The sequence below is a fragment of the Oryctolagus cuniculus genome, chromosome 2 (genome assembly GCF_051225735.1).
Source record: "Oryctolagus cuniculus isolate XC-2025 breed Fujian yellow rabbit chromosome 2, ASM5122573v1, whole genome shotgun sequence".
Taxonomy (NCBI): Eukaryota; Metazoa; Chordata; class Mammalia; order Lagomorpha; family Leporidae; genus Oryctolagus; species Oryctolagus cuniculus.
Window position 1 is genome coordinate 142,736,632 of NC_142868.1, and position 64,397 is coordinate 142,801,028.

The 64,397-nt window shown below is 44.4% G+C and overlaps 1 long non-coding RNA gene and 2 pseudogenes across 2 annotated transcripts; 2 read left to right on the top strand and 1 right to left on the bottom strand.

Moving 5' to 3' along the window:
* Nucleotides 1-3,765: 3,765 nt before the first annotated feature.
* On the top strand, nt 3,766-41,800 carry LOC149128077 (uncharacterized). Its single transcript, XR_016230316.1, has 3 exons — nt 3,766-3,935; nt 15,750-15,818; nt 41,532-41,800. It is a non-coding gene; the product is annotated as an uncharacterized LOC149128077 (long non-coding RNA).
* Nucleotides 18,934-19,516, bottom strand: LOC100339459 (peptidyl-prolyl cis-trans isomerase A pseudogene; annotated as a pseudogene). Its single transcript, XR_016230315.1, has one exon. The product of XR_016230315.1 is annotated as a peptidyl-prolyl cis-trans isomerase A pseudogene (transcript).
* A 20,113-nt stretch (nt 41,801-61,913) lies between the features above and the next one.
* On the top strand, nt 61,914-62,541 carry LOC127488474 (U2 small nuclear ribonucleoprotein B'' pseudogene; annotated as a pseudogene).
* The last annotated feature ends 1,856 nt before the right edge of the window (nt 62,542-64,397 follow it).

Genomic DNA, 64,397 nt, shown 5'->3' on the forward strand with positions numbered 1-64,397 from the left:
ATAAGTCTCCTTTTCTCAGAAAGCAACTGAAGGAGGTACTCCTGGAAATGAGGAGACATTCAAGTCACGTGAAATCATGGGAACTAGGAGACCAGCATCCCACACAAGAGAGCTTAGAGGAAGTCCAGGAACGGTAACGAGACAAAAATTCCAAGGAATTAATTGTGTTTCAGTTTAGAGTTTGATGCGGAGTTTGGTGATGAATTAGTGATAGGAAGAACATGGACAATGAAAGGAAATAGGCAATGATTAAATCCAGGAAAAATATTTAAATTGTGATACAAGGGAAATGCCATCCATTACATGACTCACTGTGAGTGTAAATACTGAATCATGATTCAATCAAATGTGATAGGTTGGTGTCAGGAGGATAAGGGGAAGAGAAATATGTGTGTTCTGGAGAGGAGCTGTAAGAGTTGGATGATCTTTCAAGTAGGTGATGCATACATACAATATCTGAACTGGAAAAAATCAAGAAATAGCTGAATACGCATGTTTAGAAATACAGCTCTAAATACCAGAAGAAACAACTTCAAGAGTTGGAAGTAACTGCCTTGAGGAAGCAGAAATTGGGAACAGGCCGGGGAGGGAGGAATCTGATGTTTTCATCACAAGCTTTGTTAAACCATTCGATTTTTAACATATGTGTGCCTGTAGCTATATATTGTAGATGGATTACTCAATGCTAAATAAACAGTGTCAGATGCTTTGCTGCATGGCTTTCCTTTTATCAAGGCTCCATTACCTTACATAATATAAATTGCAAGGTGATAGTATGTTCTGTTTAATTGAATTTTAAAGACTAAAGCTCTTAGGCTTTTAGATGAAATACAGAAGACACCCTAGGAGCCAGTGCTGTGACATAATAGATTAAGCATCTCCCTGGGGTACTGCCAGCATCCCAGATGGCTCTACTTCCAATTCAGCTCTCTGCTGATGGCCTGGGAAAGCCATAGAAGATGGCCCAAGTGCTTGGGCCCCTGCACCCACGTGGGAGACCCAGAGGAAGCTCCTGGCTCCTGGCTTTGGATCAGCCCAGCTCTGGCCCTTGCAGCCATTTGGGGAGTGAACCAGCAGATGGAAGACCTCTCTCCCTATCTCTCTCTCTCTTTATCTGTAACTCTGCCTCTCACATAAATGAATAAAACTAAAAGACACCCTGCCATAATTTATTAGCAACACTTTTACAAACTATCGCAACTGTGTTATGTATCTTGCTACTGTATAAACTCACTTACTGTTGATTCAAATAGGCTGCTTCTATTTCCAAGTTTAATTTTTTGTTCTTGAAACTTTACTGACTCAATATGCTGACAGCTGCACAATGACTCTCCTGTTGTGTGTTATTGTAAGTGGTATAATAGATTTTTTTAAAACAGAAACTTTATTTCTTTTTCTTAGTTTTTAAAATTTTATTTATTTTTACAGATAGAGTTAGACAGTGAGAGAGACAGAGAGAAAAGTCTTTCTTTTCCATTGGTTCACCCCCAAAATGGCCACCACGGCTGGAACTATGCCAATCCGAAGCCAGGAGCCAGGTGCTTCCTCCTGGTCTACCATGTGGGTGCAGGGGCCCAAGCACCTGGTCCATCCTCCACTGCCTTCCCAGGCCACAGCAGAGAGCTGGACTGGAAGAGGAGCAACCGGGACTAGAACCCGGAGCCCACATGGGATGCTGGTGCCGCAGGCAGAGGATTAACCAAGTGAGCCATGGCGTCAGCCCCAATAGATTTATACTATAATAAAATGTGTATCACTCATATAACATGTAAAAGTAAACATATATTCAATATAACATGTATGATAGAACTTTTGCCTATAGGATCTATTAGGCAACGATATTTCATTTTTATTGCTCTCCGAAATAGTTTGCTCTCAATAGTTTTTTTTTTTTTTTTTTTTTGACAGGCAGAATTAGACAGTGAGAGAGAGAGAGACAGAGAGAAAGGTCTTCCTTCCGTTGGTTCACCCCCCACACGGCCGTTACGGCCCGCGTTGCGCCGATCTGAAGCCAGGAGCCAGGTGCTTCCTTCTGGTCTCCCATGCGGGTGCAGGGCCCAAGCACTTGGGCCATCCTCCACTGCCTTCCTGGGCCACAGCAGAGAGCTGGACTGGAAGAGGAGCAGCCACGCCGGGACTAGAACCCGGTGCCCATATGGGATGTCGGTGCTGCAGGCGGAGGATTAACCAAGTGAACCATGGCGCCGGCCCCACTCTCAATAGTTTAAAAAATGACTAAATTTGAGTTTCTGTCTTTGTGTGGAGTAGGGGGGAAGTGGTGCCTGACAACAGTATCCAACATCAAAATGTAAGCTTCTGACCTCCAAGTAATCTGTCATTGCCAAAGGAAAATAATCAGAGCAAGAGCAAATGTTAAAATGTAAGAATCATTCAGGTTGTCTAGATAAAATACCTAAAATGTGATTAAATTAATAATTTATATATCTATAATCTCAATAAAATACTCCTAAATCTCAAGTTGGTAATTAAAATTTGATGTTAATAATTTGCTTTTGGGGGGCCAGTGTTGTGGCACAGTGGGTTAAGCCAATACCTGTGATAACCGCATCCCTTATTGGAATGCAGTTGGAGACATGGCTGCTCTGCTTCCTATCCAGCTTCCTGCTAATGAGCTTGGGAAAGTAGTTGATGATGGCCCAAGCACTTGGGCCTCTGTCACCTGTGTGGGAGACTCAGATGGAATTCCAGGCTCCTGCTTCATAGTGGTCTAACCCCAGCTATGGTGGTCATTTGGGTAGTGAACCAGTGGATGAAAGATTGATCTCTCACCCTCTCTCTCTCTCTCTCTCTCTCTCTCTCTGTCACTCTGCCTTTCAAATAAATAAAATAAATCTTTCAAAAAAAAAATCCTGTTGGGGCCAGCATTGTGGCACATTGGGTAATGCTGCAGCCTGCAGCACCAGCATCCTATATTGGTGCCAGTTTGAGTCCTGGCTGGTCCATTCCAATCTCACTCCCTGATAATAGCCTGGGAAAAGCAGTGGAGAATGGCCTGGGTTTCTGGGCCCCTGCACCCAGTTGGGGGATCCAGTCCTGGATTCAGCCTGGTCCGGCACTGGCTGTTGCGGCCATTGGGGGAGCGAAACCAGTAGATGGAAGATCTCCCTCTCTCTCTCTGTCTCTTCTCTCTGTAACTCTGACTTTCAAAATAACAAATAAATCTTTTTTTAAAAAGCCCAATTGGCTTCTTTGTAGAAATTACGGTGCTGTGGCATAGTGAGTGAAGCTGCTGCCTGCAGTGCCGGCATCCCATATGGACGTTGGTTCGAGTTCTGGCTGTTCCACTTCTGATCCAACTCTCTGCTATGGCCTGGGAAGGCAGCAGAGGATGGCCCTTGGCAGCTGCATGGGAGACCTGGAGGAGCGTCCTGGCTGCTGGCTTCGGATCAGCCTAGCTCCAGCCATTGAGACCATTTGGGGAGATCTCCCTCTCTCTCTCTGTCTCTTCTTCTCTCTGTAACTCTGCCTTTCAAACAAATAAATAAATCTTAAAAAAAAATAAAAGAAAAAAGAAATTAGCAAACCAATGGTAAAATTCAAACAGAAACTTATAAGACCCCCCGAATAACCAAAACAATTTTGAAAAAGAACAAAGAAGGGTCTGGCATTGTGAAACAGTGGGTTAATGCCAGCATCCCATATCAGAGGTGGTTTTCATATGGTGTAACTAGTTAATTGAAATGTAGGTGAACTGGAAGTCCTTGTATCCTGTAAAATAATGCTATCTCTTTAAGTGTTGGTTAGATCCCAGTATGCACCTTTCCCATCCAAGACCAGGGCGCATGCTCAGACCCCACCCTTGTAGAAGATCTGCTTGGTGGTACCACTGCTTCCTTATAAGAAGGAAGATAGGAGAGCGTGCTTTTCCCACCAAGGACCTGTTTCAGATGGACCTCGCCCGTACTCGTGTAGAGGTACTGTTCTCGGTTTTTCTCCCTCTCATTTACAGGCAATTTTTGTCCAATTTCATGCTGAGTATTTTTCTGTGTGGAGTGACCCATGCTGGTACATGAATGTGTGTTTATTCCCTCACTGTTAAATAAATTTTTTTCTCTCTCATTCTAACTCTGTTTTCAAATAAATTAAATAAATCTTTAAAAAAAAAAATGGGGCTGGTACTGTGGCACAGCAGGTTAAAGTCCTGGCTTGCAGCACCATCATCCAATATGGCCACTGGTTCAAGTCCTGGCTGCTCCACTTCCAACCCAGCTCCCTGCTTATGTGCCTGGGAAAGCAGCAGAGGATGGCCCCAGTCCTTGGGCTCCTGCACCCACATGGGAGACCCGCAAGAAGCTCCTGGCTCATGGTTTTGGATCAGCTCAGCTCCAGCCATTGAAGCCATCTGGGGAGTAAACCAGTAGATGGAAGACCTCTCTCTACCTCTCTCTGTAACTCTGTCTTTCAAATAAATAAAACAAATCTTAAGTAAGTAAATTATTTTCCTATTTGCACGCAATACTAGTTTCACTTTTTTTTTTTTAAAGATTTAATTATTTGAAAATAAAAAGAAAGAGAAAGCTTCCACCCACTGGTTCATTCCCCAGATGGCTGAAACCACCAGGGCTGGGTCAGGCCAAAGCCAGGAGTTTCATCCGGATCTCCCACGTAGGTGGCAGGGTCTCAAGTACTTGGGCTATCCTCCATTGATTTCCCAGGCACATTGACAGGGAGCTGGATTGGAAGTGGAGCAGCTGGGACTCAAACTGGCGACCATATGAGATATCCGCATTGCAGGCAACAGCTTTACCTGCTATGCCACAACACAGGGCCCTCCACTTAGTGTTTTTACCTCTGTGGGAAACAAGAACCTGGATTGGAAATTAATATATCCCTTGCCCACATCAGTTTGAGTTCCAGGTGCTCTCTGTCCAGCTCTCGTTTAATACTCTTGGGAGGGCAGCAGAAGATGGCCCAAGTGGTTGGGTCCATGCCACCCATGTGAGAAACCTGGATGAAACTCCTGGCTTTGGCCTGGCACGGCCCTGGATGTTGTGGCCATTTGGGGAGTGAACCCGTGGATGGAAGATTTCTGTCTGCCTCTCTCTTTCCGGTGCTCTGCCTTTCTAATAAATAAACAAATCTTACAAAAAATGATTTGCTTCTGGGGAGAGAACAAACAAAAGGCTTGTGGGGTAGTGACAAATTTAAACCTCTAATGCAAGATTGAAAAAGGGTATGTTCCATGGCCAAGTCCCCCAAACAGCAGCATCTGGAACAGCTTGAGCTTTTTTCATAAGCTGTTTCAGGCCTTAACACACATGTCAAAAGTAAAAATACATGAGTTTATGGGAATGAAAACAGAACCTAGCAAGACAGAGCTCAGGCCCTGCTTCCTGTTGGCCGAGGTCTGTCTTTTCTACCTTCACCAGGGTTACTTCTTATCTGAAGTCTGCCGCAACTCCCAGATGAAGCCCTGAGCCTTTTTCAGATTCTGACTCACCTCCCAGTCCTGACTCCCATGTGAGATGTAAATACCAAGAGGAGTGGCCTGGGAGTTAACTCCCTTTCTGCCACAGCTGCAGCACCTTAGCAACCAAGTCCCATGGTTTCCAGTCTTTTCACCACAAAGGTCCCCCCCTCCATTGAGTACAGTTTGGTGCTTCCTTCTGGCTGTGGCTGTGAACCCTTGCCAGGCAGAGCATGCACTCTGTGTTCAGCTTGTGTAGATGACTGACATGTGCCTCCGGTAACCATGACAGCACACCCTGAAATAATCAGTATGACTCTTCCTTTGTGGAATATTGAAACCCTTGTGGCTCATGTTCCTGTGGTTCCCTCAAATTTCTTCCAATCCCCTTATTTTCAAGAGTAAAAAGTTTAAAAGGCGAAATAATGAATATAGTTAAGTGATGGGATGATGGTTCTCGTGGAGAGAATATTGAGTCATGGATTGGAAAACCTGGGTTCTGGTCCTTGATTTGTCAATGCTGCACATGGTTTTGTGATCATGGCCAGTCTTTTTAAACATTTCTCACTTTAGACAGTACCTTTTGAATTTTTGCCCCCAGTAAATGCATTCTTTTAATTTGAAAAGGCATTTTCATCATTTTATGCAGCACGGTTATAATGTGGGAAGTCACGTTCGCCTGTTTTTCATTGAGGCAATACTAAGTGGGCTGATCAGATCCTCTCACCTCATGTACTTCTCCTTCCTTTTCCTCACCCCTCCTTTCCATTGTCTCTCCCCTTTTTCCTTAAGATTCCCCATGTTTACTCCCGCGGATGTGGGTCTAAGTATCTTGGTAGCTATTCCAGGTCCTTGCCCCCACAGAGATAAAAGCTCGAAGTGGAGACCTGTATATCGCAGGTGAGAATGGGATTTATTTAGCAGGGAGGGAGTAAACACACAGTCACATGAGTGTGGGCCACCACACAAATACCCATCATATGCTCTCACTGGGGGAACACAAAAGAGGGGTACAGGGGACCTTGCTGTACCCTTTTTTGCAACTTCCTGTTACTGTACATTTAAAAATTTGTAAGTTAAATATTTGCTCCTCCTTAAAATTTATAGTGTTAATTGTTTGCATATATTTTCCATAAATAGCATCATCCTGAAGATGTCTTCCTACAAACTTGCTCATTCAGCATTCTGTTTTTGAGTCCATATAAAGTAATGCACAGAGAACTAACTCTTGTAAGTACTGCATAAGATTCAGTTACATGAATATATAACATTTTATTTAGCTCTTCCTCAACTTCTGAGCATTTGGATTTTTTTCCATTACAAAGGTTGCTGCAATGAATATCTTTATCTGTGGCTCATCATCCACATGTGCAAGAGTACATAGTACATAGTTCGTAGTATAATACAATGGTATTTCCCATACCTAAACGTAATAAAAATAGTCAAGATCAGTATTTTTTGAGCGCTATAATGTTCTTAGGCCTAGTAAAGAAGCTGAAAAGTTAGCCAACTTGCCCAAAGTTGCACAGCTGGGGAAACCTGTCCTGCCCCACCCACATTCTTCAGCTCTGCAGTGTGTGGCTGCCTCCAGCAGAGGTGTCTGAAGCCTTCTCACCATCCATTGGCCATTATTACAAGGGAGGGCAAACTAGAATAGTCAATGGCATATTGCCTTTTACCAACCATATCTTCACTTTTTTTTTTTTTTAAAGATTTATTTGTTTGAAAGGCAGTGACAGGAAAAAGCAGAGAGAGAGAAAGAGATCTTCCTTCTGCTGGTTCATTCCCCAAATGGCTGCAATGGCCCAGCTGGAACTCCATCTGAGTCTCCTGCAAGAGTGGTGGAGGCCCAAGAACTTGAGCTATCACCTTCTGTATTAGCACCTGTTGCATTAGCAGGCCGTTGGATCAAAAGTGGAGCAGCCAAGATTGCAATCTGCACTCCCATATGCCATGCCAGCATTGCAAGTGGCAGCTTAATCAGCTGCACCACAACATAGGTTCTAATTCTTCTCTTATTTTGAGCTTGAGTTCAATTAAAATCTTCTGATTTTCCCAGAATGTTTATCCAGGTATCCTCAATATATACTTTGCAATTTAACCTTTAAACCTAAAATGGGGTCTATTATATTTATTCTAGTTAATCTACTTGATTTGAGATTTTAATGCCAGTATATTGAAATATTTATTTATTTATTTGAAACCCAGAGTTACAGAGAGAAGGAGACACACACACACACACACACACACACACACACACACAGGGAGGCAGAGATCTTTCATCTGTTGGTTCATTCCCCAGATGGCTGCAATGACTAGAATGAGCCAGGCCGAAGCCAGGAGCTTCTTCTGGATCTCCCATGTGGGTATAGGGGACCAAAGACTTGGGCCATCTTCCCCTGCTTTCCCAGGCCATCAGCGGAGAGCCGGATCAGAAGTGAAGCAGTGGACTCAAACGGACGCCCATATGGGATGACAGCTGTGCAGCTTATGGCTTTAACCTGCTGTGCCACAGCACTGGCTCCTAAATATTTATTTTAAAGCTGAGGGATTTCAGAATGTTAGCTATACAGGATTCCTGCCAAAACTGTTGAACTTGGTCAAATTGAGGTTCTAGAGTTAAATTCCAGTTAGAGGAAATAAAACAGGTAGAGAAATAAGTTAAATGACACTAGAGGGAAAAAAGTGACACAGGCATAATGTAGAATATTCTATAGGACAAATAACAAAGTTTTTCTAACTAAACAATTTCATGAAAAAAAAAGTTTGTGTATCAGTGGGGGGGTCATCTCTAAATTAAAACAAACTTAAGAAATAAATCAACCAGTTGTAATGTATAGACCTTATTTGTACCTGCACTTGAATAAACCAACACTAAAAAGACATTTTCTGGGCAGGTGTTGTGGCACAGTGGGCTAAACACCCTGCCATGGGACACCCACATGCTGTATCAGAGTACTGTCCGAGTCTCAGCTACTCTACTTCTGAATCAGCTCCCTGCTAATGTGCCTGGGAAGCAGCGAATGATGGCTCAGGTACTTGGGTTCCTGCCACCACGTGGGAACCTGGTTGGAGCTTCTGGCTCCTAGATTCAGCCTGGCCCAACTTTGTTGTGATCATTTGAGGAGTAAGCAACTTAAGGAAGAGTTCTCTCTGTCTCTCTCTCATTCTGTCACTCTGCTTTTCAAATAAAAAAATAAATCTTAATAAAAGATTTTTGAGACAATTGTGGAAACACGATTTTAGAGACCAGATGGTATGGGGATCCCAAAGTGTTATTTTTATCCACTGATTCATTCCCCAAATGCCTACAACAGCCAGGGTTGGGCCATGCCAAAGCCAGGAGCCCAGAACTCTATCCAAGTCTCCTGTGTGGGCAGTACGGACCCAAATACTTAAGCCATCAGCTACTGCCTCACAGGGTGTGCATTAGCAGGACACATGTTGTACAATGAGATTTCTTGAGCTAACTCCTCCTGTCTAACTGAAATATTACACCCTTTGAACATGACATCTCAATTAGGCAACTACCTCTCCCCAACACCGCCTGCCCCATAACTACTGTCCTACCCTCTGTTTCTATATGTTCCACTTTTTCAGCTTGCACATAAAGGTGAGATCACAAGTATTTCTTTTTTTTTTTTTTTACATTTATTTTGTTCATTTGAAAGACAGAGTTACAGAGAGAGGAAGAGACAGAGAGAGGTCTTCCATCCGCAAGTTCACTCCCCAAATGATTGCAATGGCCGGAGCTGAGCCGATATAAAGCCATGAGCGAGGAGCTTCTTCCAGATCTCCCATGCAGGTGCAGGGGCCCAAGGGCTTGGGACATCCTTCACTGCTTTCCCAGGTGCATTACCAGGGAGCTGGATTGGAAGTGGAGCAACCAACACTCGAACCAGTGCCCATACTTGATGCTGGCACTGCAGGCCAGAGCTTTAATCTCCTGCACCACAGCACCGGCCCCCATATATTTCTTTATAAGAGTATTTTTTCTAACAAGTAATTGGCCTAATTAAATTAAACTTGCTTAATATAAATATGGAATTTGTCAATCCATGTATCTGAGGAGTGTAGGAATAGACTTCAAGCAGTGTAATCAAGAATCTAAATCATGGCACTAGGACCAGTTTCTCTTTCTCCATCTCTTCATTATGCTCCCATTGTCCTGCTTTTTATCTCAAGTAGGCTTTTACCTTGAGGTGGTAAAATCTTGTCATTTGCAATCCGATATTATTCTAGGAGTTGAAAAGAATTTTCGTTTTTCCAATACTCATTTTGATTAGGCAAATTTGGTTATAGGACTTCCCCTGAACCAATCAGTGTGACTGGAGCAGTAAAAATCCAATGCTTGCCTGTTCACATGTCCAACTCGTAAGGGACAGAAAGTACACAGTTTTCTTTGAATGGGCAAGAGCAGGAAGACTCTCTAACAGGACATCAGAGTGCTAGCATCCAAAGAAGGGAAAATGGTTGGATACTGGACAGCCAAAACACCACAGCCAGCCACCGTAATGCAGTAGTTGCACGTATTATCTAGTACTCCTTCTGGCACAAGTAACAAACAAAAATCTAACTCAATTTTTAAGTAATGAAGAAAGGAATTGACTGGCTCCCATGCATGCAAGGCCCAGACATAGTTGAATATGGAGTCTATGAAATGCCATCTCTGCCTCCTGCTCCCACTCCTCCGGTTACTCCTTGCCCTCCTCCCACCCTGCGATGGCTAAAGGCATAGAGCTGCTCTTCTCCGTGTCCTTTATGCATCAAGCCCAGAGAGAAATGAGTGTGTTTCCTCCTGATCTTCACTCTTTTGGCCAGATTTGAACTGCATACAAATCAATGGGCCCACTGTGACCAGGAGGGACAGGAATTGCTTGTTGATTTAGAGAGCACCTCCAGCACTCCAACCACAAGGAATGAGAGCAGAGGAAGAGTGGGTGGCTCTTTGGAGGCTTCTGACAGCCATCTCCCCAGTAGAATGGTAAATGGATGCTGGTAAACAAAAGCAACAGCTGTCCACTGCACATGAACACTTCATAGGCACTGTCACATGTGTTTGTCCAGGGGTATTGTCGACCTGTATAGTGTTACCTTGAGTCTTCTAATCCAGTCATAGGGGCTATGAAAAATTGTAGTATTTTAAAAAGTCCCATTAATGCATACTCAAAACTTAAGAACTCCTGTCCTAGGGGCCAGCACTGCGGTGCAGTAGGTTAATCCTCTGCCTGTGGCGCTGGCATCCCATATGGACGCCAGTTTGTGTCCCCACTACTCCACTTCTGAACCAGCTCTCTGCAATGGCCTTGGAAGGCAGCGGAAGATGGCCCCCCCCGCACCCGTGTGGGAGACCTGGAAGAAGATCCTGGCTCCTGGTTTTGGATTGGTTTAGCTCTGGCCATTGCAGCCATTTGGGGAGTGAACCACCAGATGGAAGACCTTTCTTTCTCTCTCCCTCTCTCACTGTCTGTAACTCTATCTCTCTGTCTCTCCCTTTCACTGTCTGTAACTCTACCTCTCAAATAAAGAAATAAAATCCTAAAAAAAAAAGAAAGAAAAGAAAAGAAAAAAGAGCTCCTGTCCTGAGGTTGATTTAGTTGATGTATTCATTGATGTGCTGCCCCAAAATGCACCTTTCAGTACTGCCTATGTGCATTTAGACTGAGTATTTCACCTTTTTTTAAAAGATTTTTCATATTAATGCCAGCAGGTCCATGTTCATGTTTGTAAAAAAAATTTTATTACAATAAAATGTGGTTTATCTTGACATTCAAATTCTGCTATCATAGTCTTCAGATTCATCTTTTTTTTTTTTTTTTTGACAGGCAGAGTTAGACAGTGAGAGAGAGAGAGAAAGAGAGACAGAGAGACAGAGAGAAAGGTCTTCCTTTTCTGTTGGTTCATCCCCCAAATGGCCGCTATGGCAAGCGCACTGTGCCAATCCGAAGCCAGGAGTCAGGTGCTTCCTCCCAGTCTCCCATGCGGGTGCAGGCCCAAGCACTTGGGCCATCCTCCACTGCCTTCCCGGGCCACCGCAGAGAGCTGGACTGGAAGAGGAGCAACCTGGACAGAATCCGGCGCCCCAACTGAGACTGGAACCTGAGATGCCGGCGCTGCAGGTGGAGGATTAGCCTAGTGAGCCACGGTGCCGGCCCAGATTCATTTTTGAAATATATATTTCAGCACCATCCATCTACTCCCTCCCCATAATGTTGCAAGCCCAAGGCTCGAGGGATATATGTATGGATTTGTCAATTGTTTAATTCAATTAGGTCAATTCCATCTCCTCCGCAATAGTTGTTTGTTTGGGTGACAACTATAAGCCAATTTAGGGGTTGACTGATTACTGGAGTTAAGTCAGGATTGGCCTAATGAGAGAATAATATTTTTTTTTTATGACTAAAGAAATCCTGGAGGTTTTCAGGAAGCATGGAAGCCACAGCAGTAGATAGAGTCTAAGAACACTTGAGATGACCTCCAGGTACCATCTGTGAGGAAAGGGGCAGATGCCACTGGCATCATCTTTCTCTTCTCTTGCCCTGAGTACCGAACAATATGACTAACTCTCCCCTTCCCCAGTGTTGTACCTCGCTTCCCAGAAGAAGCATGTTCGCTATGGTATACCAGTTGGTCAGGTCCCCAGCATGAACATATCCTCTAACACCTGCTGCCTGAACAGCCATTGTTGTACGGTCTGGAGCAGTTTAGTGTGTGTCTGTGGCAAACGGCCTGCCTGGTATCTGTTAGTGCCATCTACATCTTTGGAATCAAAGAGGTTGGGCTGAGCAGGAATGCAGTGAATTTGTTGGAAGCTGGAGGTCCGTGAGCAAGACTTTGTGGCAAAGCTTTACTGAGCAGTGGCTGCTACAGCTGATAAAGAACAATAGGCATTTGGAATGGACCAATGGACTTCTTCTTTGAAGAAGATGACCACAACTGATGGTGCTGAGATGACTGTATCATGAGAATTCCAGTATGTCACCGAAATGTTGGGGAACAACCTTCTGATCTGTAGGCTGAACTTTGCTGACCAGCACAGGCCTGGTTATTTCAAGATGAACAGCATGTCCCCTGGACTCCAGGTGTAAATGTGTCCACTTAAGCAAATCCAGATCATGTCTGTCTCCTGGTTTGCTTCTTTCTAAGAGATGTCAAATCCTCAAGAATTTGATGGATTTTGCAACTATAATCAAGAGAAACTTATAAGTTGTTTTTAAAAAAACATTTGTTTATTTAAAAGGCAGAGTGCAGAGAGTGAGAGAGAGAGACAGATCTTCCATCCACTGGTTCACTTCCCAAATGGTCAACAGCCATGGCTGTACCAGACCAAAGCCAGGAGCCAGGAACTCCATCCAGGTCTCCCATGTGGGTGGCAGGGGCCCAAGCACTTGGGATAATCTTTCACTGCTTTCCCAGGTGCATTGTCAGGGAGCAGGATCAGAAGTGGAGCAGGCAGGACTTGAACTGGTGCTCCAACAGGGGATGCTGGTACTGCGAGCAGCCCCTTAGCCCCCTGTGCCACAATGCTGGCCCTGGAAACCACATGTTGTCACTCAATGCCTACTGCTGGCCCAGGTGGTCTTAAAGGAAATCCATTCTTCCAGAGAAATAGCAGAGGATAACAAAGGGTCATACAGGTGTCTTCCTATCTTATCTGTGTTCAGATGGCTGGCTTTATCACCCTTACCAGATTCTAGCATAATTATGGGCCATCCTAAACATTAACTTTCTTAGTGATGATTTAATAAAATTATGGAAAAGCAAGAGAGGGAGACAGTTTCTCCCTCCCCTGCACTGTGTGTGTTTGAATCCAAATAGTAATGACCTTTTTCTAAAGCATCTCTGATATCCCTGGAGCTGGTAGTAGGTATTCCTATTCTGTCAATTTGCTTCACGACAATATGAACATAAGTGATACTCTTTTTTTAAAAGACATTTTATTTATTTGCAAGGCAGAATTACAGAGAGAGGTTGAGACAGAGAGAAATATCCTCCATCTCTCCACTCTTCATCTCCATCTCCATCTATCACTCTCCAAATGGCTGCAACGGCTGGAGCTGGATCAATCCAAAGCCAGGAGCCAGGAGCTTCTTCCACGTCTCCCACATGGGTGTAGGAACCCAAGCTCTTGGGCAAGTCTTTGCTGCTTTCCCAGGTGCCTTAGCAGGGAGCTGAGATAGAAGTGGAGCAGCCAGGACTAGAATCAGTGCCCACATGGGATGCTGGTGCTACAGGCCATGGCTTTAACCTGCTGCACCACAGTGCTGGCCCCAGATGACACTCTTTACAGACTAAACTGTTTAGTTTGTGTATCAGAATAAAGAATGGATCTTCACTAAAGAAAAGAAGAAATCTTATTTTCTTTCCTCACATTGTAAAGGATGTTAGGCTCTTACCTTCATTACATGTACAGTGTAGTTTAGAAACAAGATAAGGATATGAAAAATCCAGTAATTGCCCCAGAGCGTATTCTCTGGAGAATTCTCACTTTTCTTTGAGCTAACTGCCCTCCTCTCATGCCAGGGTAGATGGTGTTCATGGAGGAAGCCTGCATTTTCTGCAGGGGATGGTAGTTTTGTCTCAGTTCCAACACCAAAACATTGAGCAATGCATTGGTAGTTCTGTCTTCAGCTGTGTGTGTGTGTGTGTTTGTGTGCATCAATATAACACACATTTATTAGTCATTCTAGATCTATGAAAGATCATATGATTCATATGGGTGATTCATAAGGGTGAGAGAACCTTAGGAAATAATGAAAAGTGTATGAAAAGATTTATCTGCTAAAGATTATTCCTGCAAGTTGTTTTAAGAGCATTTTATAGGCCGGCGCCGCGGCTCACTAGGCTAATCCTCCACCTTGCGGCGCCGGCACACCGGGTTCTAGTCCCGGTCGGGGCGCCGGATTCTGTCCTGGTTGCCCCTCTTCCAGGCCAGCTCTCTGCTGTGGCCCGGGAGTACAGTGGAGGATGGCCCAAGTACTTGGGCCCTGCACCCCATGGGAGACCAGGAGAAGCACTTGGCTCCTGCCATCGGATCAGCGCGGTGCGCCGGCCGCAGCACGCCGGCCGTGGCGGCCATTGGAGGGTGAACCAACGGCAAAGGAAGACCTTTCTCTCTGTCTCTCTCTCGCTCACTGTAAAAAAAAAAGAGAGCATTTTATAAATGTTTATAACAATATTGCAATAAGCTCTTTGGTAGTAAAATCTTTGCATTCATAATTATCTTCTTAGGCTATAAATTCCTAGAGGTAGACTTGCTTTATATTCAAATATTTTTTAAAAGGATTCATTTATTTATTTGAAAGGTAGAGTTAAGAGTTACAGAGACAGAGAGATACCCCATGTGCTGGTTCAATCCCCAAATGACTGGAGCTGTGTCAGGCTGAAGCTGGGACACAGGAATTCCATCTACGTCTCCCACATGGGTGGCAGGGGTCCACGCATTTGGGGCATCTTCTGCTGCTTTCTCAGGAGCATTAGCAGGGAACTGGATCAGAACTGGAGCAGCCAGGACTGGAACAGGTACCCATATGGGACTCTGACCTTGCAGGCGAGGGTTAACCAACAGCACCAGTCCCTGTATGCACACCTTGCAGGGCTTTGCTCCTCTGTAAGCACCTTCGCTTTCTACCTAAACCGCTTGCCTCTGGTTCCCCTCCCTCTCGGCTCTGTCTCAGCCTGGCAAATGTGGCTTCCTGAAAGACTGCGATCATCATTTTGCTTCCTCGCTGAAACTGCTTCATTTTTGCTCACTGGAGCCCAGTCCCTTCCACTCAGCTCTCAGCACTGCCACAATCCGGCTCTGCCCTGGGCTTCTAGCCTGTGAGCACTACTGCCCTAGGGGAGCTTCCATTCTAACTGAATTCATCTACTCCATAGCATCGTCCATGTCTTGCCATTTCCCGTCTTTGCATTTTTGTTAATACTACTGCCACCTCCTTTTTTATACACAGTAAAGGAAATGCTAGAATGAGAAATGAGAACCTCAGTGGTCACAACCCTCTATGAGACTTCCCCTACCTGCTGCTCTTCACCCACCCGAACCACTGAGCAGCCCCACCTGTGTCTAAACTTCAGCTGAAGTTCTTCTTGGTCTCTGTGCACTTTCTCTGTCTCTCCCCGCCCCCATGCCTTCCTCCTTCGTTATGTTTCCTATCTCTGGGGTTGATGCCTCTTAGTTCCTGTGTGAAAGACAAGGCTTCCCTGCGTCGAGGGCGTGCCTTTTTGTCGTTTTGAGTAATTACGTCCGTAGGGTCCATTAATGAGAGCATGCTTCCCCATCCTTGTGGGCTCATTTTGTCCTTGCTTTCCCACCTCCTAGGTCTAATGTGTGAATCGCCAACCGCAAAGCCACGACTGACCCTCCGTGAGAGCTTTCTCTTCCATGGAGGTGAGTTGAGCACGTGAAGTAGAATTACCACGGAAGGCTTAAAAAGAAAACAAGAACGTATTCACTTCATAAGGTTTTTCCATCATCAGTTTTGGTTTTTAGAGCATGTATTTAAAGGAAGCATACAGAAATTCTCCTGTGTATCAGACCCTGGGGAACTGATACAAATAAGCTTAAAATAAACAGGTTTATATAAAATGTAGCCAAATTGCTAACAACCCTGAAATTAAGAGAATCATTAATGATAAAGGAAGAGTTTAGAAATAAAAACCCATAATTTGGTTAGACAATTTAGTTCTAATCAACAGAGACAAATATGTGATTATCAGTCAACACTAACACACTTTTTTTTGACAGGCAGAGTTAGACAGTGAGAGAGAGAGAGAGAGAGAGAGAGAGACAGAGAAAGGTCTTCCTTCCTTTGGTTCACCTCCCAGATGGCCGCCATGGCCAGCGCGTTGCAGCAGGCACGATGCGATGATCCAAAGCCAGGAGCCAGGTGTTTCCTCCTGGTCTCCCATGTGGGTGCAGGGCCCAAGCACCTGGGCCATCCTCCACTGCACTCCCGGGCCACAGCAGAGAGCTGGACTGGAAGAGGAGCAACCAGGATGGAATCCGGCGCCCCGACTAGGACTAGAACCCGGGGCGCCGGCGCCGCAGGCGGAGGATTAGTCAAGTGAGCTGCAGTGCTGGCCAACACTAACAGATTTTTAAAAGTGATTTCCTTAACTTCACTGAGCTAGTTGGGGTTCATATGCCATTTAAGAAACCGATTCAAAGATAAAACAAATGAGAAAAATTAGACTTTTTTTTGTACATGACAGTTTTTTTTTTCTGAGCGTAGCTTCCAAATAACGGAGACCTATTATGTTCTTTTTAGCAACTAGAAATATTTTTTAAAGATTTATTTGAAAGGTAGAGTTACAGAAAGAAAGACAGTGAGATCTTCTATCCAATGGTTCACTCCCCAGACTGTAACAGCTAGAGCTGGGCCAAGAGGAAGCCAGGAACTTGTAACTCTGAATCTCACATGTGGGTGCAGGAACCCAAGCACTTGGGCCATCTTCCACTGTTTTCCCAGGTGCTTTAGCAGGGAGCTGGATCAGAGGTGGAGCAGCTGGGACTTGAACCTGTCCTCATATGGGATGCCAGCATTGCAGGTTAAGCATTGTGGCTTAATCCCCTGTGCCACAATGCTGGCCCCTAAAATAGTTTTTATATCATATCAATTTGTAATAACTTAAATTTATGTAAGACATGCTAAAATACTTTCCTTTCCATTTGTTCCTTTATTCATGGAGTTTTATTTAAAGTGAAAGGGTCTTTGAAATCAATTTAGTGTAAGACAGACACATAAAAATGTTACCTTGTAAGAGAAAAAGGAAGGCAGGAAAATGATCAAATGGGAAAATACTAGTATCAATATTTTAATAATCTCACTGTTAAAACATCCTACAGGATTATAATAAATTTTCAAAGGCTCTCATAATCTTTTAGGCAAAGTTACCTGCAAGTACTGTTTTCAATTATTATTTTCATCAAATTTCTTTTGGGAATGTGGAAATCATTTTCTCTTTTAAAAAACAGCTTTATTGAGATACAATTTATATACCATACAGTTGCCTTATTTAAAGTGTATGGTCCAGGCCTAGTGTTGTGGTACAGCTGGCATCCCATATGGGCATTGGCTCAAGTCCTGGCTGCTCTAATTCCAATCCAGCTCCCTGTTAATATACCTGGGAAAGCAGCAAAAGATGGCCCAGGTCTTAGGGCCCACTCTCCCACATGGGAGACCTGGGTGAAGCTCCTGGTTCCTGGCTTCAGCTTGGCCCAGCCATAGACATTGCAGCCAATTGGGGAGTGAACCAGCAGACAGATTTCTCTCTGTGTCTCCCTCCTCTCTGTAATTCTGCCTTTCAAATAAGTCAATAAATCTTTTTAAAAATATGTTTTCTTTTTTCAACTTAAAGTGAGACTCATTTGACTCTTCCTTTCACTTGACCATTTAGAGGCCTTTGTAGGGCTATGAACTGCCCTCAGTGTAATATATTGTGTCTCAGAGAATAAGGGGGCCAGAAAAGAGGCAGAGAAGGGCACAGCTAGTCTGTGAGGCAGTCAGGATACCCACTACATTTATTAAATTCACCATCTTATATGGGAATGGTTCATGGTGCCTCCAAATAATTATAACAGTAACATCAAAGATCTCTGATCATGGATCACCATTACAGATAGAATAATAATGGAAAAGGTCAAAGCATCATAAGAATGACCAAAATGTGATGGAAACAACATGAGCATGTGCTGTTGGAAAAATGGTGCTGATAGAATTGCTTGTAGGCCGGCGCCGCGGCTCACTAGGCTAATCCTCCGCCTTGCGGCACCGGCACACCAGGTTCTAGTCCCGGTTGGGGGCCGGTTCTGTCCCGGTGCCCCTCTTCCAGGCCAGCTCTCTGCTGTGGCCAGGGAGTGCAGTGGAGGATGGCCCAAGTGCTTGGGCCCTGCACCCCATGGGAGACCAGGAGAAACACCTGGCTCCTGCCATCGGATCAGCGCGGTGCGGCGGCCATTGGCGGGTGAACCAACAGCAAAGGAAGACCTTTCTCTCTGTCTCTCTCTCTCACTGTCCACTCTGCCTGTCAAAAAAAAAAAAAAAAAAAAAAAAAAAAGAATTGCTTGTTGCAGGCATACCACAAACCACAATGTGTAAAAAGTGCAATGACTTATGAAATGCAATAAAATGAGATATACCTTTTATTTCGCTGAATCTCAGAAGTGATGGCATGTTGTAGTCTCATTATTATTCATCCCAAGGTATTCAATAATCCTCTGTGATTTCTTCTTTGATCCATTGGTTATTTAGGATTGTGGTGTTTGATTTTCACAGATTTGGGGGTTTCCCAAATTCCTTTTTGTTGTTGTTGTTGCTTATGTTTTTATTTCATAATCATAACTTTTAATTCTGTAATTCCGCTAGACTTGGAGGGGAAGTAAGGAAAACACGGAACCAAAGACCTGCAGGGAGAGCACAATTAAGGGCATCACGAGCAGATGGGGCGGGGGGCGCTCTCCTGAGCTAGAGGAATGGTCAGGTGTGTGAGATAAAACTTGTCAGACGCATTAGAGTTGTCCACAGTTGGCAATGGTGATCTTCTTGCTGGTCTTGCCGTTCTCGGATCCAAAGTGCTCCATGGCTTCCACAATGCTCATGCCCTCTTTCACTCTGCCAAAGACCACATGCTTGCCATCCAACCATTCAGTCTTGGCAGTGCAGATAAAGAACTGGGAGCCATTTGTGTTGGGCCCAGCGTTTGCCATGGACAAGATGCCAGGACCTGTGTGCTTCAGCAGGAAGTTTTCATCCTCGAACTTCTCTCCATAGATGGACTTGCCGCCAGTGCCATTGTGGCGTGTGAAGTCACCACCCTGGCACATAAACCCTGGAATAATCCTGTGAAAGCAGGAACCCTTATAACCGAATCCTTTCTCTCCGTTGCTCAGAGCACGGAAGTTTTCTGCTGTCTTTGGAACTTTGTCTGCAAATAGCTCGAAGGAGACGCGGCCCAAAGGCTCACCGTCGGCGGCGATGTCGGAGAACACGGTGGGGTTGACCATGGCTGACGGAGAGCAGCTGCGGGCGACAACGGTGTCTGCGAAGCCCTAAATTTCTTTCTCCCAAATTTCTTTCACTTGGTCTTAGCCAAAAGGCTGGACCCAAATTTCTTTCTACTTTGATTTGTAATTTTATTTCATTGAGACCAGAAAACATAATTTTGTATTTCTTGTATCGTTTTAAAGTTTTAAGGCTCATTTTATGGACTACCATATAGTCTTGTCCTAAAGAATTTTCCATGTACCCTAGAGAAGAATTCCATAGAGGTCTATTACATCTAGTTGGTTTGTAGTGTTCGCAAGTCTTCTCTGGTATTCTACTTTGTTGTTCTTCCCATTATTGAAAGTAGGATATTGAAGTCTCCGATGATTGTTGAATTGACTGTTTCTCCTTTCGTTTTTGTCAGTTTTTGCAACATTTCTTTTCTGGTTCTGTTAAGTAGATGTATGAATATAGTTGCTATAGTTTCCTAATTGATTGAACCTTTCAGTCATTAGAAAACACTCCTATTTATCTCTAGTAACATTGTTTCTATTTTGTCTGATACTAGCATAGCCGTTCTAGTTTCTTAACTTTATTTTTAGAATTAAAATTGGGTAACATATCATTAGATCTTTTTTTTTTTTAAAACCAGCCTGACAACAACATCTGCCTTTTTATTAGATTGCTTACTCCGTCCACTTCTAATGTTACTGCTGGGGCATGAACATCTGCCATTTTACTCTTGGCAGCATGTACTTACAGTGACCTGGTAATTCCATATCTAGTTATATGCTTCCCATATACTAGTGCGCGCACACACACACACACACACAGTCAATACAAGGCACATAGAAGGATAGCTGTAGCAGCTCAAGTCATGAACTAGAAACAACCCAAATTCCTATCAACACCAGAATAGATAAATAAGGGTGGTATATTTTCTTAAGGATTATTTAAAAATGAACTGCTACTCTATGTGATATGGGTATCTCACAGGTATACATTAGGCAAAAAAAGCAAAATACAAGAATACATGTAGGTTGATTCCATTTATATGCAGTTCAAGAACAGGCAAAGCTAATCTGTGCTGTTAGAAGTTCAGATAGTGGAGTAGGTTGTAACAGGGCAAGAAGTGGTTTTTGGGCTACTGGAATATTCTTTATTTTAATCTGGGTGGTGTTTCTATTTGTAATACAATGGGTTTATATTTTTGTAAAATTTCTTCTGGCTGTATGGTTAAGACTTGTGCATTTATTACAGTGTGTTATACAATACTTGCTAAGAAAGTAAAGACAAAATTCATGGAGAAGTTTGTATTCTTCCAATCTTCATGCAACCTCTTTTCATTATGTGACAATGTGAGTCAGAGATTATTTACCACGGGGGCTTTAGTTATGGGGAAATTCGGAGCCAATAGCTGGGGAGACATTTCAGCAAGAGAAAGCGCTAGGTAAGTAGAAATAGCCACCTGTCTGTGCTGCCTGTGACTGCAGTTTTGGTTGTGCTTCTTAGGGTTCCTCTTCAGCCAGTAGGCAGTTTGTCCTCTTCTTGGGCTTCTACCAGGACTTACCAGCAGGGGTCAGCACTATACAAAACCCACCAGCTTGAGCCTTTGGTGCGTCGGAACTTTCTTCACGGTTTTGTCAAGCTGTCCTGGCCTGTTCTCATTCCCTGCCTGCACCCCCACTTTCCTCTGCTCTGCCACCACCACACTTTCAGGACCACAACTTCATCCCTTCCTCAGTCATTCAAACACCCTCCCCCTCCTCCCCTGTTGTCAAGGAACCTTCTAGCAACACTCCTTTCAGCTGTCCCATGGCCTGCTGCCCTCTCCGTCCTGCAGCCCCTACCCAGTCCAGATACTGGGAGTTGCCAGTAGAATCATTTTTTTTTTTTTTTTGACAGGCAGAGTGGACAGTGAGAAAGAGAGAGACAGAGAGAAAGGTCTTCCTTTTGCCATTGGTTCACCCTCCAATGGCCGCCATGGCCGGCACACCAGGCTGATCCGATGGCAGGAGCCAAGTACTTCTCCTGGTCTCCCATGGGGTGCAGGGCCCAAGCACTTGGGCCATCCTCCACTGCACTCCCTGGCCACAGCAGAGAGCTGGCCTGGAAGAGGGGCAACCGGGACAGAATCCGGCGCCCCAACCGGGACTAGAACCCAGTGTGCCGGCGCCGCAAGGCGGAGGATTAGCCTACTGAGCCTCAGCGCCCGCCATTAGTAGAATCACTTTTGCAAACATCTCAACTCTGACCACTCCCGGCCTTAGCTTTTTTTTTTTTTTTTTTTTTTTTTTTTTTTTTTTTCTTTCAAAGAGGGTAAGACTTTATTTTAGGGAGGACAGAATAGGGGGATAAAGAGCCTGGGGGTTGAGCCTGCCCAGACAGATAGCAGGGATTTGAAGCCAGGTTTCATTCCAGGCCTTACCTTTTAACCATTAATGATTTCCCATTGCTCTTGGGATCAAGTATAAAACCCATTATGTTATGGAACACCTCCAAGACTGGTTGGAGGAATTGGTATAAAACTTCCCAAACTGTGCCTGACACACAGCGAGATAATTACTGACACTGGGATGAAGGGAGAAAGGAGATGTTTATTGTATAGCTCAGAGCAAGAGGCCAGGCAGCTGTTGCTTATCTCTTGGCTTCTCTGAGGGGTTAGTGATAAAGATTCTTCTAGATTAGAGGTGGTGCTAAGAGGTGTGTGTTTAGCTCGTGTCCAGGTCCCTGGTTGGTGTGTGGTGCCTGTGGCCCTCTTGCCGTTGGTCAGTGATACCATGTTCTTTAGGGAATTTTGGTGAAGCTGAAGTGGACTCCAGTCCATCTGGGGGCTATGTGCAGGTGGAAGTTACTTTTTGCTTGGGACCTAGGGTTCCTGGAAAAGAAAACCCCTCAAGATAAGACCAAACATCAAGATGTTATCTCCAAGGGAGATAAATGACTACATAAGTCTTGTGTTCAGGGACCTATAGGGCCGGCTATATCACTGCCTCAATTCAGTGAGCTGCTTTTAGTAACAGGTTGATTTGCACTCATAAAAGCAGGGCAAGGAAATGTTAAGCTAAGGCTGGGAAGCGATATGGGGGAGATGGGGGAGAGACTAGCCCCTCAAGGTTTCTAGCTTCTGCATAGAAGACATTGCATAGGGGCTGGGTTTCAGTTACAGGGCTGATACAACAACTGGTACCTGGAGTCCCACAAAACTTCTATCCTATGCTTGCTTTCTTTTTCTTTTTTAAAAAAATATTTACTTAGGTTGAAAGGCAAAGAGAAAGAAATGGGGAAAGGGATTTTTCCATCTACTGTTTTACCTCCAAATGGCCACAACAGCCAGGTCTGAGCCAGGCTGAAGCCAGTAGCCTGGAACTCCATTCAGGACTCCCACATGAGTGCCAGGTGCCCGAGCACTTGGGCTGTTTTCTGCTGCTTTCCCAGGCACATTAGCAGGGAGCTGGGTCAGAAGCAGTGCAGCTGGGACTGGAATCAGTGCTTGGGTATGGGATGCTGGTGTCGCAAACAGTGGCCCAGTTCATTGCACCACAACACTGGCTCCATACCCTATGCTTTCAGTTCTTCCTTCTACCATATGAAAGTGATTTCCTCCAAGTCTACCCTTTTTATTCTCTGTCCTAACATGGTATTTATTTCCTTCAAGATGCAGTTTTAACTTTTACCCATAGTTGTATAGGTGCTCCTTTAATATTTGTCTTCTAGTTGAAACTATGCACTCAACAAAGGCAAGGACCGTATCTGGTTTGCTCTTTTTTTTTTTTTTAAGATTTATTTGTTTATTTGAAAGAGAGAGAGAGAGAGAGAGTGATTTTATTTATTTATTTGAGAGAGTTACAGACAGAGAGAAGAAGAGACAGAGAGAAAGGTCTTCCGTCTGCTGGTTCACTCCCCAAATGGCCTCAACGGCCGGAGCTGCGCCAAAGCTAGGAGCCAGGAGCAAGGAGCTTCTTCTGGGTCTCTAACACGGGTGCAGGGGCCCAAGGACTTGGGCCATTCTCCACTGCCATCCCAGGCCGCAGCAGAGAGCTGGGTCGGAAGAGGAGCAGCTGGGCTAGAACTGGTGCCCATATGGGGTGCCAGCACTGCAGGCAGAGGATTAACCTACTGTGCCACAGTGCTGGCCTCGAGAAAGATCTTCTACCTGTTGGTTCATTCCCCAAATGGCCTCAATGGTTGGGGCTGGGCCAGGCCAAAGCCAGGAATCTGGAATTCCATTTGGGTTTCCCACATAGGCAGCAGGGATCGAAGCACTTGGGCCATCTTCAGATGTTTTCCAGGCACATTAATAGGAAGCTGGATGGAGAAGCTAGGATTTGAACTGGCGGTCATATGGAATGCCAGTTTTGCAGGTGGCAGCTTAAACCACAGTGCCACATGCTGGCTCTTTTGTAAAAACTCATTTTCTGTATTTGAAGGGCAGAGTGACAGAGACAGGGAGAGACAGAGAGAAAAAGATCTTTCATTAGCTGTTTAGCTCACCAAATGTCCACTCCAGGGCTGGATCAAGAAAAAGTCAGGATCCCAGAATTCAATCTGGATGTCCCATGCAGGTGGCAGGGACCCAGGTACTTTGGCTATTACCTTCTGCTTCTCAGGGTGTGCGTCAGCAGGATGCTGGGATTGGAGAAGCTGCATGTATGCCTGCATCCCATATTGGAGGGCCTGGGTTCAAATCCCAGTTCCACTCCTGTTTCTAGCTTCCTGCAGATGCACATCCTGGGAAGCAGTGGGTGAAGGCTCAAGTCCCTGGGTCCATGCCACCCACATGGGAGACCCAGACTGAGTTCCCAGTTCCTGGCTTCAGCCTGGGTGGTCCTGGCTGTTGTGACAGAGTAAACTAGAGGGTGGAAGACCTGTCTCCCTGTCTTTCTGTCTCTTTCTCTCTGACACTCTGCTTTAAAAATAGAAATAAATTAAATGAAAAAAAAAGTAAGGCTCATCTCTTGTTTTTAAAAAAGTTAAAAAGAAACAATTGCATAAGTCAGATTATATGAGATGAATGCTATTATCCTCATTTCATAGATGAAAAAAATGAGGGACAAAAGAGAGTTGACTAAAATGTCAGAGTACAGATGAAAACAAAATTTTTTAACATACCCATTTATATATCTAATTAGTTTATGTAAATGTTCTGTCTCTTGATCAAACTTGCAGTGGAGAGGATAGTTGAATAGTTAAATGTTCAGGCCATGGAGACAGACTGTTAAAGTTCCAAACCTAGCTTCACTACTTAACTCACTGTGTGACCTGTATGACTTCCTTTATATATGAATATATAAAATTAGACCTCTATATAATTCAATCTATAATGTACATAATTAAGTCTCAAATATATTAAAAACATAAACAGGGGCAGGCATTGTGGTGCAACAGGTTAAGCTCCCCTTGGGTCAGCTGCGTCTAATATCACAGTGTCTGTTAAGTCCTGGCTACTCGACTTCCAAGCCAGCTCCCTGCCAATGTGCCTGGGAAGGTAGCACATCATGGCCCAAGTACTTAGGTCCCTGACACCCACGTGGGAAACAACACAGGTGGAAGTCCTCGCCCCTGGCTTCAACCTGCTCAGCCCCAGTTGTAAACCCAACACAGTGCTGAGTGTGGTACCCAGGGAGTCCTCAGTCGAGGTGAGTTGCTATTTGCGGGAGTCTTCTGAGGATAGCATTAGGTCTCACACTGCTCTGTCACTGTCCATTAGCACAGCACCTTTACAGTGAGGTTTGATGTCACTGACACAGACTTCTGACAACATTGAAATTTCTGTTTTCTTGAATTCATCCTTACAAGTGAATCCTCTTGGCTTTTGACGAATGGGGGGAAAAAGTATAATATGTACTCTTGATATGTGCATTCCCATGTGTACACCTTTTAAAACCTGATAATTTGGAGGCAGACTTCTCGACGCCTGTTCTCTGTTAGTCCTCTCCGTCTGAGTCCATTTCCCACCCTCCCTTCCTAGAAGAGTGTAATTGATATAACCCATGTCCTCAAGTCCCCTTCATTCTGCAATGTGTTATACACCATAGCCATGACAGTTACTGTGAACTGCCCCAATAAGGCATTGGGCTAATGGGGTAATCTCCACAGGAGAGGACTGAAAATTATAGACTAGGGTGCACAGTAGGCAGATCTTTTTTCTTTATGATGACACTATTTTGCATCTTTATTTATTTGAGAGGCAGTGAGATAGGAGGAGATAGAGCTAAGAGAGGGAGGGGGAGAGTGTGAGCAGCATGGAACGCTCTCCTATCTACTGGTTCACTTCCCAAATGTCCATGATGACCATGGCTGGGCTCGGAGCTGGAAATGCAATCCAGACTCCCAAGTGGGTGGCAGAAACTCCATTACTTGAGCTGTGGTCGCTAAGTCCCAGGGTCTGCAGTAGCAGGAAGCCATAGTCAAGAGCCAGAACCAAGAATCAACCTAGGGACTCTAACGTGGAATTCAGAGCCTTGACTAGAATCTTAACTGTGTGGCTAAGTGCGTGCCACAGTGGTGACATTCTAAAGAAGTTTATTAGGATGGAGAAAATCACATGCTACTTAAAAATTTATTTTTGCAGATTTAAGTGATGATTTAAAATAAATCTACAGAGAGAAGTAAAGGTCATGGCATCTTCCTTAATTTGCATAATCCTTTAAAAATCTTATGCCATAATGACTTTCTTTCCTGTAATTATTAATATAAAAATACAGAAATAATGGCCCATCATGGAGCTTGTGAAACATAAGAGTGAAATTTAAATGGTGATTCCCCTGGAAAACTAAAGCAAACGCTTAGTAGGTTGTAATCTGCTAGAAAAGACTAAATCCTTTGTGTATTTGGATGCCTTTTCCTGTACCTTGCCAGCAACTGGTAACAATTATTGCATGGCCACCTGAGGTCATGAAACTGCAGAAAAAAAAATTGTTAAAAGTAAAAAAAAAAGTGTTAAGAGCAAAACTTCATTAAAAGCTTCTTTCCTGTGCATTGGTTTTGTGAAGAGTTAAGGGGAATCTGTGGTAACATCCTTACTTTCGATAGGTGAGATGGTCCGGAGTTCATTTTGAGTATTTTCTGCTTCAGACATGGAATTGCCTATGTCTCCTACTAACCTGGAACATTGTAGTAGGAAGACTGTATTTAGGAACTACGGTGTGGGGTAGGAATTTGGTGCAGCAGTTAAGCTGCTCCCTGGGAAGCCTGTATCTCATATCAGGGTGCCTGGGTTCAAGTTATAGCTGTGCTCTTGACTCCAGCCCCCTGCTGCTGTGCACCCTGAGGCTGTGGTGACGGCACAAGTACTTGGGTTGCCTGCCACCATGTAGGAGATCTGGATGGGGTTCCAGTCTCCTGGCTTTAGCCTGGCTCAGCCTTGCCTGTTGCAGGCATTTGTGGAATGGACCAGTGGATACGAGATCTCTCTCTGTCTACCTTTCAAAGAGAAGAAAAGAAAAAAAAAAAAAAAGACAGTGGCTGGGAATACAGGACTAATGTCCTTAAAAAAAGAAAATACAATCTGATTGCTAAGGTGTTCATTGTTCACTGAGTTAGTAATTAATCATAGGCTTTTTCTGAAAATTACTTTTTTATAGTTTAATGTATTTTAATAGCAAACTGCCAAGAACAACAGAGAAGACAGACTTCAAAACACGTGCTTGCATGTGGGACAACCCAGAAAAGTACAGTGCATGAAAGGGCTCTACTATTGATAAAAATGCCATGTAGTTGCTGTCAATAAGAAATTTAATTGTTTTTTTCAAATCCAAGTGCTGACATTGTCCAGAAAAGTTTAACCAGTTTATTTATCATTGTTATAAAGTTGAACTGCTGAAACTTGCTCACTATTTATCTTGCACTAAATTTTTATATCCCTGATTTTATATTAAAAATGTACACACATATGAAAATAGAAAAACTGCCAATACTTGATTTCTGTCCCTATTTTTTCATTTGTAATCATATACTTATATACCTTTTGACTCTATGGAGAAAATATCTGATGTTCAGAACTACCAATAACAGGAATAAGAGAAAAATTCCTTTTGAGAGTGAAATGTTTCCCATCATAGTAGATTTTTTTTTTTATTTTTTTTATTTTTTATTTTTTTGACAGGCAGAGTGGACAGTGAGAGAGAGAGACAGAGAGAAAGGTCTTCCTTTGCCGTTGGTTCACCCTCCAATGGCCGCCGCGGCCGGCGCGCTGCGGCCGGCGCACCGCGCTGATCCGATGGCAGGAGCCAGGAGCCAGGTGCTTTTCCTGGTCTCCCATGGGGTGCAGGGCCCAAGCACCTGGGCCATCCTCCACTGCACTCCCTGGCCACAGCAGAGGGCTGGCCTGGAAGAGGGGCAACCGGGACAGAATCCGGCGCCCCGACCGGGACTAGAACCCGGTGTGCCGGCGCCGCTAGGCGGAGGATTAGCCTAGTGAGCCGCGGCGCCGGCCCATAGTAGATTTTTTAAAAGATTTTATTAATTTATTTGAAAGAGTTACAGAGAGAGAAAGACACACACACACACACACACACACACAGAGACACAGAGAGAGACAGAGAAGGAGAGGAAGGGAGGAAGGGAGAGAGAGAGAATATTCCAACCACCGATTTACACCCCAGATGGCCACATCAGCCAGGGCTGAGCCAGGCCAAAGCCAGTATCCAGGAGCTTCTTCCAGTTCTCCCACATGGGTGGCAGAGGCTTGAACACTTGGGCCATCTTCTATTGCCTTCCCAGAAAATTAGCAGAGAGCTGGATGGGAAGTAGAGCAGCCAGCACATGAACTAGTGCCCATATAGGATGCTGGCTTCGCAGGTAGTGGCTTTCCCCACTATGCCACAACACGGATCCTCATAGTGGATTCTTTATATATAAATATATATTTTAAATATTTTTTAAGATTTATTTTATTTATTTGAAAGACAGAGTTACAGAGAGAGGTAGAGACAGAGAGAGAGGTCTTCCATCCGCTGGTTCACTCCCCAGATGGCCGCAATGGCCGGGGCTGCACCCATCTGAAGCCAGGAGCCAGGAGCTTCTTCCAGGTCTCCCACGTGGGTGCAGGGGCCCAAGGACCTGGGCCATCTTCTACTGCTTTCCCAGGCCATAGCAGAGAGTTGGATCGGAAGAGGAGCATCTGGGACTTGAACCTGCGCTCATATGGGATGCTGGCGCTTCAGGCCAGGGTTTTAACCTGCTGCAACACAGCGCTAGCCTCCACATAGTGGATTCTTAAACACATTCTCCATGTATGCTATATAGCTGTATGTATTTTGGCGTAATTGTTACATGTTTGGCATAGATAGCACACAGGCTGGTATCTTCAAAAAGGCCAACAAGACGGACCTCATTTGTCTCCTGCAGAGAAGCAGTAGGCATACTCTGGAAGCATGGATTTGTTTTGAAGTCATAAGCAATTTATGGTGCCAGACTATGGAAGGGGAGTAAGTGAATTAGAAGCTCAGTGGACTTTGGATAATGTCTAATTTCACAGAATGCCGTACTACCAGGGCTGGTAATGCTGAGGTTCCTTCACCTTCCAGTAGAGGGCGCACTCTTACAAGTGGCTTTTGCAGCCTGTTGCTTCCTGGGTGCTTTACCTCCAGTGGATCTGTGGGCAGCCTGCTTTGCACAAAGCATGGTATAGAGACCTCCTTACTTACCCCCTTCGCCTCTGGGTGGAGCTTGGGGAGCTATAGGTGGCACTGGTGTTACACAGCGACAGGTAGCTGTGAACACAATTCATTTTTCACAAATTACTTTTAGCAAAACTAACTGAAAGAAGAATTTCTAATTGATTCTTTTGATGTGGGTTGTGTCTCGTTCTATCACTGTTTTTTGGAATGTCGTTTTCCCCAAGTTCCTTTAATGGTCTTGAACCTTCATCTTCCTAATTGGCTTTATAGCAGATACCCTTCCCTCCTCTGAATAAAATGTTTTAATTTTTGGAGAGCTATAGATGTTTTAGCATATATGATTTCTTCAGAAAGCCTATGTGGCATAGTTCTTAAAAAGGCAAGTTTTAGAATCAGATTGCCTGCATTTTAAAAATGTGTTTATGTATTTTCATCCATTTGAAAGGCAGAAGAGAGGGGCTGGCATTGTGGTGTAAAGGGTTAAGCCTCCACCTATGATGCCAGCATCCCATATGGGTGTCAGTTCAAGTCCTAGCTGCTCCACTTCCAATCCAGCTCTCTGCTAATGGCCTGGGAAAGCCGTGGAAAATGGCCCAAGTACATGGGCCCCTGCACCCATGTGAGAGACCTGGAAGAATTTCCTGGCTCCTGATTTCAGCCTGGCCCAGCTATGGCCATTGTAGCCATTTGGGGAAAGAACCAGTGGATGGAAGATCTCTCTCTCTATTTCGCTTCCCCCTCTCTGTGACTCTGCCTTTCAAATAAATAAAATAGAATTTTTTAAAAAAAGACACAGGTATACAAAACACAGATTCATAGCTCACAAATATTCATATCTGCCAACAGAAGATAAGCAAAGCAGCATGTTCAGAACATTTTTTTTAAAAAGTGGCAAAGAGAAGAGAGAGAAGAAGGAGGAGGAGGAGGAAAGGAAGAAGAAGAAGAGGAATAAGGAGAAGGAGGAAGAGATAGTCTAATTCACCCCCAAAATGCATCAGGGCTGAGCCAGGCTGAAGCCAAGAGCCTGGAGCTCTGTCCACGTCCTCCATGTAGGTGGCATAAACTCAGGCACTTTAGCCATCATCCATTGCCTTTCAGGTACATTAACAGGGAGCTGGATCAGTAGTATAGAGTAACTGGAATTTGAACCAGGAACTCTGACAGGGGATTCAGGCATCTCAAATGTCAACATAACCCACTGTGCACAACATTCACCCATTTTTAAAGTTTTATTTATTTTCATTTATTTGAAAGTCAGAATATAGACACAGAGGCAGAGAGATCTCCCATTTACTATTACATTCCCCAAATGCCCAGAATGACCAGGGCTGTGCCAAGGTGAAGCCTGGAGCCAGGAACTCCATCCAGGTCTTCTATATGGGTATCAGGAAGCCAAGTACTTGGACCATTAAATGCTGTTTCCCAGGCACATTAGAAGGAAGCTGAATTGGAAGCAGAGGCAGAACTTGAGCCTAGGCATTCTGAGAATAACAATTCCATACTAACGGAAATTATTCTCATTTACCTAAAAATTTCGAAAAAATAACTTTGAGATGGGCATTTTTTTATAGTGGTTAACATGCACATCCCATATCAAAATGCAAGGATTTGAGTCCCAGTTCCACTTCGAATTCTACTTTCCTACTAATGAACAACCTGGGAGGCAGCTAGTGATGGCTATAGTAGTTGGGTTCCTGGTACCCACATGAAGGACTTGGTCTGAGTGATATGCAAAATGATAGTGTAATACATTACTTGTCCACCAGAGTAAGTTAAAAGATAGAAAATATCAAGTACTGGTGAAAAGATATACAAGCAGAACTCTGATATACTACTGGTGTTGAGCATATAAATCAGTCGTACAAAGGTGCCTTCTTTATAATTTTATTCACACAAAGTACAAACCCCAGTCAAAACTAATCTATGAGTTTGAAGACTGTAGGAGGCAGGGTAGTGATTAAAAGGGAACATGTGGAAGTGTTTGGAATAGTGGTTATGCACTGTTTCTGGATTTGGTTGCCAAATCACAATGTGTTCAGTTCATGAAAGTTTATTAAACTCTGCATTTATGATACGTGTACCTTTATCTATAGACATTTGAGTAAAGTAAGTTTTTTTTAAGATTTATTTATTTGATTGAGAGGTATAGTCACAGACAGAGAGAGGGAGAGACAGAGAGAGAGATCTTCCATTCGATGGTTCACTCCCCAAGTGGCCTCAACGGCTGGCACTGAGCTGATCTGAAGCTGGGAGCCAAGAGCCTCCTCCAGATCTTCCATGTGCACGCAGGGACTCAAGCACTTGGGCCATCTTCCACTGCTTTCCCAGGCCATCATCAGGGAGCTGGATTGGAAGTGGGAGCAGCCAAGACTCGAACCTGTGCCCATGTGGGATGCCAGCATTGCAGGCGGATGTTTAGCTCACTATGCCACAGAGCCGCCCCTATGAAGTAAGTTTTTAGAAAACTACATTGTAGGGGCCGGCACTGTGGCACAGCAGGTTAATGTTCTGACATTAACCTGGCATCCTATATGGGCACTCGTTCGAGTCCCAGCTGCTCCACTTCCGATCCAGCTCTCTGCTATGGCCTGGGAAAGCAGTGGAAGATGGCCCAGGTCCTTGGGCCCCTGCACCCACATGGGAGACCTGGAAGAAGCTCCTGGCTCCTGGCTTCAGATTGGTGCAGTTCCAGCCATTGTGGCCAATTGGGGAGTGAACCAGTGGAATGAAGACCTCTCTCTCTCTCTCTCTCTCTCTCTCTCTCTCTGCCTCTCCTCTCTCTGTGTAACTCTGACTTTCAAATAAATAAATAAATAAATCTATTTAAAAACAAAAACTACATTGTAGGGCCAGTATAGTGGTGCAGCAGGTTAAACTATTCCTTGTGATGCCAGCATCCCATATCAGCACTGGTTAAAATCTTAGATGCTCCACTTCCAATCCAGCTCCCTGCTAATGCACCAGGGAAGGCAGCAGAAGATGGTCCAAGTGCCTGGGCCCCTGCCGTTCATGTGGGAGACCCAGATGGAGTTCCTGGCTCCTGGCTTCTGCCAAGCCCTGGCTTTTGTGGCTAGTTGGGGAGTGAACCAGTAGGTAGAAAATCTCGTTATGTTTCCCTTTCACTCTGTCTCTCCGTCATTCTTCCTTTCAAATAAAAAATAAATCTAAAAAAAAAAAAAAACCAGCTACAATGCAGGGCAGGTGTTTAGTGCAGCAGTTTACACACTGCCTGCAACACCCACATCCACCGCCCAGTGCCTGACCCAAGTCCAGCTCTGCTTCTGATTCCAGCTTCTAGCTACTGCACATCCTTGGAAGGGGCCGCTGGTGTGGCTCAGGTAGTTGGGTCCCTGCCACCAATGTGAAACTGACCTGGAGTGAGTTCCTAGCTCGTGGGTTCAGCCTGACCAGCCCCAAATGTTGCAGGCATTTGAGGGGTGAACCAGCAGATGGAAGATTTCTCTTCTCTCTAAACAAAACAAACAAAAAACAATGCAACACCACTGCATACCTACCAGAATGATTAAAATAAAAAAGACAAAAATGGTAAGTGGGTAAGTGTTTCTGACAATATACAGCAGCGAGAATGCTCATGTGTACAATTCCATTGGAAAACTGGCTGTGTCTATGTGTACATTAAGGTGGACATTGTGGCGCAAGGGGTTAAGCTGCTGCTTGGGACCCTGAATCTTGTACAAGAGTGCCTTGATTCAAGTCCCAGTTGCTCTTCTGATGCAGCTTCTGCTGTTGCACCTGGAAGGCGGTATATGGTGGCCCAGTACTTGGGTTCCTGTCACCCATGTGAGAAACCAGGATGGAGCTCCTGGTTCCTGGCTTCAGCCTGGCCTACCCTGGGCTTGTGTGGGCATTTGAGGAGTGAACCAGAGGATGGACAATCTCTCTCTCTCTCTCTCTCTCTCTCTCACTCACCCACCCACTCACTTACTCACTCTGCCTCTCTTTCTTTCTCTCTGTCACTTTGCCTTTCAAATAAATAAAATATTTGGGGGGGCCAGTGCTCTGACACAATGAGTTAAGCTGCCGTTTGTGGTGCCTGCATCCCATATGGGAGCTGGTTTGAGTCCTGGCTGCTCCACTTTTGATCCAGCTCCCTGCTAATGTGCCTGGGAAAGCAGCGGAGAATGGCCCAGCACCCACATAGGAGGCCCCTGAACCCACATAGGAGACCTGGAAGAAACTCCTGGCTTTTGGTTTTGGTCTGGCCCAGCTCCAGCCATTGTGGCCATTTGGGGAGTGAACCAGCAGATGGAAGATGTCTCTCTCTCTCCCTCCATCTCTGTAACTCAGCCTTTACAAATGAAAAATAAACAAGCCTTTAAAAATTAAAAAAAAAGACTTCTTTAAAAGACATTATTTTGTCTGCCTACTCAATTCTGCTGTTAGATCTCAACTTTATTTTTAATTTAATTTATTGGATTCTTAGCTCCTAGATTTTTTTATTTCAAGATCTTTGTCACTCTGCCTTTCAAATAAATAAATAAAACTTCTTAAAAAGGCATACATATGTGCATGTTTATATATTGTTTTGTGTATACTACCCAACAGTTCCTTTCCTAGGTGTCCTTATTCAATAGAAATGAGTGTACATGGTGCTATGTTTTAGTGTGTCCCCCCAAAAGTTAATGTGTTGGAACCTTAATTCTCAGTGCTTCAGCATGGAGAGGTGGGTGGTGGTCTTTAAGAAGTGATTAGGTAAGTAAGAGGGATTAATGCCATTATTGACAGACTGGGTTAATTCTCAAGGTGAGTTCTCATCCCACTGGACTGGATTAGTTACTGTGAGAGCAGAATGGTAGAAAGTGAGGCTGCCCCTTGTGTTTTGTGTCTTCCACACACCTGTCAGTGGTAGAATGGATAAGTTGTGGTACGAACATATGATGGATTCTTATGTATTGATAAAAATGAACAAAACACAGCTGTGTGCAACAATACAGATGAACTTCAGAAACCTAAAATTGAGAACCCAGGGTGGGCTTTAGGCACAATGGTTAGGATGCCAGTTAGGATGCTTGTGTCCTACGTTGGAGTATCTGGATTGAAGTCCTAACTCTGCTCCTGATTCCAGCTTCCTGCTAATGCAGACTCTGAGAGGCGACAGTGATGGCTTAACCGCCTTTAACTGGCTGACAGAGGCCCGGTGTTTTTAACTGAGAAACGGCTGTAGTGGAGAGCAACCCCCACTCCAGCCCGAAAACAGAGAAGTAGAAGCAGTCCTTCTTTACTGAACTTTCTGACGGTCCTGGGTGAGCCCCAAGAAGTGTTTCAGGAGACTGTAGTTCTGGCTCTTGGGGTTCGTGTCCTGTGATGACGAACGGTGAGGACATGGACGAAGAAGTCGAGTAGAGGAGCAAAGTTTTATTGAAGCCAAGGAAAGCTCCCACGGTGGGAGAGGTTCCTGAGCGGGGATACTGTTCAGGGAAAGTTGTCCAGGGGCTCACGTCCTCTGGGCTGTGAGCTTGCAAACATGTCAGTCAGTCAATGATGACCTCATTGCTGCAGAGCCGGAGCTGGGTGGGTCCCTCTAAGGCTGCATCCTGTTTTGTTCTCAGTTTCTCTTGTTGAGTAGTGCAGTGTTTTGTTTCTTGGGCCCTCTATGTCCCTGACTATCAGCTCAGGCCTCAGCAGTCCCCTGTTTCTGTCAATTTGGCTCAGTAGTTAAGACACCACTTGGGGCTCCTGCTGCCCATATCAGAGTCCCAGGGTTTGAGCCCCTCTCCATTTCTGATTCCAGCTTCCTGCTAATGCATGTCCTGGGAGGCAGTGCATGATGATTTAAGTACTTGGGTCTCTACCACTTATATGGGAGATCTGGATTGAATTCCAGGCTTCTAGCTTCAACTTGGCCCCACAGTGGTTTTTTTTCAGGCATTTAGGGAGTGAACCAGCAGAAGGAAGATCCAAGTTTCTCTCTCATTCCCTCTCTTTCTCACTTTGCTTTTCAAATCGATGAAAAATAAATATAAACAAAAAATTACTTTACTTAGAACCCAGAGATCAAAACATATGATTCCATCTATATGAAGTTCAATACTAGGTAAGACTGGTCATGTCAGAAGAGAGGGTATGATTAAGCTTAGGGGATTTTTTGGTTGGTGTAGGGCTCTTGGGAGTGTGATAATGTTCTGTTTTATGAACTATGGACATTACACAAGAGTGTGGGCTTTGTAGAAATTCATCAGAGTGAATGCTGATGATCTGTACTCTGTACTTTTCTGTTTGCAAGGTATACTTCAATAAAAATTTACTTTAAAATGTTATGGAGCAGGCCTTTACTATAGCAGTTAGGATACTGGAATTGATTGATGCCAGCTTCCTGCCAGTGCAGATCCCTGGGAGGCAGCAGTGATGGTTTGAGTGGTTGTGTTCCTGCCACCCTGTGGGAGACCTGGATTCAGTTTCTCGTCCCTGGTCCAGCTCTTGTGGGCCCTTGTGGGCATTTGGGGAGTGAAGGAGTGAGACAGCAATGGGAACTCTCTCTCTCTCTCTCTCTCTCTCTCTCTCTCTCTCTCTCTCTTTCTCTCTCTCTCTTTCTCTCTCTCTTCCTTCCTCCCTCCCTCCCTCCCTCCTCTCTCTCTCTCTCTCTCCCTCTCTTTCTGCCTATCAAATGCATTTTAAAAATCCTCAGCTCTTAGATCTGATCCAATTTAAGTATTACCTGATTTTGTTTCCTTGGGTCACTTTTTCCTTTTTTCCTTCCAGGGTTATCAGAAACACCACAGTGCTATCCAAAGGGGAAGTGCTTAGCTGCTGCTCCTAACAGCACTGTGAACAGAACACACACAGTCTAGTGACACAGCATTGATCTACCTCCTCGGTATGCAATAGCTAACTAGTTTGGAAAAACAGAACAAAATGCAGCCTTGCAGTAGCATATGGCTTTTACCCCAGTTAGATAAATCATTAACCCAGGTGCTCTGTGGCACAGGGTGTTTGACTAACCTTATAAACCAAGCCGGGGAGCCAAAGTAAAGAGGCTGTGGCTGCTTCCTCCTTAAAGGGGAAGGGAGAGAAATAATCTGGTGAGGAGTTCTGAGCACCACCTGTCCTCAGTCCGGCTTTGGTTCTTTTCACTTAAACATGTTTTCTCAGATCTCTATGGGAGATCAAGAAAGGATTCAAGAAAGGATTTTATATAGCTATAATGAAAAGTCCACCCAAAACGTCACTGGAGTGGGCATTAGGTGTGGTGGTTAAGACTCTACTTGGGATCCTGCATTCCATATTGCAGGGCCTAGATTCAAGTCCTAGCTCCACTTCTGATTCAACTTCCTTCAAATGTGCACTCTGGGAGGTGGTAGGTGATGATTCAAATTACTTGAGTCGGAGACCTGGACTGATTCTCTGGCTCCTGGTTTTGGCCTGATGTAGCCCTAACTGTTGCAGGCACACAGGGCGTGGGGGGTTGGTGTTGTGGCACAGCAGATTAAGTCGTTGCCTGTGATGCCTGCATTCCATACATACAAGCACCGGTTTGAGTCCTGGCTGCTCCACTTCTGATCCAGTTCCCTCCTCATGTGCCTGGGAAAGCAGTGAAAGATGATCAAGTACTTGGGCTCCTGTCACCCATGCAGTAGATCCAGATGGAGCAGTGGGCTCCTGGTTTTGGCCTGGTCCAGCCCCAGCCATTGTGGCCATTTGGGGAACCAGAGGGTAAAAGATCTCTGTCTCTCACTTTCTCTTTGAACCTTTGCCTTTCAAATAAATAAATGAATACATTTTATAAAGAAATCAAGAGTGAGCCAATGGATAGAATATCTACCTTTCTCTTTCAAATAAATAAATGCATATATAAAATAAGGAAATTTTTAAAATTTTAAGTGGTTTATTAGTTTTATTTATTCTTTTTAAAATTTTTAAATATTTTATTTATTTATTTGAGAGGTAGAGTTACAGTGAGAGGGAGAGACAGAGAGAAAGGTCTTCCTTCCATTGGTTCACTCCCTAAATGGCTGCAAAGGCCAGAGCTGCGCTGATCCAAAGCCAGGAGCCAGGCACTTATTCCAGGTCTCCCATGTGGGTGCAGGGGCCCAAGGACTTGGGCCATCTTCTACTGCTTTCCCAGGCCATAGAAGAGAGCTGGATTGGAAGAGGAGCAGCCGGGACTAGAACCAGCACCCATATGGGATGCTGGTGCTGCAGGGGGAGAATTAACCTACTGTGCCACAGCACTGGCCCCATTTATTCTTTTTTAATTTTTTTTTTAAATTTTAAGGTGAACATATGCCATGTACTTCATATATACAGATTTAGGAACACATTGTTACTTCCCTCCCTCCCTCCTGCCCATACTCCCACTCTTCCTCCTCCTTCCTCTCTTATTCCTTCTCTTAATTTTTACAGTGATCTACTTTCAGTTTACTTTATACTCATAGGATTAACCCTACACTAAGTAAAGAGTTCAACAAATAGTAAGAAAAAAAACACTGTACCTCAACAGTAGGGACAATGGCTATAAACAATAATTGAATCTCAAAATGTCAATTTCACTCCTATACATCACATTTTTTGGTACTCTGTTACTACAGATCAGGGAAAGCAAATGATATTTGTCTTTTTGGGACTGGCTTATTTCGCTAAGTATAATGGTTACTAGTTGCATCTGCTTTGTTGCAGAAGACAGGATTTCTTTCTTTTTTATGGCTGAGTAGTATTCTATACTATATATATACCTCAGTTTATTTATCCAGTCATCAGTTGATGGACATATGGGTTGATTCCATATCTTAGGTATTGTGAACCAAGCTGCAATAAATACAGGGGTACAGATAACTCTTTCATACGCTGATTTCATTTCATTTGGGTAAATTCCCAGGAGTGGGATTGCTGGCTCACATGGTATATCTATTTTTAGCTTCTGCGGTATCTCCATACTGTATTCCACAATGGTTGTACTAGGTTATATTACCACCAATAGTAGATTATGATACTTTTTTTCCCACATCCTTACCAGTATTTATTGATTGTTGATTTCTGTATGAGAGCTATTCTAACTGTGATTAGGTGAAACTTCATTGTGGTTTTCATTTGCATTTCCATGAGGGCTAGTGATCCTGAGCATTTTTTAATGTTATTGGCCATTTGAATTTTCTCTTTTGAAAAATGCCTGTTCAAGTCCTGATGGAATAAGGACATAAACCTCAGCCATTCTCCCTCATTGCCTAAAAGAGATAAACATTGGAATGTATCCCTTGCCCTTGAATCTCAATTGGATCTCACACCCTGTTGCCTTCATACTCCACCCCCCACAGCCAGTTGCTCAGAACACTTGAAAGACCAGTTCCAGAAATTCCCCTCTGCCTGCTGCCCGCTACCTCACCCCTATCCCCAGCCCTCCTAAAATATATAAAGGCCTGGCCCCTGGGTGTGGGGGCCTTCTGCATGTGTTCCATCAATGTGCATGGGACAGTTGATCACCCACCTCTGTGGATTTATTTTCTCTGAACAAATTTGGTTTGGCTGTACATTCATACACTGCCTCCTCTCTATTCTGTGCCTCTTTTCCTAACAAGTCCTTTGCCCATTTCTTAGCTGAATTGTTTGTTTTGTTGTTGTTGAGTTTCTTGGGCTCTTTATAGATCCTGGATATTAATCAGTTTCATAGTTTGCAAAATTTTTTTTCCCATTCTGTCACTTGCCTCTTCACTTTGCTGAGTGTTTCTTTAGCAGTGCAGAAGCTTCTCAGTTTGATGCAATCCCATTTGTCAGTTTTAGTGGAGATCCAATTTTCCCAGCACCATTTGTTGAAGAGACTGTCCTTTCTCCAGGGACTGATTTAACTCCTTTGTCAAAGTCTGGTTTGTTGTAGATGTATGGATTGATTTCTGGAGTTTTTATTCTTTTCCAGTTGCTCTACATGCTTATTTTTGTGCCAGTATCAGGCTGTTTTGATTATAACAGCCCTATAATTTGTCTTGAAATCTGGTATTGTGATGCTTCCAGCTTTGTTTTTGTTGTTTAAGATTGCTTTAGCTATTCAGGATATCTTGTGTTTCCATACGAATTTTAGCATCATTTTTTTTAGATCTGAGAAGAATGTTATTGGTATTTTGATTGGAATCACATTGACTCTGTAAATTGCTTTCAGTAGTATGGACATTTTGATGATATTCTTCCAATGCATGAACATGGCAGATTTTTCCTTCTTTGTGTCTTATTCTATTTCCTTTTTTTGTTTTAAAAAATATTTACTTATTTATTTGAGAAGCAGAGTTACAGACAGAAATAGGGAGAGACAGAGAGAGGTCTTCCATCCACTTGTCCACTCCCTAAATGGCTGCAAGGGCTGAAACTGGGCCAATTTGAAACTAGGAGCCAGGACAGGAGTTTATTCTGGATCTCCTACACAGGAGCAGGGGACCAAGCACTTGGGCCATCTTCCACTGCTTTCCTAGGCCATTATCAGGGAGCTTTATCAGAAGTCGAGCAGCTGGAACTTGAACTGATGCTTATACGGGATGCTGCACTGTGGGCAGAGGCTTAACCTATCAGGACACAGCGCTGGTTCCTTATATTTCCTTCTTTAATGTTTTGTAATTTTCATCATAGAAATCTTTAACCTCCTTGATTAAATTTATTCCAAGGTGTTTAAATTCCTTGTAGCTATTGTGAATGGGACTGATGTTAGAAGTTCTTTCTTAGCCCTGGCATTGTCTGTGTATACAAAGACTATTGATTTTTTGTGTGTGTGAATTTTATATCCTGCAACTTTACCAAATTATTTTTTGAATTCCAATAGTCTGTTAGTGGAATCTTTGGTTCCTCTATATATAAAATCATGTCATCTGCAAACAGGGATAGTTTGACTTCCTCCTTTCCAATTTGTATCCCATTAATTTCTTTTTCTTACCTAATTGTTCTGGCTAAAACTTCCAGGAATATATTGAATGGCAATGGTGAAAGTGGGCATTCTTGTCTGGTTCAGGATCTTAGTGGAAATGCTTCCAACTTTTCTCCATTCAATCCTATGCTGGCTATGGGTTTGTCACAAATTGTCTTGATTGTGTTGAGGAATGTTCCTTCTATGCACAATTTGCTAAAGTTTTCATCATGAAAGGGTATTCTATTTCATCAAATGCTTTGTCTGCATCTATTAAGATAACCATATGGATTTTGTTCTTCAGTTTGTTAATGTGATGTATCGCAGTTATTGATTTGTGTATATTGAGCCATCCCTGCAAAAAATCACTGTTTTCTAAACCCCAGTCAATCCATGAGAAAACATCAGGAGAGGTGGAATGGGTTGTTGATTTTTCTACTACCAAATGTTGAAACATGACCTAACGATAGTTAACATTTTATTTTTTCAAAATGTGCTTTTTCTTCCCATGGCTGACAGCCAGTGTCTGCATTTGTCCTCAGCTGCAGTTAGTAAAATCTATAATTGAGTGACGAGAGCTTACTCAGCCAGAAGGGGGCGAGCAGAAACAGCAACCGGAGATTGTGATTAAGCCTGGCCTCTCCTGAGCATGTTCCATTTATGGCTGGCTGATGAAACCACCTGCAGTGAGGGTGAGACTTCCTCAAAGACTGAGTAGCTTCATAGGTTAAGTGTGAACTCCGCACTCAGAAATGCAAGCTGGGCTCAAGATGACTTTCAGTTAAGGGTGATGGTGCATTTTAGCCCTTGTTGGAAGAGTCTGAAATCATATCCTGTGTATTACAGGAGAGTTGGTAGTGGGAGTGAAGATAATTTTTGTTTAGTGACCTCATTTCCTCCATTTCCTGTCCTTTATTAAGAAGCACGTTACTTTTTTTTTCCTTTAAGATTTATTTATTTGAAAGAAACAGTTACAGACTGAGGAAGAGGCCTTATTTTTGCTGGTTTACTTCCCAAAGGGGCTGGGGCTCAACCAGGCCAAAACAAGGAGCCAGGAGCTTCTTTTGGGTCTCCTGCATGGGCGCAGGAGCCCAGGCATTTGAGCCGTGTCCACTGCTTTCCCGGGCCATTATCATGACTCAAATGGCTGTTTGAGTCATATGACTTAACCCACTACACCACAATTCTGGCCACAGTACTTTGCTTTTTTCTTTTTTAAGATTTATTTTATTTATTTGAAAGTTAGAGTTATAGAGATAGAGGTCTTTCATCCACTGGTTCACTCCCCAAATGACCACAATGGCCAGGGCTGGGCAAGGCCTAAGCCAGAAACCAGAAGCCAGAAGCCAGGAGTCAGGAGCCAGGAGCTTCCTCCAGGTCTCCCATGCAGGTGCAGGGGCCCAAGCATTCTGGCCATCCTCTGCAGCTTTCCCAGGTGCATTAGCAAAGAGCTGGATCAGCTGTGGACCAGCAGGGACTCAAACTAGTGCCCATATGGCTTAACCCGCTACATCACAACACTGGCCCCAGTACTTTGCCTTTGAGGGAAGGTTTGATGAGAATGAAACAGGGAGAGCTTAGCATTGGTAAATACTGAGTGACAAAAAAAGGCTTTCTCTAGTACTTACATTTCAGCTATTATCAATACTCATCCTTAGGTTTTATCATTACCTGGAAAGAAATGAGAATATTGCCAAGGATTACCATCTTTTCCAAGTAACAGTGGCGGAAGAATCATGGATTAAGCATACTCTTCTGGTACCTGAGTGAAGTTCTGGCTCCACTCCACATTCCAGCTTCCTGCTAATGCAGACCCTGGGAGATACAGGTAATGGCTCCAGTAATTGGGTTCCTGCCACGCACATGGGAGACCCCATGGAGTTCCAGGCTCCTGGCTCTGGCCTGGCCAAGCCGCAACTATTGCAGTATGTGGAGACTCTCCCTCTCAAATAAATAAATAAATGAATAAATGAAAGTTTTAGAGTCCTCCTCTGATTTCATTTTATAAAATAGTCAAGATTTTTCTGCTTCCTGCTAACATATAAAGTAGTAGGGGCAGGCTTTGTAATGCAGGGTGTTAAGCTGCTGTTTGGGGTTCCCACATCCACATCCCATACCGGAGTGCTTGGATTTGTGTCTCAGATACTCCACACTTCTGGTCCAGCTTCCTGCTAATGCACCTGGGAGGCATCAGATGATGGACCAAGTACTTGCGCTTCTGCCACCCATATGGGAGACCTGAATGGAGTTCCTGGCTCTTGACTGACCTGGTCCAGTCAAGAGGAGTTATTGTGGGCATTTGGGAAGTAAATCAGCAAATGGAACATTTCTCTCTCTTTCTCTCTGTCATTTCGCCTTTCAAGTAAATAAATAAATAAATAAATCTTTTGAAATACAGAAAATAGTAATCTAGCTGCTGGACTAATTATTTTTTTTAAAAGTTTTATTTATTTGAAAGGCAGAGTGACAGAGAAAGGAAGAGACAGAGAGAGGAAGATATCCTCCATCTGCTGGTCCACTCCCCAAATGGCAACAATGGCTGGGGCTGGGCAGAACCAGGTGAAATCCAGGAGCCTAGAACTCCACCTGGGTCTCACATGTGGTGGTAAGGGCCCAAGCACTTGTGGCATCTTTGGCTGCTTTGCCAGGGCCATTAGCAGGGTGCTGGATTGGAATTGGAGCAGCCAGGAATCAAACCAGTACTCTGATATGAGATACCAGCATCATGGGTGATGGCTTAACCCACTGCATCACAATGCCAGCTCCTAGATTATTTTCAGTGCTATATACCTTTCTTTTTCATTAACTGTATGTGAAAAGTTTGATGACAAATTGACTCCAACATCTTTTCCAATCTCCTTTCTCCTACAGAGAAAACATCCTGTCTACTCCAGGGTATTCATATGTGTCCTATGTAGTATCTGACATGAGCCTTTGCAAATGAGTCTAAATACACAAAGGAAAACATTAGAAGGAAATATGAGAATATTTGTGTGACCTTGGGGTGGAGAGATCCCTCTGAGCCAGACAGAAACCCAGATCAATGAAAGAAAAAGCAGATATGTTTGATGACATAAAAATTACTATTTTCAATGAGACAAAAGGCACCATAAAGTAGGTGAAGAAAAAATGTGAGGGAAAAGGGGCCAGTGTTGTGCCACCTGTGATGCCAGCATCCACTATGAGTGCCAGTTTGTGTTCTGGCTGTTCCACTCTGATCCTGCTCCCTGACTGGGACACCCAGGGAAGATGGCCCAGGTATCTGGGCCCGTTGCACCCACGTGGCAGAGCCTGATGGAGTTCCAGGCTCCTGGCTTTGGCCTGGCCCAGCCCCGACCACTGTGGTTATTTGGGTAGTGAACCAGTGGAGGGAAGATGGATCTCTGTCTCTTTCTCTCTTACTCTCTCACTATTTCTCTTTATCTCTGCCTTTCAAATAAATAAAATAAATCTATATGAAAAAATGAGGAAAACAGTTTTAATAAATATGACAAAAGTGGTAAATATCCTAGTACATAGTATTCTAAAGTTAGTAAAGGACATCAGAATAGAAAAGTGGGCTGGTAACACAGAAGAGGAACCAGAAGAAGGAACTCAATCTTGTTGGGACTCAGAATTCACGGAAAGAGTTAAAAGTACACAGTGCCTGATCATCTGAGGGATGAGGGGAGGGCAACACCTCTGAGACTGCAAGTCGAAGAGACTTCAGCTTTAACTGCAATGGTGCATTTCTTTTATTCAAACATATTAAGATTTAAAGTGGGGTCGGCACAGTGGCATAGCTGGTAAAGCCACCAGCTGCAGTGCCAGCATCCCATACGGGCGCCAGTTCGAGTCCCAGCTGCTCTGTTTCTGATCCAGCTCTCTGCTATGGCCTGGGAAAGCAGTAGAAGATGGCCCAAGTTCCTTGGGCCCCTGCACCGACATGGGAGACCCAGAGGAAGCTCCTGGCTTCAGATCAGCACAGCGCCAGCCATTGTGGCCATCTGGGGAGTGAACCCCAGAGAGAGGAAGACCTCTCTCTCTCTCTCTCTCTCCCTACCTCTCTTTCTCTCTCTCTCTCTGTGTAACTCTGACTTTCAAATAAATAAATAAATCTTTTAAAAAAAGATTTAAAGTGAACATGACAAATGGGAGTTTTCCAGCCCAAGTTGTAATTTTGGTGACCAAAGTCTCACATTTTCTACTCTTATAAACTTAGAAGTAGAATTGTTTGATCAAATTCTAATACTGTTCTCTTTTCTTTTCTTTGAAAAGCAGAGAGAGAGAGAAAGACAGAAAGAGAGAGATCGTCGATCTGCTGATTCATTCCCCAAATGACTGCAATAGCTGGGGCTGGGCCAGGCCCCAGCTGAAGCCAGGAACCTGGAACCCCATCTGGGTAGCAGGGTCCCAAATACTTGAGCCATCATATGCTGACTCCCATATTACTGTGCATTAACAGGAAGCTGGATTGGTAGTGAGGAGGAGCAATGGCTTGAACCAGGTACCCTAATGTGGGATGCGAGTGTCTCAAGTGCTGTGCCAAATGCTTGCCCTCTTTCTTATTCTTAAGTTTACTGATCAAGTGAAACCAGAAGTTATTCCATGACAAGGATTGTGATGGCAAGGCAAGAGGTGCGACTGGTGGAGTTGGCAGGAAAGAAGTAGGACAGGTGGAATACGATTCATGCTAGATCTTCTGTTTCTGCAGAGATGTTCACAGAACAGACACGTGGTCTTTTACTAGAGACAGATGTTTTCATGTCTACTCCAGATGCTTTGTTACTGGGGAAAAGCTTGAACAAAAGGCTGGAATCTGCATGTCACAGCAGCAAGAAAACTCAATATGTGACCAAAACAAGGAAAACGAGATGTAAAGCATAGTTACAAAGTTGGTGCATTCGTGTATTCAACCATCACAAACTCTAGGCATTGTGCTGAGGGTCCGGCATGGGGCCCTGCCACACGCAGACTGCCTCCAGGCCCACTTGCGCCCTGGTTGGACACTGCCGCTTCAGAGGAAGGGGTGGTGGGAGAAGGATGCACCCCCCAAACCTGCTCCCCACTCTTCCTCAGCCCCACTAACAGTGACGCCCCTTCTCCCTGTGCTCTTCAGTTCTGTCTCTCCCCTCTACCTTCTGCCTGCAAAGCTTGCTTTCTCTCATCTCCCCATCTCTAGTGCCTTTCCCCAGCTACCAGGATAACCCTCCCAGCCATTATAATCCCAAGGCCCGGCTGAGTGTTTCAAGCAGGTGTAGGTGAGACAGGAGATGCTTTGCAGGACTGGCGGGAGCAAGGAGAGGGGCATACAAGGCAGGGCAGCAGGAGGAGCAGCCTCCAGTTCCTTTCCTCTTAAGAGTGCGGGACAGTGAAGTGATTAAAATGCCTTTGTAGTCTTTGTTGGGACACCTACATCCCACATCCAAGTGCCTGGATTCGAGTCCTGGCTCCGCTTCCAGTCTAACTTCCTGCTAATGCACACCTTGGAAGGCAGCAGGTGATGGCTTGGATCCCTGCCACCCACGTGGGGGACCCAGATTGAGGTTCAGACCCCTGACTTCAGCCTGGCCCAATCTGGCTGTTGCGAGTTTTTGGGGAGTGAAACAGCAGGTGGGATCTGTCTCTGTCTCTCTTTAAGTTAGATAAAAATAAAGAAGAATTTTTAAAAGTTAAAATAAAAAGCCAAAATCCTGGTATCTGAGGTTGATTGCCTGGGTTCAACCCAGCTTTTCTACTTGGCCCTGAGTGATCTCATGCAGGTTCTTTAGCCTCTCCTTCCCTGTAAGTTTGGAGGAATAGTTATCTAAGATTTTATTGTGAGAAACAAAGTAGTGAATGCAGATACAGCCCTCAGAGGAGCAGCCCGCACGTAATAAGGACTCCGTAGCTAAACATGTTATTTGGGGAGCCCCTTGCCATAGTGACAGTCAAGATTGGCCCGCTCCATTTCTCAGTTTGCTTCTGCAGCTCTATTCCTGGGAGCAGTGGGTAGCTCCTGGACAAAACTCAACACACTCACTCTCTTGAGACGAAGAGCAGTTCCTCGTGACAGCAATCTAAATCGGTGTCAAGCACAGAAAAGGAAGCTTGCCTCAAGAAAACAAAGCTGCACGTTTCCCTGGCCCTGTTGGGGATGGCCTCTGAGGGCTTCGTGTGGAGTGATTTCATTCCTCTTTTCCAAGCTTCCTGCTTCTCCCCACAGCAGCACGGCAGAGCCCATTGCAGTGGCTTTCTTTCCAACAAGATGCATCCCTTGGCAGTCTTCCTAGAGTGGGGAAGCAGCTCATTTTAGAACCAAAACTTGGGTTTTTTTGGTCCTTCTACACTTAATATGCAGTGTGCTAAGTGGAAAATACCCACCGCAATCCTCTGGTTTTCTTCACTTCTTTCTGCTTCTCCTCTTTTCCTCTGAATGTCTTTGCTTCCCATTTTCTTTTCTGTTTCCTGTGGCCCAGAATGGAGCTGATGCTGTCCTGCATGTGGTATTGTTCTGAACCAGATAGATGCAAGTCTCTGAAAGAGCAGCTGCGTTTCTGAATTTGATGCTTGGCTGAAAAGCAAGACGGCAGGTGAAGAGACACAACCAGCTCTGGGCAGGGGTTTAGTGACACTCCCTGAGCTGATCAGTTCTTTGCTGGAAGCAATCACTCCCCAGTCTCCTAGGAGTGGCCAGATTCAGTTTCTCTTAGACTCAGAATAGAATGCATAATGCTGGGCCCAAGCATTCCCCTGGTCTTCAATCCTGTGTCTTTTATCTCTGGGTTTCTAGCTGTGGCCAACATCAGCAATGTTTATTTTGTGTGCTGAAGTGCCAGCTGATCTTGGTTCCACGTATGATTTATTCTGTTGGCTGTTATTTTCTGAGTCATGAAGGGAGGAGTTTCAGTGTTCAAGGAAGCCGGAGAATGAAATAGATTTGCTTGACTGCTTGGCTGCCTCCTTTCCTGAAACTAATCTGTTCTGAGTTATGCTCGAGGACTAGGCACAGGTTAGGAGTTTGTTATGAAGCTACAGTTATCCTATTTATCTTAGTTGAGTTAGACTATGAATAATATTTCAGGGAAAATTTTTCTTTTTTTAAAATTTCTATTTGAAAGAGAGAGAGAGGTCTTTCACTTGCTGGTTCACTCCCCACATGACTACAATAGTCAAAGCTGGACCAAGCCTAAGCCAGGAGCCCAGAAGTCCTTCTGGGTCTCTCACATGGGTGGCAGATACCCAGATATTTGAGCCATCATCTGCTGCCTCCAAGGGTGCACATTAGCAGGAAGCTGGAATCAGAACAGGAGCTGAGACTCAAACCCAGGCACTCTGATATGAAATGCAGGTGTCTCATTGTGCCAAATGCCCATTCTATCACATTTTTCTTTGCTTTTAAAAAAAATTAGTTAATTAATTTGAAAGACAGATTGATAGCAAAAGAGAGAGAGAGACAGAGACAGACAGAGAGATCTTATATCTTATAACAGCCAGGGCTGGACTAAGCCTAAACCAGGAGGGTGAAACTCCATGTACGTGTCCCATGTAGGTGGCAGGGACCCAAGTGCTTGAGCTATGATATGTTGCCTCCTGCAGTATGCGTTAACAGGAAGCTGGAACTTGGACCTCACACTCTAATATAGGATGCTGGCATCCCAAGGAGTATCTAAACCACTGTGCCAAACACCCACCCCAGCATTTTTAGTTTTTAACCACAGTTTGTGTAGGTGGATGTGAGTTGTACCGTAAAAAGTGAGTTAGCTCTGTGATTTTTAAAAAATATATGTATATATATAAATTATCATTCAACTTCTTTTAAAAAATAAAGGCCAAAAGATAGATTTATTTGAAAGGCAGAGTTACAGAAAGAGGAAGAGACAGAGAGACATCTTTCATCACTGGTTCACTTCCCAAATAGTCACAATGTCCAGGGGTGGGCCAGGCTGAAGCCAGGAGCCTAGAGCTCCATCCTGGTCTCCCACGTGGGTGCCGAGGCCCAAATATTTGGGCCATCTTCTACTGCTTTCCCAGGTGCAATAACAGGGAGCTGGATAAGAAGTGGAACAGTCGGGACTGGAACTAGCACCCATATGGAATGCTAGCATTGCAGGTGGCAGCTTAACTTGCTATACCACAACACTGGCTCAATCAATTTCTTAATTTCCTAAATTAGCCTCTCACTTCGATTGGTTTGTTTTGAGTTAGTTTTGAAATATAAACTGGTTCTGTACCAATTCAGACAGCAATATCAGCACTTGGCCTCTTCACCCTTTATGGAGTCTATACCTCTGTGTTTATTAGATTGCTCATTGAAAAAAAGCTAGGCTGGCACAGTGGCTCACTTGGTTAATCCTTTGCGGGCGGCGCCGGCATCCCATATGGGTGCTGGGTTCTAGTCTTGGTTGCCCCTCTTCCAGTCCAGCTCTCTGCTGTGGCCCGGGAAGGCAGTGGAGGATGGCCCACGTGCTTGGGCCCTGGCACCCACATGGGAGACCAGGAGAAAGCACCTGGCTCCTGGCTTCGGATCGGTGCAGCGCCAGCCGTAGCAGCCACTTGGGGAGTGAACCAACGGAGGGAAGACCTTTCTCTCTGTCTCTCTGTCTCTCTCTCACTTTCTATAACTCTACCTCTCAAATAAATAAAATTAGAAAAAAGCTAAAGGGATTCATCTTATTTCCTTTCATAACCATCCCACTCTTAAGAAGACCAAGAAAGGAGCTGGCACTGTGGCTTAGTGGGTTAAGCTGTTGCTTGCAGGGTAGGCATCTCATATGGGTGCCAGTTCAAGGCCCATCTTCTCGCCTTCCAATCCAGCTCCCTGCTAATGCACCTGAGAAAGCAGCAGAAAATGGCCCAGGTACTTGTGCCTCTGCACCCATGTGGGAGATATTTGGAGAGTGAATCAGCAAATGGAAGATTCTCTCCCTCTCCTTCTCCCTCTCCCCCTCCCCCCTTCCCCTCTCCCTCTCCCCCTCTCCCTCTCCCCCCTTTCTCTGTAACTCTGACTTTCAAATAAAATAAATAAATCATTTTTCAAAAAAAAAAAAAAAAGACGACGACAAAGAGAAAAGTTGTTTGTTCTACAAGTGTGAAGAAGAAAACTCTAGTGAGAGGAACAATTTGTTTGCGTGTCTTTTATATCTGCCTCTACATTTTGGTTAAGCAGCCAGAAGAGAATGTCCACCCCTGGAATTGCACCTGCTCTCTCTCATCTCCTGCTTTGTGATTGCTCCTTCTAGGCTCTTCCTCTGCCCCCAGACCTCTGACCCTTGGGGTGCCCCAGGGCTTCTTCATGGCCCTGCTCACTCTCTGCCTTCATTCCCTCTGTTATCTCATTCAATCCTGTGACCTTACATTCCACTCAGGAATGCAGGAGTGTTTAGGAATGAAGCAACAAGACGACTCCAACTCTGAAATAGTTCTCTTATACTAACAAATAAGCAAAATAAAAGCATGTATAAGTAGAAAAATAGCAAGTCCATCAAAATGTTAACAATTGAAGAATGAAGCTAGAAGGTATATGTATTAAATATGTATACATTTCTATGTGTTTGAAAATGTTCTTTTAAAAGAATGAAAATAAGTAAATAAATATCATATGTATATTTATAACTCCAAAGTCATGTCTCCTGCCCAGACCTCTCTTCTGAATTCCAGACACACATATCCAATTGTCCACTGGCCTCCCCATTCGAATGTCAAAGTAACGTATCTAAACTGAGCTCCTGATCTGTCCCCTTGCAAGCCTGCTCTATGAGAAACTTCCTCACCTCAGCGAATGACAATTCCAGTTTTTGTAGCTGTGCAAACCAAAACTGGAGTCCTTGGACTCTGCTTCCTCATCTCATCCCCCTGGAAATCCTGGAGGCTCTGTCTGCAAAACACATCCAGAATGTGATTACCAGGATGTGATTCACCACCGCCACTCTGCATGTGGATCTGATCCCCTCCAGCCCCTGCTTGGCTCACCGCGGTAGTCTCCCTGTTTCTGCCCTGTCCCCTTCTGTTACACTCAACAGAGAAGCCAGGGAGATCTTTCTGAAAATGAAAGTCAAACTGAGTTCTCTGCTCAAAAGAAGCGTTTCACCCAGAGTAAACAAGGGAAGCATGGAAAGCTAAATCCTTCAACAGCCCCAGGGCTCCTGGAGATGTCCTTCTAGGTCCCTCCTGGCCACTCTGCTCTGTCATAAATGCAGCTTTCCACCTGTTATCTCTTCTTGGAATGCTCTTCCGCCAAACATTTGCAACTTCTTCAAGTCTTTGCTTAAAGGTTACTTCTCAAAGCCTGTACTTAAGATTGTAACCTGCTCTCCTACGCATGCGGGATCCATCTAATGCTGCCCTTGGGAGATGGGTAACGGGAATACTGGTTAAGTCGTTGCTTGGGATGCTTGAGTTTGAGTGCCTGAGTTTGAGTCCCAGCTCCTCTCCCAATTATAGCTTCCTGCCAATGTGCACCTTGGGAGGCAGCAAATGATGGCTCAAGTAGTTGGGTCCCTACCACCAACGTGGGAGACCAGGGTTGAGTTCCTGGCTCCACGATATACCCGTTAAGGGCTTGGTAGGTGAACCATTCTTTGAGAGGTCTCCCTGTGTGTATTGGTCTCTCTCTGCCTTTCAAATAAATAAATAAATAACCTTATTCTTATTTTCCTATAGACTCACCACCTTATAACACACGACCTAACTTTCTGACACATAATGTCACATGTTGTCTCTCTCCTCCACATGAAGGTCAGCTCAGTGAGGATAGGGATGTTTTGCTTGCTGTTTGATGCCATGCACCTACAATCGTGACTGCCTCAAGGTAGGCCCTGGCTTGCAATAAATGTCTGTGGAATGTATGAATCAGATGAATAGTCACACTTTGGTTGTATTTCTTAAGCAAAAGAAAGCGTCATGTGAATTTCAACAGATGATAAATTAGACTTCATTTAAAACTGTAAAGTACGGAATCCTGAGCTGTGCTTTCCTTTTGCTCCAGCTTGCTCCATATTCTGTTGCTGCAGTGGTACTAACTGTCTGCTTGTGAATGGCCTCTTCTCTGAATGACTTCATTGTTCTTTTTATTCTCTGTGTTGCAATTCTTGGAACTCATGTCAACTCAGCTGTTTCATTGATTTCTCTTAGCACCTCCTTAAAGTGAAATGACACAATTTGAGAGAGAGAACCAATTTCAGTTAAAGTCAAAGTAAGAATAATCTCCATTTGGATAGGCCAGCTTTGAATCAGCGTCCTGTGGGGTGTGCAGGTGCACATTTGATGACATCCTCCATGCTCACTGGCAAGCCAGGCTCTTCCTACATGTTTTTAGTCCTTGGGACCAGTGTGAAAAATCTCTTTGTGATAACATAATAGATTTCTCCTACTCTCTTGGATGATTCCTTAAATAGCAGAAGCAGCTTATGATTATGCTCCCAGAAAGAGTTATTCATGTGATGCCAACACCGTCCCTTTCTATAGTAATTCTGCCACTAAAAATAGTCTATTTGAAAAAGTGGCTCCCTTTTTTTCTAGCTTTATCATAGTCATAGACAAGTTAAATGCCTATCCTTACCCCAAATAAATATCAGAATTTTAAAGGAATGAAAACCTAATGGCTAATAACTAGAATAAATTCATCTTCTCCTTTCCACTCTCTTTCCTCCCTTTCGGTTAGGGCATGACAATTGGTGAATTCAGAGAGCAAAAGCAGTTAGATACTACATAAAAATTAACTGTACAGAATCAAGCCAAAGAGAGGATTAATAAAACAGCTGAGGGCAAATATTTGCCCTAGAAGTTAAGGTGCAGGTTAGGATACCCATCACCCATATTAGAGTGCCTGGGTTCAAGTCCTGGCTCCCAATCCTGGCTTCCTGCTAATGGAGACCCTGGGAGGTAGCAGGTGGCGGCTCAAGTATTTGAATACTCACCTGTATAGGAGACCTGGATTGACTTCCTAGCTTCCAGTTGCTGGCTTTGACACAAACCAGCCCTGGCTGTTGTGGACATTTGAAAAGTGAACCAATGGATAGAAGCTCTGTATGTCTTCCTTTCCTTCTCAAATAATTTTTTAAAAAGACTTATTTATTTATTTGAAAGTCAGAGTTACAAAGAGATAAGGAGAGAGAGAGAGAGAGAGAGAGTCTTTCATTGCTAGTTCACTCCCCAAATGGCCATAATGGCCAGGGCTGGGCCAGGCCAAAGCCTTCACATAAGTGAAGGAGCCCAAGCACTTGGGTACTTGTCTGCTTCTTTCCCAGGCCACAGGCAGAGAGCTGGATTGGAAGAGGAGCTGTCGGGACACAAACCTATGTGTATATGGGATGCTGGCAAGGCAGGCGGAGGCTTAGCCCACCACGCCACAGTGCTGGCCACAAATGCTACTTTCTTAATCTGCAGCTTGAAGGACACTCCAAGGGGTTGCCTTGGACAGCTTTAAAATCTCTTTATGGGGCTGGTATTGTTGCATTAGCAAGTTAAGTCATGACCTGCAGTGCCAGCAGTCTACATGGCCTAAAGAAAATGACTGAACAGAGCGTTAGGTGGAGAGGACAAAATGTAAAATGCACGATCCAACTCTCTCCTGTTCACAAGGAATGCGTTTCACATGTAACTGTTGTCAAAGAATGAAATGACCGCAATTTAGTTTACAGTGTTGTGGCGTAGCTGGTAAGGCTGCCTGTGACACCAGCACCCAATATGGGTGCCGGTTCGAGTCCCGGCTGCTCCGCTTCTGATTCAACTCCCTGCTAAGAGCTGAGAAAGCAGTGCAAGATGGCCCAAGTACTTGGGCCCCTGCACCCATGTGGGAGACCTGGAAGAAACTCCTGGCTCCTGGCTTTGGATCAGCACAGCTCCGGCCATTGTGGCCAACTGGGGAGTGAACCAACAGATGGAAGTTTTCTCTCTTTCACTCTGTCTCTCCTCTCTCTGTAACTCTGACTTTCAAATAAATAAATAAATCTTTTAAAAAATCTTAATTGGCTTTATTTTTTATTTATTTGGAAAGCAGTTACAGAGGCAAGGACAGAGAGAGGTCTTCCATCTGTTGGTTCACTCCCAAAATGGCTGCAATAGCAGGAGCTGATGTGATCCAAAGCCAGGAGCTTCTTCTGGGTCTCCCACATGGGTTCAGGGGCCCAAGGACTTGGACCATCGTCTATTGCTTTCCTAGGCCATAGCAGAGAGCTGGATTGGAAGTGGAGCAGCTGGTTCTTGAACTGGCACCCATATGGGATGCCGGCACTGCCAGTGGCATCTTTACCTGCTACTTCCCAGTGCCAGTCCCTTGGTTTTATTTTGGATTCTAGAATTGAGCAACACTTCATCTTATAAAACAGATGAAGTGTTCCCTTGAGCCCAGCAGAAGAGTCTTGTTTCCTAGACAGAAAAGGACAAAACCAAATAAACAAAATTTCCACAAAGCACATTGTTCATTTCCAAGTTACCGTCTCTGTTAGGTAGACAGGGAAACAAAACAGTAGAAAAATGACTGGCTAATACAGGCTGTATCAGGTTACCTTTTCTGTGTAAGGGTTAAGACAAGGGAACATCATTACCGTGAAGTAGCCTATCTGGGAAGCTGGGCAGTTGTCTTGCTTATGCTTACTTCTTGGAAGGTCGTATAACAGTTTGGTGACTTGGATGGGTATCACTTTGATTTTCAGCCTGGTCTGGTAGGGCAGAGTGAAATGGCCTCCTGTGATTTTTTTGTTGAACAACACTTTGTTTGGTTAAAGCGTATTTCTTCCACTTGTGAGGCGCTGAGCCCAGGCCTGAGAAACGTCAAGCATACTGAGGAGCAGGGTTTGGTGCTGTTCTGGAGATTCCAGAGAGGCAAGGGGAGTGCAGCTTTGGTGGTAGTGTCAGATTCCAGGGCCCTGTGTGCTGTCCAGCAGGACAGGCTACCTGCGCAGGGGCTGAGGGCAGGAGGAAGGGCTCTGCGGGAGGCGAATGCATCCTCCTAGAAATGGCACCTCTCCCCGGCCTCCATCCTGGCAGCAGGGGACAAGAGCAGGATGGAGCGGATGAGCCTCCTGCCTACTACAGGCAGGTAGACACACCCAGGTCAGCTTCTGAGTTTTGCTTATTCCAGGAAGTTGGATGTTTTGATTTCTGAACTGAGATTGTACTCGTATCTGCTGCTTGTGTTGATTGTGACCAAAGTGAGTGTAAGTCTATTTTGTAAGGGTGAAGGAAGCATGGTGGGCCGGCTGGAATTTTCACCTGGCGCCAGGAAAAGAGGAACCTCCTGCAACACAAATCATGATATTGTAATGGATATTGATAATATTGAGGAATTATGGTTAATTTTTTTAAAAGTGATGACAGTAGTATGGCTTTTTTTTTAAATTTTTATTTGTTTAATTATTTGTTTGAGAGGCAGAAAGATAGACACCAGAAAGCTCTTGCCTGCTGTTTCACTCCCCAGCTGCCTGCAACAACCAGAGCCAGGCCAAGCCAAATCCAGGAACCAGGAAGTCATGCAGGTCTCCCACATGGGTGACAGGAGCCTGGCTACTTGAGCCATCACTCGCTGCCTCCCAGGGTGAGAGTCAGCAGGAAGCTGGAAGAGTCGGAACTGGTATGAAACCCAGGTACTTGGATACGGAATGTTAGTGCCTTAGCCACTAGTCTAGACATCCACCCCTGTGGTGGTTTCTATAAAGGATTCTTGAAAGATAGATCCTGAAATATTTATAGATGACATGATATGATGTCTGCTATGATATTTTCTGATAGATTGCAAGGAGATGTCAGTATCACCTGTGAGATATCCTAGCCAAAAATGTTAAGTGAATCATATTAGGTATTTGGATCCAGTTTATAGTTTATAGGAAAAACAGGTTATAGAGGATCAAGCTAATGTGAAAAGGAAAAGGCCACTAGACAACAGCAGCAGAAGGGGTGACTGTCCTAGTATGTTCAGTGAGTCAGTGTCGTACAGCAGAGGACTGGGCTCCAAGAGTGGATAGCTGGGGACAGAATTACCAGACAGAGTGGAAGGCATGGACCAGATTGTCCTGGACAGACCAAAGGGCAGTTTTGAATCGGGTGTTAATTGAAATAAAATTTACTAAAAGGGAAAGGTGGAGTGAGGAAAAAACAGACCGCGAAACAGTATGTATAATACCCAATTTGGTTTAAAATGACAAGATAAAGATCTAGAAGGATAAGTACTAAGGTGATAATATCTAGGTTTTTCCCTTGTTTATCTGAATTTTGAAGTATTTTGCTCATTTTTTCTCATTTTTATCTGTATTTCAGGGTTTTTTTTCACTGCATATACTGTGTCCAATAAGAGGTTGTTTTAAAAATGTCAAAAAGTGAGGCAGATGTTGTGGCACAGCCAGTGAAGCCACCACCTGCAGTGCTGGCATCCCCTACTGGATGCGAGTTCCGGTCGCAGCTGCTCTGCTTCTGATCCAGCTCCTGGCTAATGCACCTGGGAAAGCAGCAAATTATGGCTTGGGCCCCTGCCACCCTTACGGGTGTCTTTCAAATAAATAATCTTTAAAAAACGAAAAAGAAATGAAAGATACTTTTGACTTGTTTCTTTTTTTCTTTTTAAAGATTTATCTATTTATTTGAGAAGCAGAGTTAGAGAGAGAGAGAGAGAGAGAGAGAGAGATCTTCCATTAGCTGATTCACTCCCTACATGACTGCAACAACCGGAGCTGGGCCAATCCAAAACTAGGAGCCAGGAGCTTCTTCAAAGTCTCCCATGTGAGTGAAGGGGTCCAAGTACTTGGATCACCTTCTGCTGCTTTCCCAGGCCATCAGCAGGGAGCTGGATCAGAAGTGGAGCAGCTGGGACTTGAACCAGCACCCATATGGGATGCTGGCACCACAGGTGGAGGCTTAACCTACTATACCACAGCGCCAGCCCCTTGACTTTTTTCTTAAAAATGATTTATTTTATTTATTTGAAAGACAGAGAGAGAGAGACACAGAGACAGAGACAGAGACAGAGAAAGAGATCTTTCATCCACTGGTTCACTCCCCAAATGCCCGTAACAGCTGCTTCTGAACCAAACTTCATCCTGGCTTCCCACATGAGTAGCAAGAGTCCAAGTATTTGAGACATGTTCCGTTGCTTTCCCGGGTGCATTAGCAGGGAGCTGGATCAGAAATGGAGCAGTCAGGACTTGAACTGGTGCTCAGATAAGGGATGCCGGCATTGCAGGTGGAAGTTTATCCCGCTGTGCCACAATGCCAGCCCCTTGCCTTTTATTGTTAATAGTCCCTACACAGCTCTACTTCATCTCCAACCTCTATGACTTCTCACAGCTCACTCACTATAATAAAATAATACTAGGGGCCGGCGCCGCGGCTCAATAGGCTAATCCTCCGCCTTGTGGCACCGGCACACCGGGTTCTAGTCCTGGTCAGGGCACCGGATTCTGTCCCGGTTGCCCCTCTTCCAGGCCAGCTCTCTGCTGTGGCCAGGGAGTGCAGTGGAGGATGGCCCAAGTGCTTGGGCCCTGCACCCCATGGGAGACCAGGAGAAGTACCTGGCTCCTGCCTTCGGATCAGCACAGTGCACCAGCCGCAGCGCGCCGGCCGCGGTGGCCATTGGCGGCCATTGGAGGGTGAACCAACGGCAAAGGAAGACCTTTCTCTCTGTCTCTCTCTCTCACTGTCCACTCTGCCTGTCAAAAAAAAAAATAATAATAATACTAGGGCTGGTGCTGTGATGCATCAGGTGTGGTTGCCACCTGCAACCTTGGCATCCCATGTCAATGCTTATTTGAGTAGGCTGCTCTACTTCCCATCCAGCTCCCTGCTAAAATACCTGGGAAAGCAGTGGAGGATGGCTCAAGGGCCTGTGCTCCTGCCACCCATAGAGAAGACCTACATCGAGTTTCAGGCTCCTGGCTTCCGCCTGGCCCAAGTCTGGTCCTGGTGTTGTGGCCATTTGGGGAGTGAACTAGCCGATGGATGGATGGATCTCTCTATCTCCTTCTCTGTCTGTAACTCTGCCTTTCAAATAAACAAATCTTTTAAAAATGATAATAAAATGATACCGCCCAATAAAGACCATGTTTAATTGATTTAATTAGGAGAGGAACTCAATTTCATATATAACATTCCTAAGTTAGTTACTCATTGAAATTCATGAAAGTTGTGCCAAATAGTGTTTCATGGCTTATACACAGTGATTCTATTTGTGCTTCTCTCTGTAGTCCAGTTGCTTTATTTAATTTTTATGTAATTACGCATTCTGTGACTATCCAAGAAATGCTTGTTGATTATTAGCAAAGATGAAGTAGGGAGATTTCACCTTTCTTTTCCATTAGCACCACAGTTAGGAGGAAAAGTCATGTGTTTTTGTCCTTATTCCCATTCTGTTCCCTGGTTGCAGCCGATGACTCAGTTACTGTTTCCTGAATTTAAAGTAATTACATGTGAGCACTGGTGCTATTGCTGTTTCTCCTTCTGATAGTTCTACGGAATGGAAATGGCAGTGAACTTGGTGCTAGCGTACTTGAATTCTAGCCCTTATTTAGCTCAGCTTTTCACATATTTAGTTGAAAAACAAGGCTAAATGACATTAGGGTTCCTTCCAGCTCCAAAAGCTCATATTTCTAAAGTTTAAAAAAATTATTTGAGAGACAGAGAGCTCCCATCTGCTGGCCTTTATCCCACTACCTGCAATAGCTGGGGCTGGGAACTCAACTGGCATCTCCTGCGGGGATGGCAGGGACCCAACTACTTGAGTCATCACCTGCTTCCTCCTAGGCTGCACATTAGCAGGAAGCTGGAATCAACAGCAGTGCCAGGACTTGAACCAAGGTACTCCAATACTGGGGCAAGTGTCCCAACTGCCATAGTGACCACTAGGCCAAATGGTGATGCCTAAAATTCTATAGTTCTAAAACATAATTTTCTAGGCCGGCACCGCAGCTCAATAGGCTAATCCTCCGCCTGCGGCGCCACACCCCCAGGTTCTAGTCCCAGTCGGGGCGCCAGATTCTGTCCCAGTTGCTCCTCTTCCAGGCCAGCTATCTGCTGTGGCCAGGGAGTGCAGTGGAGGATGGCCCAAGTGCTTGGGCCCCGCACCGGTGTGGGAGAACAGGAGAAGCACCTGGCTCCTGGCTTCGGATCAGCTCGGTGCACCCGCCGCAGCGGCCATTGGGGGGTGAACCAATGGAAAAAGGAAGACCTTTCTCTCTGTCTCTCTCTCTCACTGTCCACTCTGCCTGTCAAAAAAAAAAAAAAAACACATAATTTTCTCAAATTTTTCCCACAATGAGATTCTCCAATACAAAACAAGTAGACGAGCAACAACAAAACCACATATTGGGGCCGATGCTGTGGCGTAGTGGGTAAAGCCGAGGCCATATGAGCGTTGGTTCGAGTCCCAGCTGCTCTGCTTCCAATACAGCTCTCTGCTATGGCCTGGGAAAGCAGTAGAAGATGGCCCAAGTCCTTGGGCCCCTGAACCCATGTGGGAGACACCGAAGAAGCTCCTGGCTTTGGATCAGCGCAACTCCAGCCACTGCGGCCATCTGGGGAGTGAACCAGAGGATGGAAGAGCGCTCTCTCTCTCTCTCTCTCTCTGCTTCTGCTTCTCTGTAGCTCTGCCTTTTAAATAAATAAATACAATCTTAAAAAAAAAAAAAACGGCATACAGGGACCTGTGTTGTGGCGCAGCAGGTTAAGCTGTGAGCTGTGATTCCAGCATCCCATATTGGAGTGCCAGTTCAAGCCTCAACTGCTCGACTTCTGATCCAGCTCCCTGCTAATATGCCTGGAAAAGCAGCAGAAGATGGTTCAAGTGCTTGGGACCCTGCCACACAATGGGAGACCCAGATGGAGTTCCTGGCTTCTGGCTTCAACCTGGGCAAGACCCAGCCATTTCAGCCATTTGGGGAGTGAACCAGCGAAAGGAAGATCTCTTTCCCTCTCTCACTCTCCCTCTCTTCTCTTTCTGTCACTCTACCTTTCAGAAAAATAAGGTAAGTCTTAAACTATATATATGTGTGTGTATATATATATATTGTAGTAGTGATTTCTATGAATTATATTCCATAATTGGCATGCGATGACTACATAGATTAAAACCAGAAATTTTATTGCTATTTTTTTATATTTTCAGAACATGTGAAATCTCTAGGTTACCTCTAGTTCTACTAATGATACAGTAGATTCCAAAACTATTACAAACTCAAGCTCACTTTTAATAAGCTTGGGAATATAATATGTGCTATTATTCATCACAAGGAAAGACAGGTCATAATTTTGGTTAGATAATGTTAAATGCAAAGTGTCTTATTTTCTAGGACTTTGAAACAAGTCTAACTTGGCTTCAAGTGACAGTTTTGACACTTTGTTTCATTTTCCAAATGTGCTATTGAACTTCCCCATTTACTTTTTTATCTTTAATTTCCAGAACCACTTTCTGAATACTGGTCCTCTCTTCCCTCCCTACCCCCACCCTGCCCCCGCAGTAGCATCCTTCTTATTTTTTCATTACTGATTGCCTTATCCCTGCATTATCTGTCTCCTAGGTATTTATTTATTTGCCATTTGCTTGTTTTGGCCAAAATCTTTGACATTAGATGTTTCCCTCTGATGTCTTTTTTTTTTTTTTTTTTTTTGACAGGCAGAGTGGACAGTGAGAGAGAGAGACAGAGAGAAAGGTCTTCCTTTGCCGTTGGTTCACCCTCCAATGGCTGCCGCAGCCGGCGCACTGGGGCCGGCACACTGCGCTGATCCGATGGCAGGAGCCAGGTGCTTCTCCTGGTCTCCCATGGGGTGCAGGGCCCAAGCACTTGGGCCATCCTCCACTGCACTCCCTGGCCACAGCAGAGAGCTGGCCTGGAAGAGGGGCAACCGGGACAGAATCCGGCACCCCGACCGGGACTAGAACCCAGTGTGCCAGCGCCACTAGAGGATAAGCCTATCGAGCCGCGGCGCTGGCCCTGATGTCTATTAATCCTTGAATGTTTGCTCTTGTTTGATTGGCTTGTCTTTTTGTCATTGAGTTGAAGGAGTTCTTTATATAGCCTAGATATGGATCCATATCAGATAGCTGATTGCAAATATTTTCTATCATCTGTAGGTCACCTTTTCACTTTCTTGATTATGTCCTTTAATACACAAAGATGTTAATTTTGATGAAGTGCAATTTACCTACCTTTTCTTTGATTGCTCATGTGTCTGGTATCATATCTAGGAAATCATTGCCTAATACCCAACCATAAACATTTATACTTATGTGTTATTCTAAAAGTATACTTTTAGTGCTTATATTTAGGTCTCTGATCCATTTGGAGTTAATTTTTCTATATGGTATGAGGCAGATGTTAATGTCTTTCTTCTGCACGTGGGTATACAGTTGTCTCAGCACCATTTGTTAAAGAGGTCATTTTTCCCCTCAATGAACAGTCTTGACACCTTTTGGGCTGGCATTGTGGTGCGGTAGATTAAGCTGCCACTTGCAACCCTGGCATCCCTTTTCAGAGAGCCAGTTCAAGTCCTGGCTACTCAGCTTCCTATCCATCTTCCTACTAGTATACAACATGGATGGAGTTCCTGGCTCTTGGCTTTGGCCTGACCCAGCCCTGGCTATTGTGGTCATTTAGAGAATGAACCCACAGATGGAAGACCTCTCTCTGTATCTCCCTCTCTCTCTATGTCACTCTGCCTTTCAAATAAAGTAAATCTTTTTTAAGAAGAAAGAAAAGAACAAAGATTTTGTGACATGTCCTTTCAAAAATTATTTATTTATTTTATTTGAAAGGCAGGGGGACAGAGATACAGAAAGACAGATAGAAAAACAGAGAGACAGAGAGAGAGAGAGAGAGAGAGAACTCCCATCCACTGGTTCACTCCCCAAATGCCTGCAACAGTTGGCACTGGGACAAACCAAAGCCAGGAGCTAACAACTCAATCTGGGTCTCCCGTGTATCTGGCAGGGACCCAACTACACTACTGTTGCTACCTAGGGTATACGTCAGCAGGAAGCTGAAATGGAGAGTGGATACGGGACCCGAATCTGCACATTCCAACATGGAATGTGGCCCTCCCAAGTAGTAGTCTTACTGCTGTGCCAAACACCTACTCCTAGAGTCAAATGTTCTGCAGTTCTAAACCCAGCTCGGCCTTGGGAGCTTTGTGATCTCAGGAAGGTTATGTCATCTCTCCAAGCCTCAGTTTCCTCACCTGGAAATAGGAGTAACAGCAATACTGCCTTCGTAGGGTTGTTTAGAGGGCTTAAATAAGACAATACATGCATAATTCAGCATCTTCTGGATTTTATGAAATGCGTTACTCATAAAGAGACTCCCAACCCTTCCCTCCACAGTGACCTGGAATACTGCAGGTAGCAACTGAAGGGGTGCTTCGCTCAGTGGTGCCAACGCTGGAATCCCTCTGTCCCCTGTTCTCTAACTCTTTGACCCTGCCCCTTCCCTACAGTTCCTCTTCACATTCTCAGTGACAAAGCATGAACTGCCTTATATATGCATGCATAGGTGCTGACCGATGCTGACCTGCGTGTAGGGGTGCTTGGTAGAAAGGGTCTACACTGTGTACAGTAACTGGACAACAAATGCCCTCTTTCATATGTAAGCTTTGCATATTGGTTGCCTTTCATCCCACATGAGACAGCTGTTTTCCAGCTTTTCATTTAACTGTAGCATAGAGTATCATTTGAACACAACGTACTCTATTAGAGAAAGACACTCATTTTTTCCTATAACCAACAGAACAAATCAATGTTACATAGTGTCAAATTTCTATTAATAGGGTTTCATGCAAAAAATAGAAATGGGGTGATGCTGCTACCTTGCTGGGTGAGAAAAGAAATATTAAGTCTCAACTCTGAATGAGCTGAGTGATTCTTTATTAACTGAATTCAAGTCTGAGAAAGAATGGACAAAGCAGGCCATTTCTTCTTACTGTCAAGTGAATTCAGGGAGTCTTTGTTGGGTATACTGACCTGGCAATAGGATTTTAGGGATGACTGAAATGGTGGGATTGGCCATCAAGCAGTCCAGCAGGATATCTGGAACTGCGGTCAACCAAATTCTGCAGAACTGTCAGAAGGCATTGGCCCCAGGCCATTTGAACGTTTTAATCCAAATATGGATGTTAGACCAAATCATACACTTAGATCAATAACATGAATGACATAATTAAAAAAGAATATTCGAAGAGATCACTGCACACCCTGTTTCCTATTCAGTTTGGCCATGTGGTAGATAGGGTGACTTTAAAGACCTTGAAGATGAGATCCTTTGTCATACTTAAGGAACTGGGCTTATCCACAAATGGTTTGAGGCAGCTATAAGGATTTCAATTTTACTGTAAACCAATACAAATCAGGTATGCAAAAACAGATTCTGATATAACATGTAAAACACATGACCCTTTTGCTGGCAAAGAAAATAGCCAAAGCTCTCAAACAGGCTGTAACAACAGAAAGCCTGGTCAATAACACTCAGTTCAGCTAATAACCAAGGGACTTCAGGACCAAAACTTCAGGGGCAGCGTTACCCTCCAATTCCTTAATAAGTTACCAGAAGGGACTAATGAGCTGATGTTATCAGTGCTGTTAATCAGTCCCCTGATTTTAAGGAAGGATGTTTAGTACTTCGAAGGCCTGGTGTTGCTTGCATTGAATTTGAGAAGGATGGGCAAGCTGGAGCTGCCAGGGATGATCTCAAGGCTTCAAGGTCCCATGCCACGTAAATCACCTATGCCAAGGTGTAACTCGAGCACATGGCATTATTTGTAGTGTTTGCTTTGATAACACTTAGTAGGGGGAAGTGAAAGTGAAATTTTGGGGAAGGACTTAAATAATCTAGTCTTTCTGTAGCACTAGTGAACTATGAAATGTGAATGCCTTAATTCTGTGCAATAAGCTTTTATTTGTATGCCCCTCTCTACATTCCAAAGGGCAGTGGGCATGTCCATGTGTATCATAGAGAACTTTTTGTGAATGATATATTAAGGACCAAAGGACATTTTTTTTAGTAAAGATTTACTTATTTATTTGAAAGGCACAGTTACAGAGACAGAGGTGGGGGGAGAGAAAGAGAAAGAGATCTTTCATCTGCTGGTTCACTCCCTAAATGCCTGCAATGGCTGAGGCTGAGCCAGGCCAAAGCCAGGAGCCTGGAACTCTATCTGGGTCTCCCACATGGATGGCAGGGACCCAGACACTTGGGCCATCATCCACTGCTTTCCCAGGAGCATTAGCATGGAGGTAGAACAAAAATGGGACAGCCTGGACTTGAACTGGTGCTCATGTGTGTTGCCAGCATCACAGGTGAGGCTTACCAGCTGTACCACAATGCCAGCACTGAATGATACATTAAGGTTGAATGTTGGGGCCGGCACTGGGGCGTGGCAGGTCAAGCCATCCAATGGAAGATTAGCAAGCCATTACCAGAGAGCTGGATCAGAAGAGGAGCAGCACGAAGATTCTGGTGCTGCAGGCAGTGGCTTAACCTGCTTGTGCTGCAGAGCAAGTTCCCCTCCCCCATCATTATTTTAAGGTGATAAGAAATGCAATGTGAAGGCTGGCATTGTGGCATAGCAGGTTAATCCTCTGCCTGCAGTGCCAGCATTCCATATGGGTGCTGGTTCAAGTCCCGGTTGTACCACTTCCCATCAGCTCCCTGCTGGTGTGCCTGGGAAAGTAGAGGAAGACGGCCCCTGCAACCATGTAGCAGAGCTAGAAGCAGATCCTGACTTCTGGCTTTGGTCTGGCCCAGCCCTGGCCGTTGCAGCCATTTGGGGAGTGAACCAGTGGATGGAAGACCTCTCTCCTTTCTTTGTATCTCTGCATTTCAAATAAATAAATAAATCTTTAAAAAGAAAAAGAAATGCAATGCAGCAAAAAGGTTCAGATTGCAAATCAGGCAGTCTAGAACAAGTCCTGCTTTCTTGAAGTGGAAATGTTGACCTTGTGACCACAGGAATAGCTTTGGGGCCATCTGATTCCTCCTCTCACAGACATGCAGGGCCAGTTTTCACAGTGGGCTCGACTCCTGCTTTACAGGGAGGGCACTCTGGGGTCCCTTCTGATTGATTCATGCCTCATTTAGTCTGTTGGTGCCCAAGCCAAAATTTTGCTATCACCACAGAAAGTGGTTATAATAATGATATGGCCCACTCCCAAAGGGTTTGGAAGAATATTGTATGGTAATTGAAAATGCTTTCTAAAAATTAGCAACTACATATACATAAAGTCTTAAGGAATGGGAGGGCATGGGAAAAAAACCAAGGATGAGAACCCTAAGACCAAAATGTGCATGGCCCCTTCTGTGGGTTTAGGGTGATGTTATTTATAATTGGTTTTGCTTTTTTAAGCGAAACCATTATTTCTGCTACCATTTAATTTGAGAGCAAGCAAAGGCTACTATGGTCCTGACCCACCTCATGGTAGTTCAGATCCTTTCTTTAGTCACAAGAGAGCAAATTATGAAAAAAAAAAAGTTCAAAAAATAATTGAGTCATTATGGATTGGCTTCCATGTGAGTTCATTCTGGACAAGTTTTAATTATTTCATAAATTACATATGCTGGTTGTGTTATAAATAAGAATCCTGTGTATGCCTCAAT